This window comes from Acartia tonsa, chromosome 10, assembly GCF_053477335.1.
Source record: "Acartia tonsa isolate MP-2025a chromosome 10, ASM5347733v1, whole genome shotgun sequence".
Lineage (NCBI taxonomy): Eukaryota > Metazoa > Arthropoda > Copepoda > Calanoida > Acartiidae > Acartia > Acartia tonsa.
This window is the reverse complement of record NC_137269.1, coordinates 42,242,484-42,297,613: the sequence shown is the minus strand read 5'-3', so window position 1 is coordinate 42,297,613 and position 55,130 is coordinate 42,242,484. Positions and strand designations below refer to the sequence as shown.

Here is a 55,130-nt window from a genome sequence, read left to right as displayed (position 1 = left end):
TAGCAGAGTATGAAGCGAAGTCGCACAATAGTAGCACAAATTAAAATGCGTCAAAGGAGATATCGACGGAGACTCGAAACATTTCTTATACGAATTCTTAAATGCTTGAATCAAAGCACATATAGGAAGGGGCAAGTTAAGCGGAGAAATTAATGTATTCATAATATTGTTTGTGGAGTTAGAGAGGGGAAGAGATATATAGAGAGGGGGAGAGAGAGAAAGGTGAGAGAAAGAGAGAGGGGAATAGAGATATAGAGAGAGAAGGGGGTAGGAGACAGAGAGAGGGGAATAGAGATACATAGAGAGAGTATACCAGAATTGTCTTTCCTTTGTGAATCGTCACCCATTTAAAACTCTTTACATTTTATGCTAAATACTTTTAACATTGTAGTGTAAAGATCATGCAGGGATTGGCTAAATTTAACCATCACTAAGATAATCTTATATATTTGCCGTGATTTAAAAAAAAGAATGCCTTTTTAAAAATAATTTTTTTACCAGAGACTATCAACACTATAAAATTTTATGTCTAACCATTTTTTATTGTTTTCAGTTGGAAAACAGATGAATTAAAACAATCTTCACAAATTATTTGAGTCCCTAGTGGCAAAATTATAAACTATATTTCTCTCCTATCAATTTTGATCATTGGTTGATTGTGTGTTTGTTTGTAAATGTTTGTTAACTATATAAAATGCTACATTTAAGAGACATCGCGTTTTTTCTTCAGCTAGTATTTACGAGATCGCCAATGTTAGCAGAAAAGCTAATGAATTATGAGGTATTAAGCTACTAGTGTAGGAGCTCGCAAATACTAGCTGGCTACCATCACACGAGCTCACAAAAGTTCGCCAAAATGCTACTCTTATAGAAATCGAAAAAGGTAGCATGGCCCCTAGAAGTTTCTGGGAACAAAGCCTTACTAGTATTATTTACTTGACATTTATTTTACTTTTCCCTTTATTTCTGAATTTACTTCTTTATTTCATAGACAAATAATTTATTATTAATATTAATTTATGGACAATTTTTCATTTTTTTAGAACGAAATTTCATTTAAAAAGACAATTTTGCTAAAACAATACCGTCTATTTTTTCAAGTTTTAGTACAGGATTTCAGTCATTTATAATAATTTTAGATCATGTGCAATGAAAAGTTATAAAATTTTTAAATCTTATCGATTGGTTGATTCAAACCTGCAGTTTTCAAACTTTTCAGTCAGTTATTTTAATCTATAGCCGGGGTAATTTTGTCAGTTATCATTGGAGATGCAGTATAAAATGATATCGTCCATTGTCTTATTCCTTAAATCGCTGAACAAAAAAAATTATTTTATTTTTAGGGGGGAATTTGTGCTTGTAGTATTTGTCCAACCTGAATCATACAAGAAATTTGCAATCAATCAATAACATAAATAAATACTGCGCCAGATTTGATTTTCAAATATAAAAATCAAATAAGTTTCATTAATCTTGAGTTGAGGGGATATTGGACTGTTTATTATTACACTAGTCCCCAAAGTTTTATGATAACGTTTCTTATATATTCGTTAGCTTAAAAATTGTGGGTACTTTTATTGAATTTTGAGTGGTTGGTTCGATCTTCAACTTAAGAGTTCAAACGTTTCAACCACAATTTGAAATCTAGAGAAGGGGTAATTTTGTGTATCATCATTGGAGATGTACATCAATTTATCATCCATTTTCCCTTTTATTTCACTGGAACCTACCCTAGCAATGAGATTGTAATTTAGTAATAAGTTAAAATATATTTCAGATTGAAAATGAATAACAAAAATGAGCCTGATGTAAAACTGAACAAAATTCTTGAGTTTTTAGAAACTTTAACCAAAGAAGTTTTATTTCTATGGGATATTTATCCTTCAGAAATATTTAGGTAATGAAAACTTTATAGAAAACACAATAATAATAAACTTTCATATCCTGCCAAAAAAAAACACTGTTTGTATGTTTAATTTGTAACATCCGACCTTGCAGGCCAATAATTACCTAAAGCTTTAAAATATCAAAATATGCCATCTAGTTTTATGGGATTTGTGAGTAGTTCCTCTAACCCTTTCTTTCATAAATACGTACCAATCCTTTTAAGGGAAAGTACTGTTTGATTTCAAGGACCATAGGTAGTGTAACTAGTTTTATACACGGATATTGTGAGAGATTCTCGAATACACTGATAAAAGTTTTCTCCCAGCTGGCTAATATAACGATAATTCCAGCCACCCTCCTTATTACTACCCCATCCCCTTCTCTAACCATTAAGGAACGTATTGACAAAGAGTAGAACGATAAAAATTTATGTTAACTTTTAAAAAAGTGTTTTTGTCTATAGTTCTTTTCAATAAGAAATACACATATTTAGTGAATATTATCGTTCTACTACTATTTTTAAGCCTTAAAACACACACCTTTACGGAATCTACCAGAAACTTACCCCTCTCTTTCTAAGGACTATATTAGAAACCCAAATTGACAACAAGTATTCTGCTGTCCCAATATCCATGTATTCTAAATCCATTAACTGACAACACTATTCAGCTGTTTAACATTAACATCAACATTTGTTTCAGAAAAGAGAGAAAATATGGAATTCCATATCATGCATGTTTTCAACCCTGGGTTAACAAATACATACAGGAAATCATTCTCATGAGGTATTTATTTTACCAACTCTATTTAAATCATATAAATCAAACCTTGCTTTCCCTCATAGAACCTGTTGAGCGCTGAACCCCCTCCTTAATTTTTAAAAAAAATTGAAAAGAAGGGTAAGGTTTATCCGATTATGTAAAGGGGGGAGGGGGGAAGTTTTGACATATTTGCGTAAACCTGGTACCTGGGCTTTGTCTTTCGACTGAGAGGTTAGGTTATTAAAGATAAAATCATTCTTATATGATGAATTTCACGAAGTTTTAAGATTTTTTGAATAGACCTCTAGGTTCCGGAGCTGCAGGCCTCCAGGTGGTCTCTGTACAGGTAAAAATGAAAAAAATTTTTTTTGAAGAGTTAGAGGTCAGCTTATCCAAAAAATCTTAAAACTTCGTGAAATTCATCATATAAGAATGATTTTATCTTTAATAATCTATCCTCTCAGTCCAAAGATAAAGCCTAGGTACCAGGTTTACGCAAATGTGTCAAATCTTCACCCCCCCCCCCCTCCCCATCATTAATCCTTGGAAAAAGTTAAAGATGCTTTTCATCATAGGACCGGTCAGGCTCTAAACCTCACACCCACCTTATTTTGGATATAAATTCAAAGTGAAGGGAGGGGGGACGTAATTCATTTTTATCAATGCTAAACACTTGTGGGGCCCGTACCTGCGTTGCACTAACCTTGCAACCTGCAGGGCTGCCAAGTACCTTTTTCAATATAACCTAACCTGAAAATCTAGCCTCCTAAAAGTAAGTTAAGGGGGGGGGGGAGTCGTTCTATACTCGACTAGGTACTTTGGGGCTATGGGCGAAGGATTTTCTTAAACCTCAAGTTTTAGAATGATTTAATCTCAGAAAACGTTGAATAGCCTGGAGACATATTTACGACATGACCGTGTCAACGACATCACGTGTTTTTCCCTTGTAGCTTCTACTGATAACGAGCTTAATATTGTTGAAAAAGTCCACATAGAGCTAGATCTTAAAGCTCCCACAAGCAACACAGAAATAGAAGAATTTGTTAAAAATGAGAGACTTGCAGAAGATAGCTTTGTAAAATTGTTGGGTAGAGTCTCAGAAGTGTTAAATTGTCATAGAACAAGAACAAAAGTATTGCCAACCGAGTGGTGGATTGAAATCAGCACCAAGCGTAATCTTGCTCAAGATATACTCAAAGGAAAAAAAACTATAATTTATACTGCAGATGTTTACAGTTTAAATTTCTGTTATTGAAAATGTTTATAAATATTTTTATTACCTATCCATTTAATAAGTATTTCTATGAGATAATTTTAAGGGGAGGGGAATAGTAATCAAAACCTCACCTGCTTCTCATAACCCTCCGAAACCAATCAAATAATGAATTCTTTAGTGATAATAAAAGTTATCTTTGCAGAGAGGGGAATAAAATGATTAATTGCATGAATTTACAAAAATTATTAATATAATTAAAATTATAGTTTTTTTAGCAGATCACCAATGGACCTATGCAGGCCAGGACGATGGTATTGAAATGGCCAAGAAAAAGTTTGGATTAGATATTGAAGAACGAAATATTGTTCCAATTACTGCTGTTGAAGATCCATTTTTCATACAAATATATGCTGAAATTATTTGTTAATATAATATTGTTAAAACTAGTTTGATATTCTATTTATTATCTGTATTAATCACATTAAATTCCATCTACCTCATTTGTCAAAGAAAAAAATAATACATACATTTAAATTACAGCCAATTGTTTATTTATTATAATTACAAATTATTTTCAGATATAAAAATATGTTTAAATAAGAAAAAAGTAAATTTTACAAGCACATTCAGAATAGATATGTATCCATGGATACAGATTTAAAAGCGAAGCTTTCTTTAACTAGGGCTTAGTCATTATGTAACAGATTGTTTTTATTGTTAATTTAGGCATGTTAGAATCCTATCAATTAAAAAATTTAACGTTGATTTTTAACAACAATTTTTATAATAACATGAAATTCCTTTTATCTTATTTTAAAAATACGTATGTCTGGGACAAATAGGTACAATGTTTCAAGTCAAGGATCCTTATAATCAAGTCCTAAAATATGCCATGAAACAGTATCCTGTAACTAGGTAATCCTGTATTTAAGAAATTTTGCACTAAATATACAATTTGCTTGAACTTGTACATTTATATCCTACTTATTAAGTTCTAACACTCTACAAGTGTAAATGTTCATTTGTGCTACCGTCTGGTGTTTTAGAGCTGCGCTTTATATGAATGTTGTCATCCTTGTTTTCATATTGCTATTTCAGATTTTAGAATGAAAGTTGCTGTTGTAACAGGGGGAAATAAAGGTATATATCTTTTCTCCAGCTGCTAAAAATATTTCATGTTTAACCCTCCTAGTTTTTTTATATTAGCTTTCTTACTTTAGTGAATAAATAGCTCCTTAGAGCTACAAATCTTCACTTCATTCTTTCACTCACCCCCCCCCCCCCCCTTTAGCAAGGAATCCCATGCAGATTACACACCCCTGCAAAAATAAATGGCTATGGGTGAAGTTACTGGTGATATTTATAGTATTAATGGAGAGAAGGAAAGCTTAACTTTTGCCTAGGTATTGGGTTGGGGATTGTAAGAGCCCTGTGTAAAAAGTTTGACGGAGTGGTCTATCTTACTGCGAGGTAAGTCAGTGGCAAATTATATACTTCACGGCCAGGGTATGTCATTGTCCATACGTTCATCTTACTCTAGATAAGACATTTCTGTTAAAATCAGCTTTATTGTTAGCTGCGCTGATTTTCAACATTTTGATCTAATAGCTCTGAGGCTAATCAATAAAGGGGGAGGTAGGTTGTGCTAAAATTTCGTAAAGGTGTGAGTTTTAAGGCACAAAAACAGTAGTAGAACGATAATATTTCTTAAATATAAATAAATAAAAATTTTTGTCTATGGTTCTATTCAATAAGGAATACACATATTTAGTGAATATTATCGTTCTACTGCTGTTTTTAAGCCTTAAAACTCACACCTTTACGGAATTAATATTTTAGCACAACCAACCTCCCCCTTAGTTTTGTTTTAGATACCTAATTATAATTAAAATGAAATAAGTTTATCAAAATAAGAAACTTTTACCCATAAAATCATCAAAGAAATAGGGTTTCAAAATTAGGCATAATACATAGATTTTCTTTATTTCATAAACAAGTAACATAAATATTTAGAGATTCAGAACAATGCAACAAAGCCGTTGAAAAGCTAAAATCTGAGGGGCTAAATCCAAGTTTGCATATGCTTGACATTCTATATTTTTGTGCTTCGCTACTTATGGATGTTGTTATCCTTGATTTTACTAATAAATAATAATATTTATTTAGAGATCCAGAAAGAGGCAACAAAGCCGTTGAAAAGCTTAAATCTGAGGGGCTGAATCCAAGTTTTCACACGCTTGACATTCTTTCTACCCAATCTATTCTCGACTTCAAGAAATACATTTTAGGAAAGAACTGAATTTTTAAAAATATTTATGTAGCGAAATTGTTTGAAAGTACTATTTAAAAGTATTTTAAGAGGGCGGCAGGAGTGTATATTCTGCAAATTTGACCCTGCTAAAGGGTTTAAACTTAATTTGATCCATCGCTATTAATTCAGTTCATATATTTGATAGATAAATACGAAGGATTGGATATATTGGTTAATAATGCTGGAATCGCTTTTAAGGTTGCTGCCACAGAACCTGTGGCTGTTCAGGAATAACATACATTGACGCCTCAAGGTTAAAGCTAAATGTTAACGCGTCCGCTAGTTGTTAAGTGGGTAATGGTCTTTAGTCCATACCCAAACTGGCTCATAACTAAAAATAAAAATAAATAATATTCTTACAATACTACAATTTTAAACCTGTGTGTGTGTTTGTAGCAATATTTTCTTAGTTTTTTTTACCTAAGTAGTCATGGAGTAGGATGAGAAACTTTTGTATAGCCTCAAGGGCCAGCTCTTCATTACATTACATTATGCCTTGACACGCTGTTTCATGGGAGCTTTATTACCTCACCCTCGCCAAGTATGGCAGGTGTCCCAAATTAAGAATGACCTCTTCGCACCTTAACTGAAATAAAACACAAATAGGTTTAAGAATATTTGGTTCAAATCATTACAGTGTAAGGACTTCCAGGCAAAGGTTAATTATTTGTAAAACTTTACTTAGGAGGTATGAATGTCAATGTTTGTTAAATCAGGCAAAAACAACTTTGAGAACCAACTATTGGGGAACAAAGGAGTTGTTGGAAAACTTCCTGCCTATCCTAAAACCAGGAATCCGCTAAATCCTAACTTTTCTGTAAATACATTTCATTGAATTTCTAGCCCCAGCAGAGGGCTCTAACCCTGCTGGGCAATCATTAACATTTACCTAACCTACTCTAAAAATGACCTGTCAAAAGCTACTGTGAAAATATGACGAAACACACTAGGTACTTTGTTTTCTTTCCATGATCCAAGAATTTTAAGGATCTGGGCGACACAGGTGCCAGAGTTGTAAATTTATCCAGTAGCTGCGGATTTCTGGGAAAACTTGACAACTGTGTTAATAAGGAGAAGGGAAAGATTATCAAAGATAAACTTGCGTCAGGTTAGTAATAATGGAATACAGCATAACTTTTCTATATTTTGGTTACATATAAGGGGGGGGGGGGGGGATTTGTGACACATTTGCGTAAACCTGGTATATAGGCTTTATCTTTGGACTGAGAGGATAGGTTATTAAAGATAAAATTATTCTTATGATGAATTTTCAAAAGTTTCAAGATTTTTTGGATAGGCCTCCAGGTTCCGGAGCTCCAGGCCTCCAGGTGGTCTCTGGGCAGGTAAAAATGAAAAAAAAATTTATTTTAAATTAGAGGTTTACTTATAAAACAAAATATGCATCTTTTTGAATGTTATTTTGCATATTTTGTTTCATAAGTTAACCTCTAACTCTTTAAAAAAAAATTTCATTTTTACCTGTACAGAGACCACCTGGAGGCCTGGAGCTTCGGAACCTGGAGGCCTATACAAAATCTTAAGACTTGGGAAAATTCATCATATAAGAATGATTTTATCTTCAATAACCTATCCTCTCAGTCCAAAGATAAAGCCTAGGTGCCAGGTTTACGCAAATGTGTCAACCCCCCCCCCCCCCCCCCTCCCTTGTGACCTTGTGTTGTATTGGGAGGGTTAAAATATTCGAATCTTTCAATCGATACAATTTTTGAGAGTGTAGCAGAAAATAGCCATTATTTCACAAAGTTTAGAAACACTATGACATCATATATTTAGAAAATGTCTAAAAGCAGATGGCAGGACAAACGAACATTAGCATTTGTAGAGTGTTAGTACTTAATAAACAGAAAATTAACCTAAAAGTCTAAACAAAATTGTATATATTGGTTTGATGAGGAGGATAAGTTAATGTTTGTAACCTATAGAAACTCAACAAAAAAAGAGTTACAAAACTGAAAGTTCCTTTCATGTTGGAAAATATAGATTCATAGAACCTAAAAAAAATGGCGAAACTCTTTTCTAATGATTTTTTTGTGTTTTATATTATGTTACAAAAGTGTCTCATCTGGCTGCCCCCTTTATAAAGTTGTTGCATTTAAATGAAATTAGTGCTAGAATCACTTATTTTTAAATGGATCCTTTTCAGAAGCTCTAACAATTGAAGATCTTGATGGTCTGATGGAGAATTATGTTGATACAACAGCTGCTGGTAATCATGAGGAACAGGGATGGATCAGTGATTCTTATAATGGTAAGAAGGATGATTATGTCAAAAAAAAAGGATCTTTTTAATAAAAACAAGGATGAAAACATCCATCAAAAAAGGCTCTAAAATAAAAAAGAGGAACAAACGAACAATAAATAAGGATTTGATTATAGAGATGCTTCGCTTGTAATATTGGACTTTGTCGTCCTGGGAATCATAATTGTAAAAATCAGATAATAAGGATAATATCATACAAAAAGTTGTTGTCAAAAAAGTTTTAAAAACCAGCATTTTTTAAGTGGACGTATGGACAGACATATTGGTACATTTAGGGTCTTCCCAATCCTAAAATACATAAGTTTTCATTAAAACTAGTCTTGTGATTTTCTGTATTTTAGTATCCAAGATTGGAATAAGTGCCCTATCACGTGTTCTACAGCGAGACATTGGAAAATATAATTCAGCACCAGATCTTGTCCTCAACCATGTTCATCCAGGTATTAAATGAGGTTTGTAAGAGAGACGTCCAAGCTTTTTTTATGGGGGGGGGGGGGGGGGTTACAAAATCTCTGTAGATTAGATGAATGGATTTGTAGAAAGTAATCTCTTGCTCCTAGGCTAAGTTGGGTTTAGTTGTAGGGCTTCAAAAAGAAAGTCTGCTCTTTAGTGACTTAACCGCGGGATCTAAAGGGATATAAATGTACAATGTACATCCCCAATGATTAAACATAAAATTACCCCTTATGTAGATTACAATTGTTACCTATTAGTTAAAACTTTTGGACACCCAACTTTATGAACCAACTAATTAAAATCTAATTGAAGTCCCAAAGTTGGTAAGCTAACAAATAAGAGAACGATAGAAGAAAACTTTGGTGCAATGAAATGACTATTGTCCTCCCCCTCCCTCCAAGACTTAACCTGTATAATTCTTCAGAGAGGGGGGATAAGGGATGTTTATTACACTAGTCCCTAAAGTTTATAATAGTGTCTTAACAACTTTAGGGACTTTAGTAAAGATGACTATCCACGAACAAGAGCAAGTGATTCTAAGCATCGTCCAGCATTTACCCATAGAAATTTTTAGTAAATATACTAGAACTGTGTTTAATATTTGCTTTATCGACTAAAAAGTTAGGTTTCACCATGGTTTTATATGAAAAAAACTTTGAAATGTTAAGCATTGTTTGGTGCAATATCATCGAATGTTTTGATGAGTTTAAACTGTTGTTTAAAAGCTTTGACACAAAATAGATTATTGTGATTAAAAATGTATATTTAGAAAAAGGGTTGGTAACTTGTAAACAGTTTAATTAATGTACTTTTGCAATTTACAACATTTGATGCTTTTCTGCAGTGTCATTTTATTTTGTCCGTTGAACTCAACAAAGCATTTGATGATGTCGCTTTAAAAATTTATATACATTTCAAAGTTTTTTTCATATAAAACCATGGTGAAACCTAACTTTTTAGTCGATAAAGCAAATATTAAACATAAATCTAGTATATTCACTAAAAAATACTATGGGTCAATGCTGGACGATGCTTAGAATCACTTGCTCTGGTTCGTGGATAGTCCTCTTTTGATTTATTGTTTCTTTAAGTTGAGTGTTCAAATGTTTCAACTACTGATTGTAATCTATTTTGATTGCGGATGTACATCAACTTATCGGCCATTGCCCTATCCCTTTAGATCCCTATTAATTTTTGCAGGTTATGTTGACACAGACATGACCAGCCACAAAGGACCACTGAGTATTGACCGCGGGGCTGAATCTTCTGTGTATGCTGCCCTTCTACCTCCTAATACTGATATCAAAGGAACAGTCTACGATTTATTTAATTTTTGTAGAATTAAAAAATGATAGATTATAGCTTATTGAGAATCAAAACAAGGATGTCAACATTCATAAAAGCGAAGCTCTGAAATTGGAGGACAAATGAAGTTTGACACCTGTAGAGTGTCAGAACTTAATGAATATAATATAAATATATGGGCTTAAACTAAATTTTAAGAGTATTTGATGCCAAACAGATTAAATACAGAATACTACCTGAAGATATACTAACTTACATTTTTAGGAATAGATATAGATCAGCTTTGCTTATAACATTGTAAATTAGATGAATAGGGTAATTAAATCGCATGAAAAATTGTAAAAAAAACAGCTTGTTTAAATGAACGTACGAAATTTCTGGTGAAAATCATAGAGTTGCTATGCTTTCTAAATTGAACTTAAGTGTTATAGAAATCATCCTGCAAAGTTTGAAATCGATAAGACAATTCTAACATGTTACGGATTGACGGACCGACCATAATAATAGAAAAGCTTCGCCTTTAAAAAGATTTTTTTTATTAACTGACTTACTATGAAACTAGATGATAACTAAACAACCTGAAATTCAATCGTAGAATATTATTTTTACCTGTTCAGGAGCTTATATTTGGCATGATTGTCAGCTTGTAGATTGGGTCAATGGACCCACTCCCCCTATGACATAAAGGCGAATATTCTCTAATCGTGAATCTCTATTTTTAATAATATTTTTAATATTTTACATTTTATACCTATTGTTAATTTTAAATAATTTATATTTTACATCTCCAAGTAAAGACTTACACGAGAAAAATAATATCGAAGCTATTCTATAATGAATTTAATCTTTTCGTACGTCAGTATGTCCATTAGTAACGCTATTGGGAAAATGTGATTTTCTCGGCTCGTATTTAAGATAGACTACAAAATAGGATTCCCTTTTCAAAAAAAAACATTCATAATTTACTTGTTTCGTCAGTATGTCAGTCATGCTGCAAAAATCGGCGAACGAATCCGAAACGAATGTCTTTATCATCATACCAGAAAATTATTACAACAGCACAAAATGTCCCTTCCCATTTGCTTTACTCTCATCAATATTCTTACACCCCTTCAATTTAAAATTTATTTACTACTAATGGCTTTGCCCCTTGTATCTAGAGGCTCTTTCTTCGATGTGTAGGGAGGGTCCATAAAATTTTTTCAATTCACAAAAAATGGCCTAAATCAACCCAGGAGCTTTGAAAAGTTTCCCTTAACTTGAAAACTCAATCCGTTCAGTCGCTACTGTTAGCAGGATCTTAATAGACACTTTAAAAATTCTTACTTTATATAATAGGTAGTATTTGTCTTTTTGCAGATGTGAAAACATGCGGAATTGAATGCACATCACTTTGAATAGTACTAGCGGATACGCCCCCTAGAGGCCTCTAGGGGCACTTTGGGAGGGGGGAGTCAATTTTGAAAATCCAATTTCTTATTTTAGATTTTTTTTTAAGTAAAAAAAAATTTTTGGGGTAGTGAAATTTTTTTTTTTGATTGGGGTTGACCTCCCCTTTTTTTAATTTAGTTTTAAAAAATTTTTAAAAAAATTGGGGGGGGGGGGCGGTTATTTTTTATTTTTTTTTTTGGGGGGGGGGGTGTCCCACCCCCCAAGAAAATAATTAAAAACCTTCCCGGGACCTATGAGAGCTAACCCGATCGGTTCAGCTTTTAGCGAGATCCAAACAAACACAGACACACATCCTGTTACTTTAGTATAAGGATAAGTATTGTACGTATTGTTTGAACTTTGGGAAAATTGAGGAGTGTTTAGTAGTGCGTTAGTGTGTGAGTGTTTTCTATTCTGTACACATTTCACCATTTTGTTTAATACATTTTATTTAATTAAGTGCCGGTAGCCGGGCTAAATATTGGATTAGTTATTAATTGTTAATTCTGTAGCGCAGCAATGCAGAGATTTTTAAAAGTGAATCTTTTCAGGTAATAGGGTCCGTTTTATTTTAGTAATTTACTGTGACGTACGTTTATATTTGCCATTAATACCCCTAAAAAGACATGTATAAAGCTTCCATAAAAAGCTCAACTTATTCAACCAGCAATTTTAAGGAGCTTTAGCTTCAGACAAAAAAACCTTACTGCTTTATATTACAGGAATAATGCTATTATTTACCCCTTAATTTATAAAGCAGTAAAGAATTTTTTCTTCATAGCTTAAGTTATAAATGTATATCATTATTTATTTGCATTAAAACTAGTAACTTCTGGTTATCTTTATACCTTTATAACTATATAAAGGTTGTTTCAGCTTTTTAAGTTCATTCTTAAGTATTTTATAACATTGAAAGGTGTAATAGTTATTTATCGCATCGTATTATAGACAGATTTCCGTAGATATTAAAATGAAAAATTTTATGTTGAAAACTAGTTTTGCTTTCCTCGAGGGACCGAATACACGCTATTTTATCCTAGCTTTTATTTGTATCTAAAAATGTTGTTTGAAAATCTTACCAAAATCAATAGCGCAGCTGTGGAAGCACATGAATCAAGCACACATAAATAGACATTTCACACCCATCTGTAATAAAGAACAGGTTTGGTAGAATTGAAGGGTAAAATTAAAACCCCAGATTATGATAAACTCTGTAATGAAAAATAGAATCTTATTTACAAGAAATAAATAAACACAAAGTAAACATAAAAATATATTCTTGATATCTTAACAACTGACTGAAAATCTTCATTTGTTATCTTAAACTTTTGCTGTGAAGATTCCTCCTGGTCCTGTCGTCATCTCACAGCAGCCACACTTTGGTATAGTTGTAATTTGTTATCACTACCTAAAAATACAATTCTTATCATTGTTAGCTTATCATTGCTGCGCTAATTAGGAAAATAACTGTCTATCTTCCTATTGTATAAAATACTAAGCTTTTTTTCTGTAGCGAAGGATCTCGCGAGCCACTGAACCGAAATGGCTCCTCATATATAGGTCCAGGGAAGGTTTATAATTCTAAGTATTTTTAAAAACTAAAATTGAAAATGTAGGGAGGGGGATCGATTTTTCTCACCCTACCTCAAGTGTCCCTAGAGGCTTCTAGGAGGCGTAGCCGCTAGTTTTACACAAATTAATAGTTAATTAAATCTGAATTAAATGATGAATAAATATTTTATATTTTTCCAGAAAGAAAATGGCAAAAGTCGCTGTAGTTACTGGTAGTAATAAAGGTATTTATTTCAAAACTTATAATTAAAGTAACAGAATATAGTGAACAGGGGTTAAATAACTGTATGTTTACGAGGTCGGGTGGGGACCCTATGCCGACTTTCAATTGGGTCTTAAAATATGAGCCAATGTCGTTGGAAATATTAACACAGCCAAGTCGCTACTAAAGAGCAGAAAGCAATTTGCAAGCACTAGGTAGTTGTCTGGGTTATTGTACAAGAAGTTTTGCTGTTAGATAGAAATAACAGGGTGTATGTCTGTCTGTAGAGAAGGATCTTGCAATCCGATGAACCGATATAATTCTTCTTTACAGTATACTGCAGTATGGCTTATAACTAGAAATCGTCCTAGAATAATTAAAATACTATACCATTTAGATAAATGAGTAAAATGGTCTAAAACCATCCCATAACAAAAAAAACTTTACTATTTTATTAACCTATAGGTAATATGATAACAGTCAACAGTTCTTTTGATCAAAATATTGTTAGGACTTTTTTTGTACTTTACTTTTTATTTACACTATAAGAAATAGCCTAAAACCAACCAGAGACGAAAATACTGTTCTTTTTATTACAATTGTAGTTAGGACTTTTTTGTGCTGTGCTTTTATTTAAACTAGCGGCTTCGCCCCTAGCCTCTAGGGGCTTTGTCCCAAGAGGTTTAATCAAACCAATTTTTCGTATTTTAGATTTAAAAGAAAAATAAATAAAAAAAATTGGGGGGGGGGGGGATTTTTTTTTTGGGTGGGGGGGGTGGTAGTCGACCTCACTATTTTGATTTTTGTTTTAAAAAGAAAAGAAAAATTTGGGGGGGTGGAGGGGTATTTTTAAGAAAATAGTTATAAACCTTCCCGGGACCTATGAGAAGATACCCTGTAAAGGATAACCCGATCGATTCAGCGGTTAGCGAGATCCTTCGCTACAAACAGACAGACAAACAAACAGACATCGTTCTTCTTTGTATTATAGATTATTTGTATTGTTAAGGTATTGGATTCGGAGTGGTTCGTGCCATGTGTAAGAAGTACGATGGAACTGTTTATCTGACCTCCAGGTGAGAACATCAGCAAATTGCTAATATAGTCCTTCAATATTGGTCAATACTTTCCTCCATTGTCGGGGAAGGGGATGGGGTAATGTCATAAGGGGTTGGATAGAGGCCAGCAGCTGGAAGAAACATTTTATCAGGGAATGCACGACTCTATCTTAATATCCACGTATTCTATAATAGGTCATACTACAAACGCAGGAGTCCCAAACGTCGGAGTAGACAAACGTCGGAGTGGACACTTAACCTGACCTAACCTATTTTAGACCATCTTATAGGTTTTTTAAATGCCTACCTACTGCGGGTGGCATATTTGTTCATTCATATCTTAACCTAATCTAATCTGTATAGAAATTCTAATAAAATTAATATTTTAACACTCCTGCATTTGTCCACTCCGACGTGTGTGACTCCTGCGTTTGTCCTGGAACCATATAATATCCTGCAATATACCTTTTTAAAAACTAGAGATACCGGGAGGGGTGAAGCAGCAGTAGAGAGCCTAAAGAAGGAGGGTCTAACTCCTGCCTTCCACCAGCTTGATATTGGAGATGAGGCTTCTGTCAAAGCTTTAAGGTAAGATATATGTATAACAGGTTTTCTAAATTCGTTGGCTTAGCAACTTTTTTATTTTCATTGAGATTCAAAAAGTTTAGTGTCCAAACATTTTAACCACTACTAGTATTCTACAGAAGGGTTAATTTTGTGTATCAGCATTGGGGATGAACATTAATTTATCGGTCATACAAGAAAAAAGAGGTGGATATTCTACCATTTTAATTTGTATACATTTATTAAATCTTGATTGGCTAATTTAAACCTTTTATTGTCCAAACTTTTCTACCAATAATTTTGAACTACAGAAGGTAATCTTAATCATGAATTTATCGTCCATTGCATTGCATGTATTGTTTCATAAGATATCTGGAAATTCTTGAAAGTTTAGATAGTTAGAAGATGCTAACCACTGGATCAATTAGGTTCTCCATTTTATCTTCACATAAGTTCCGTTTTAGGCTATTAAGCCCCATTGAGAATGATTGTGTTGGTAGGTTACTAGTATCCAAACTATCCTGTTAGTCCTATCCTTATTTCCCTGAGAAAAAAAAACATGTATCTAATGGTCTAAGAATTTAACATTATTGCCAATTAATGATACAAAATGTCTTTGTCTTATTTCTAAAATTGCGCATTAAATACAACAGCTAAGGTGTACATTTATATCACCTTCTGTAGATCACAATTAGTGGTTGAAACGTTTGAACACTCAATTAAATGAACCAACAAATCAATATTTAATAAATTCCCCAAAGTTGTTAAGCAAACGAATAAGAATACGACTTTAGGGACTAGTGTAATAATCAGCCTAATGTCCCCTCCCTCCCTGCGCTTTATCACTTCAGGTTGCTTTAGAATATTTAAAATTAGTTCATTTTTAAACAAAGACTGTTAATTATATTCATAATTAGTGAAGCAATATATCAATCTGCTAACTTTTCTTTATCACAACTTAGAGTAAAGTCAATACAGGGTAATTAAGAACTTTGAGGTAGTTGATAGATAATACAAAAAGATAATTTTTTGTCTGGTAATAACATCAATTCACTAAACTACATAACTAGCAATTAGGTAATGTTTCTAAATTTTAAAATTCGTTAATCGACAAGAAATAAACATTGAACTTTCAACAAACAATATGTCCCAACGGCCATTGTATTATCCTTTAGATCCCAGGAATTTCTTCACATACAGACTTAAGTAGGAGGATTAATTTACATTCCATTTTTCAACCTCTGTGAAATATTACAAAGAAATATAACAAATTTCAGAGAAGCTTTGCTCCCCACAACTGTACAAGTTTGGAAATATTTCATTATACAACAAAAATTGATAGTACATAAATTCAAGTTTGCTTTCTTTGACTTTTTATCCGGAATCCTAGGGATAAGACAATGGATGATAAGTTGATGTACATTTCATATGATGATAAACATATTTACCCCCAATGTAGATTATAATTGTCGGAAAAGCTAGTTTGGAACCAACCAATTAAATCTAATAAAAGTATCCAAGTTTTGAGCCAACGAATACAATAACTTATTCATAAACTTTGGGGACCAGTGTCATTTGTTCCATTCCTCCCTGGTTTTAATACAATTAATATTTTTTGGTTGTGATTCTAATCTATGAGTCAATTTTGTTGGTCTTTCTTTTGATACTTTAACTTGATACTAGCAGCTACGCCCCTAGAGGCCTTAGTGGCACTTTAAATCGAGAACGTAAAAAAGTTTAGATTTTTGTGATTTCTCTTCTTGGGAGGGTGGTGGTACCATCCCCCAAAATAGTTTTAAAAAAAATTCCCTGGACATTTGAGAATCTACTCTGTTAAGGAGAACCCGATTGGTTCAGCGGTTAGCGAGATCCTTCGGTACAGACAAACATCCTGTTACTTTAGTATAAGGATTTGAATAGGTGTTTTATACAACTTTTAGTCCCAATGTTTTGATCGGAGAATCTTTTAGTTGCATAACCACTCTATAATCTACTTTGTCTGTCCGTCAGTCAGTCTTTCAGTAACACTATGAGGAAAATTTAATTTTCTCGGTTGCCATTAAAGATAGACAGCTGAAATTTTCAGTGAAGATTCAAAAGATATATGTGCTTCTATTCTATACATTGTTTTGACTGTATATCTGTTTGTCTGTCGTCTATGCTTATATAGACATAAACCACTTTTCGTGATTTTCTTAGTTTTTGTGTATTCTCTTTTCTACTTGAACAATTAAACATCTGCTCTGTAACTTACTTTGTCCGTTTACTTAGCTACTTATGTATGTTGTCATCCTTGTTACGTTTACAATTCAATCAAAGGCTCTGTCAGTATGTTTGTTAATGTCCAATTGATTCGCATATTTTGATGTTGTCATACTCTTTATGATTTTTGATTTAACGACTTGAATAAGTACTTCATAGAATAACTTCATACTTCGCCCCTAGACTTAATGGTATTTGTCTTTAAAAGGAATCAATGAATAAAAATTACTTGGATGATGCACCAGTTTTTCTCCTACTCTAATGAAATAGTATTTCATGTTGGCTAATATAATAATAACCCCTATTCGCCCTTTTTACCCCATTTCTCCTACTGGAGGAACTGTCTGACCACTAATTGAGGACTATTGTAGACACCAAAATTGACGCCAAAATTTCCCCTGTCATACTTGTTAATATCCATGTACAATGTGTTTTTTTTATGAGAACATTTTTGAAAGCAATTTTACCCCACTTATAGTTATAAGAATTTAATGATTAATGGCTTATTTTCTTCGTTTTTTAATGCAATTAATAGAACAACAAAAAAATATTTCTGTTTTTATTTAAAAAGTACAGTAAAATCTAAAATTCAAACCTTAGGTGTCAACATCTAAAAATGGTCTTAGCGCATTTTTCTTATGCCTAAATCTTCTACCCTTTGCAAGAAAAAAATTGGATTTTCTGTAGTTAACTTTGGGGGGCCAGTACTCCCTCCCTGGTTGAGATATGACCTTCAAACTTTTATATGTTCTAGTACATGTCCTAAATAGTATCTGTATACATTAGCTCTATATCTTAACTTTGAAGTGTTTAGCAGCCATTCTTGTAAAAGGTTGAATATTTGAGCATAAGAAAAATGCGCTAAAACCATTTTTAGACGTTGACACCTAAGTTTTGAATTTTAGATTTTACTGTACTTTTTAAATAAAAACTGGAATATTAAAAACGAAGAAAATAAGCCATTAATCATTAAATTCTGATAACTATAAGTGGGGTAAAATTGCTTTCAAAAAAGTTCTCATAAAAAAACACACTGTATATTTAATCGAATCCTATAGGACGTTTTCATTCGTTTCATTCATAGAATGGACATTGTTGGTACAAAATTTCTCGTTTAATTTCTCCAGCTGTTATCTGAAGTTTTATCTAAAACTTCTGGCGTTTCTAGAATACAAATCTAATTCAAAACAGCAATATCATTAATTCAAAGTAATAGGATCTCTGCGTGTGTGCACCGAAGGATTTCACTAACCGCTGAACCGATATGGTTCTTCCTTTTAAATATAGCTTCTCATAGGTCCTGTAAAGGTTTATAACTATTTTGGGTGAGGGATACTCCCCTCCGATTTTTTGACAGGTAGGGGGGGGGGGGGGCTGGTATTTTAAAAATTGGGAGGGGGTTTTACACCTTACTTCTCCAAGTACCCCTAGAGGCCTCTAGGGGCGTTGCCTCTAATATAATTAAACGCTATAATATATTTACGGGCATTGTATATTTTATAAAGCTTAGCTTCCCTTGTACATTAATAAATTGGGAGAAGATCTACCAAAGATCCAATAAAACTACCTAAGTATTTAGTACATTTAAAAATGAACAGGTATTTTATGCAAATAAAAAAATACTAAACCATTCAGATTCCCACAATTACAAGAATTTGGTGGAAGATAAATTTATATTCCATTGCCCTATCTTTCCCTGGATCTCAGACTTTAGGCAAATTTGTAAAAATACTAAATTTTTCAGATAATATTCTTGTGCTATATCTTTACTTTATCTAAACGACATATTATAACTTAACAGATAAGCAACAAAAACTAAAATGATGCTCTGACATGCTATTTTCTAAAACTGTTAGGATAATTGGTTTTGAAATCTATCTATCTTTATAATAAGATGTGTGTGTGTGTGTGTGTGATTGTGTGCACTGAATGATCTCGCTATAATCCTTGGAAAGTTTATAACTTTTATATAGGGAAGGAGGGAAAGGAGACTATCTCCACCCTTCCAAGAACTCACTCTAAAAAAAAATCTCCAACTAAAGTAAAATTGTATGGTTGTCCCCACCCCCCTCAACCTGCACCTATGTTTGTGTGTATGTGTTGTGTGTGTGTGTGTGTGTGTGTGTGTGTGTGTGTTTGTTAATGTTTAGCTATAATTTCTTAAAGAAGTGTATTTAATTTATTGCATTTATTGCTGCGACACTATTGGAAGTAATCTATCTTTCTTTTAGAGACTATATGAAAGAGAAGTATGGTGGTATTGATATCCTTGTCAACAATGCCGCGATTGCTTTTAAACAAGTAAGTTCTAAAAAGCAAGGCTTTTCTATAATCAAATTATGTCCTTACGTCCGTTATAGGTAGCTCTTATTTTTAATTTAGAATTGTCCTATCAGTTTTAAACTGAGTATAATGTGTCCTGTAACAGTTAGATCAATTTAAAAAACGTAGCAACTCAATAATTATCACAAGAGAGTCCGTATGTCCATTTGTATTATAATGATTAATTTGCTTCTTTAAAGAAATTGTATATTTTTTTGAAAAGTGGTTGCATGAACAATTAGGCTCAATTACAGACGAAGCCTCTTTATAGTCATGACTTAATATGGAAATATTGCCTTGATTATGTATTTTCGTTCATACTCCAAGCAGGCTTAATATTTAAAACACAGTAAAGTTTTAATTTATTAAAAAACTTATATTTCATTTGTATTTTTAGGCTGCCACAGAGCCTTTTGGAGAACAAGCTACCGTTACTCTAAAAACCAACTACTGGGATACTAAGGTAAACCTTATTTTAGTGAACACTCTACTGTAACTCTAAAAACCAACTACTGGGATACTAAGGTAAACCTTATTTTAGTGAACACTCTACTGTAACTCTAAAAACTAACTACTGGGATACTAAGGTAAACCTTAGTTTAGTGAACACTCTACTGTAACTCTAAAAACCAACTACTGGGATACTAAGGTAAACCTTATTTTAGTGAACACTCTACTGTAACTCTAAAAACCAACTATTGGGATACTAAGGTAAACCTTATTTTAGTGAACACTCTACTGTTACTCTATTAACCAACTACTGGGATACTAAGGTAAACCTTATTTTAGTGAACACTCTACTGTAACTCTAAAAAACAACTACTGGGATACTAAGGTAAACCCATAGAGAAAATAATAAAAGAGAGAAATCGAGGTATTTGAAGGACTAAAATAGGCAGTGGGCCTAGAGGCCTATATTGAGCAATTGCCGCGCTGAATTTTTAATGTTATTCCACCACTTTTCAAAATGGGAATATCTTAAAATTAAATATAATTTCAAGAGAATTATAGTTGCTGTTTGGAGCATAAATCTAATTTTTAAGGGATGAAATATTTTGAATTATCATCCATTCTGATGAAACCTAATGAAAGAATATAAAATTATCATCATTAATTTTTCATGACTTTGCTACTGACTTTAATCATAACACTCATTATCAGCTTATAAGATTTATATTGCAGTCTATCTAACTTATATTTTTTAATAAATAAACGTTTTTACAAATTTAATATGAACATTTGATTGTAAATTATAATGATCAGTTTTTCAGTGCCATCTAGCTTTGGATATAGAACTAGAATATCAAAGCGTTCATCAATTTTTATTTTGCCTGTATTTTTCTTGTTTTGGATTTTTGTCACTAAAGGGCCAAACCCTGAGGGGTAAATAACATCACTTGAAAATGTTAAAAATATTGTAAAAACGAGTATTGTCTGAGAAAGAACATAGATAGTATTACAGATTATTCACTTATTTAGATTATTCAGTTATGAAATTTTTTATTTAATATTTAGCCTTAGTTTTAATGTATGTCTTTGAAGTAGACAACTAGCGAACCTGGTGGCTGAGAGCTAAACTATTAATTTTTTATTAGTAAACATTTTAAAGTTGTATCATGTCAATTAGATTTAAATATTACATTTAGGCTAATTTGAAAAAAAAAAATTTTTGATCATAAAAGGTGAACCCTCCTATTTTTAAACTAGGCGAAACATACTTTTCTGCTGCACTAAGACCGTCCGCGGCTGTTGGTTTTTTAAGATTCTAAATCAAATTGTATTTTAAATATTTTCTTTAATTTTTTTTAAAACATAATAAATTACAGAAAAATAATAATAATTAATAAGATAAAATTTTTTTTATTTTTTTTTACATATATAGAATAGGTTATGATAAGATGAAAAAAGCCGCGGACGGTTTAGATAAATAGCAGACAAATTATTTTAGTAGGGGGGAAGTAATATTTTACAATGAAATTGGGGTGAGTATTCATCCTCTTATCCTTTTTCCTTATGGGTAAACCTTATTTTAGTGAACACTCTACTGTAACTCTATTAACCAACTACTGGGATACTAAGGTAAACCTTATTTTAGTGAACACTCTACTGTAAATCTAAAAACCAACTACTGGGATACTAAGGTAAACCTTATTTTAGTGAACACTCTACTGTTACTCTATTAACCAACTACTGGGATACTAAGGTAAACCTTATTTTAGTGAACACTCTACTGTTACTCTATTAACCAACTACTGGGATACTAAGGTAAACTATTTAACGTCTTATGAAGTTATGAAGCGGTGTCGGGCCGACATCCGAACATATCACCTTCCCGACAATGAGCGGATACACAAATTTATCAACTATAGGCAAAAAATAAATATTTCCCAGTTCCCTATACATGCCCTATTATTTTTGAAAATTTTAGCCGCATTTTCCCAACAACTGTAGACATTTAAAAAACGTGGTTGCTGTCCCTTTATTTTGATTTTAAAAAGTACTATGTAAATTTTTTGGTTCTCTGTATATGACTTCCCAAAGTCTACTAAACACGTTATAACTAGTAAAGCCATGGAGAAGGTTTTGAGTGACAATTTATGAGGACATAAAGTCTACTATTGATTTGTAGATAGATGCACGATCACTTTACTTTTAATTTGTAAATGGATACACAAGCACTTCACTCATTCATTTAGCATGTTAGGATAATTCTCATTCATTGTATTTTACTTAAATGCTATATATTTTATGGTGTTTTAACTTAATTGTCTTGTTTAGCACTGAACCCTGAAATTGAAATTAAGGGGGGGGGGAGAGGGGTGCGTAATTTTTGTTTGCTTGTTTTCTTATTTAAGGTTAGGTTTATTAGAAATTGATATAGGACCCGCAGGGGTTCGACAAAGAAATAATAATATCCCCCACTTCATTGTAAACTAAAAGGGGTTGGAGAAAAAAGTACAAGTGTAGAATCCAAAAAACTACTTTCTACCTATTAAAAAAAACACAAAAAAATAATCTTTGTTACGAAACAGCGTATAGTATCCAATGAAAAATGACGTCATAAAATACAAATGACCAATGATAGGCCAGTATACATTGTAATTGACCAATGGTAAATGTTACTGTCCTATCATTGCCACATAGGTCATTTTTTATTTTACATTATACGCTGTTTCTTTGGTCAATTAACCTTTTTATGACTTTAAATAAGAAATTAAGTTTGAAACAAAACGCATCCATAGACAATATATTATATGTCTATAAATCCACTGTATATATTAGCAAACATGCATAATAAGGTGGGTCGATTTTGGACATTTTTTTTCTTAGACCAAAGCGGGGATCTGCAAATGATTTTTATGAGTATAATACACCTCTGGATGATTTAAAATATGATTTTGACTGACTTATAGTCGGAAATTTATTATTAACAAAAATATTTAGCCCTCTAGCACTTATAGCAACTAAGATAATAAGTGGAAAGGACTTGTATGTCGTCTTTGCATATTTTTTTATTAATGAAATACATTTTTAAGTGATCGCATTCTAAATATGAATTTTTTAAAATTCTTTTTCAGTCACAAATTTTATTTAAGTTAGTTTTATCTGTTGCACATCCCCTCTTTGTCTAATTCCGATATGAACCCGCCCTAATGCATAACATGTTTAACATATAAGTAAATTATCAGTATATTCATATATTTTTTCTAATTATTAAAATATTTCAGCGCGCTTGTGAGATCTTGTTTCCCATATTGAAGCCTGGGGCAAGAGTAGTCAATGTGTCCAGTTCTGCAGGATTTCTTGGGGTAAGTGCAGGGATATAAAGGGATAAGACAATGGCTGATAAATTGATATACATCCCCAATTATGATACATAAAATAACTCCTTCTGTAGATTACAATTAATGGGTAAAACGTTTAAACTCTCAACTTAATTAACAAACCAATCAAAATTCATTAGTCCCCAAAGTTGTTAAGAATATGAATAAGAAAACGTTATTATAAAACTTTGGGGACTAGTGTAACAAACAGCCCATTATCCACTCCCTACCTGGGTAAGTTAAGGTTGGTTTGTACTGGTTTTTCCACATAAAGTACCCTATTGAGCATTGGTTACCCCCCTCGTATTTTGAAACAAATTGTAAAAAAAGGGGGTTTTAAGTTTTTTATTATTACTTTTGGTAATGGGAAGCCTCACAGAGTTAGATCTCTATACGTATAAGCCCAGCAGGGTTAGGTTTCTCTCGCAGAGGTTAGGCATAGAAAAAAAACCATCCCACCTAAATTAATTTCAATTTGATTTATAAAATAAGGGGTTGGTAATCAGTGCTTACTTTTTGTAACACAATTGTATACAGTATGACTCTTGAAAAAGTATTTTTTTTGCATCTGCAGCCCACATTTCTCAATAAAATATTAAAAGATGCATATGTACTTGTTCTCTATAAATTTTCACATCAAAGGATATCAAAATATTTTTTTACATCAATTAACAGCCGAGATTTTTAAAGCCACAGTTTGGAAAAAGTGCTTGAGAAACTGGATATTGCTAAATATTTCTTAGTTTTTTATTAGTGTATTACTTTTTTTCAACCAGTTAAAAAACAAATAAGAAAGAAGAGCAAGTTTACAATTGATAAATTTTTTATTGCATTAAAAATGTTAGTTTTACATATGAAAAATTACTTTTCAAAATTTCATCAAATGCATTTTTCTCATAAGCATCTACCCTCAAATCTTATAATATCTCCTACTTATCAATATGACCCTAATTAAACCCTTCCCCAATTTATGCTTACGACCGGAAGGATTAGTGCAACATTGAATTAACGCCTCATAATAATGCTTGTTAAAACCACCAATTTATCTATATATCAAATCAAATCATCAAAAAAAACTAGTTGAAACCGCATCTAATATTTGCATCATTTTGTCCCACTTTATTTCTGATTGCATCATGTGAGTGTTTAAGTTCTTTATGGTAACACCATCGGCTACACCCCTGCTGGCCTCTTCAGGCACAATAATTTGGGGGTAGTCGACTCCTTATAGAAAGGGTTAAACAAGAAGTGTCACTAGTATGAACTAGTCAATTTTTGAGCATTTTATTTTAAAAATCTGCTGTTAATTGGATATGGTTTGATGTTTTGTATTACCTAGATATCAGAGGGAGTTAAATATTGGACTATTAATTACACTGGTACCCAAAGTTTTATCCACTTTTTTCCTATTTGTTGGTTTTAAAAACTTTGGATACTTCTATTTAGTTAGAATTTGATCAGTTAGTTTCAAACTAGAAGAATTGAATATTTTTCTTCGTATAATTTAAAGAGATAATCTTGTTTGTTATCATTTTGTACGTATACAAGTTATCGTGTATTGTCTTATCCCTTAATATCCCTGCTTGATATGGATAACATAATTAATAATTATAATGATAATTTTCGTAATTAAATTATGTTTTTGTCAAAAATATTTTTTTTAGCTTCATACCTTTGCAATTGAAAAAAAATCGTTTTTCCTCAGTCGAATAGAAGTTTGGCTATTTCCCCTAAAATTTACCCCCCCCCCCCCTTCCAATTTATTCCAAATGAATCATACTTAAAGTCAGGTTAGGCTAGGTTATATTTGGTATTTGGTAGCCCTGCAGATTTAGGGCAATTTAGGTATAGGCCACGCAGGGTTAGGCCCCTACAAAGGGTTTAGACATAGGGAGAAAACTACTCCCCCTTTTTTGAATTTATTTCAAAACTAAGGGTTGAGGGGGGGGGGTCAGTGCTTGATAGGCAGGGAAAGCACCGAATAAATATTTTTAATGTTCAGAACTTGGATAGAGCTGAAAATCAGGAGAAGGCCCAAGAAAAGAAAAAGAAACTGGCTTCAGGTAGTAACCACTAATTGTAATCTACAAAAGGGGTAATTTTGTGTGTCATCATTTAAAATGTACACCATTATATCGGCCATTGTCTTATTCCTTTAGATTCCTAGTTTACAATCTACCCCCTTTTCCTATCTAGCACCTCTAGGTTTTAAGTTAGACTTTGATAGCCTTGAAAATTATTCATACAACCCTTAATTTTATTAGGACTTTTTGTGGCTTCTTGTTATTTTCTCTAATTAAAAAATAATAACTTTAGTTGAAGTATTTCATATTTATTTTTTTATTTAAATACTTTTTCAATCCGTACTAGGTAATGGTATACATATTTATATGAATAGATTTAATTTTCCTTGTTTTATAAAGATAATACCTTAGATAAGAAATAATATACATTCATTACTAATAAGATATTTGAATGAAGACATTTATTTAACAATTTTATTTAACTTAAATCATACTCTTTGAGTATGTTGATTACGTTTGGAGAGGCTACCTAAGGGGTGGTATAAACTCCCCAGACAAAACAAACATGATTTATATTTATTTCTGTTATTGGACTTAGTTGGGAGACAACGGGCAATCAAGTTCCATTAAGCAAAATATTATTTGGGGAGAAGATTAATCAATCATCCATTATTCTATCCCTGATGTCATGTCATACTATGAAATTAAAATCTAGATGAAAGAAGTTGAAACCCGAAGTTTGGATGTGTTAGAACAACTCCTGGTTTTGGGTAGCGCAGCTTCTATATAACGAGGGAAAGAGGCCGGGGACATTAGGCTGTTTATTACACTAGTCCCCAAAGTTTCATAATAACGTTTTAATATTCTTTGACTCAACAACTTATTATTGAATTTGATTGGGTTGTTTTTTAAGTTGAGTGTCCAAATGTTTTAACCACTAATTATAATCTATAACATGGGTAATTTTGTGTATCATCTTTAGATTGTACATAAATTTATTGGCCATTGTCTTATCATTTTAGATCCCTGTCTGCTTTTTCTTCCTAATTTATAGGAAAAATGTTACTTACTCGGTCTTATTATAGTTAGTTGGCTGAATTTTTTTTGCTAAAATTCTGCTAACCCCTAAGAACTTACTACTACTGCTTTTAATGATAAATTGCTGAAGTTTTTTACTTAACAAATTTTCATTTATTCTTTATTGAGTCTATGGTATAGAAATGACTATTTTGTGCTGCAATTAAAGACAGATTTTTTTTAGTGTGTGCATTAAGTTTAACTTACTTATAATTAAAAATTATTTCAGTAAATTGTTGATATAATTATGAACTTTGCTACTTATGGATGTGGCTATATTCTTGATTTTTTCAGATGGAACGTTAAGATTTAGAACATGTTAAAATTCAACATTTACTTGTTTTAATTTTTTTATTCTTTGCAGTGCAATGGAAAAAAATCCATAAATCATTAAATTAACATAAATCAGATTGTAGCAAAAACCCACCTAAATAGATTTTTCAACAGTGTTCCTTGTTGTCCTAGGAATCATTATTTCAAAAATCACATGGATGATTATATAATATAAAAAAAAATTGTGTCAAAAGTTTAAAAATAAGCATTAGAATCGGAGCTTTAAAGAACCTTTGTTTTATTATACAGATTATTTGAATTTTTTTTATAAAATAACAGTGATTTTGATATTTTTTTATTTAAAATACTTTTGATATGTTTTTTGTATTTCAAAAGATGCGCTCGTACAAATAACAGTTTTAAATTTTCTTTTTATTGCCCATTACGTAGTGTTTGTAAAGATGCATAATAAATACATTTGTTTCAATAATGATCATTAATAACTTTGAGCTGCATAAAATAGTTAATATAAATATTTAGACAAGGAGGTAGGGGACTTAGAGCTTTTTAGCTGGTCCCCAAAGTTTTATAGTAAAGTTTTCTTATTTGTTTGCTTAACAACTTTGGGGACTTTTATTGAATTTTTATTGATTGGTTAATTAAGTTAAGTATCCAAACCTTTCAACCACTTATTGTAATCTTTAGATTTTATATATAATCATTGGGGATGTACATCAATTTATCGGCCATTGTCTTATCCTCGATATTTAATTTTAGATGACCTGACTGTATCTGAACTTGACGCCCTGATGAAAGAATTTGAAGAGACAGCAAATGCTGGCACACATGGCGCTCATGGCTGGCATAACTCTACCTACTCGGGTAAGAATTCAGGGAGGGTGGGGACATTGGACTGTTTATCATACTAGTCCCCAAAGTTTAAATTAACGTTTTGTTATTCATTAGCTTAAAAACTTTGTGTAATTTGATTAGTTGCTTCATTAAGATCTTTAGCTTCAGACAAAAAAATTCTTATTTCTAGTCAGGGATAAGGGATGGGAAACGTAGGAAAATATTATTTCAGGCCTATTTCAAGCCTAGGCCTATTTCTAGCCTAATAAACCAGTTTTGGGATAGCGCAGTGGTTCGTATAAAATGCTAATGAAAAAGCTGTGTGTGTGTGTGTAGATAAAGTATAGAATCAAATTCAGGTAGCTAGTTTAAAGTAAAAAACATAACTTTTTATAAACCTATATATTAATGGCTTTTGTTAAAAAGAAGTTTTTTCTCTCCCAAAATTTTTTATCTTTTACTTTGGTAATTTGAACTGTCAGAAAGCTATCGTTGGGTTTCCCTCAGACAGATTTTAGTTTGTATTATTTGCATTTTTATTAATGAGTAAAAATTTTATTTGAAAATTTCATTGCTAATTAAAATTCAAAATAAATAAATAAATATGCACTTGGGTAACATTCTATCAAGTTCTTTGGATACTATACTGGATATAATGTAATGATATATCTGTACTGTGTTGTATTGTACAAAAATTAGGGTGAAGGTGTTTTATCAACTCCGTACTAAATTTTTAAGATTCAAAATACAACATCTAATTTATAAACTACCAAATGAAAATTCGTAGCTACCTTCTTTCCAAAAAAATAATCCCATTATTTTTGTTTTTTCTATGTGGCCCTTTTTTAATGTTTAACTCTAAGCAGATTTAATAATTAAACTAATGTGATCTAACACCATTTATATTTATTTTTTCGTAGCAGACGAAATCATTATTTTTTCAAGAATTGTCTGCTTCTAAAATTTCCGCCATCTGTGATTTGGGCTTGTTTTGTATCAACCAATCACCAATTGGCTCCGCCAATTGGTGATTGGTTGATACAAAATAAGCCCAAATCACAGAACACTATTGGTTTAGAGCGGTAGCCAATATGAGCCGTCCGCCAGTAAGGTCATTAAATTAGGCAAATGGTAAAAGTTGCATGATCCCTTTCAAAACCAGGCCGAGACCTAATTTATGGCCAGGTTTCCTATCCCTTATCCCTGGCTGTAGTAGTCAGTCTCATCAAAAGATTCAAAATGCAACTTAACTCTGCTAAACTCTTATTCTTAATTGGAACTGATGATCTATTTATTAATGAAACAATTGTATTTTATAAATAAAATATAACAAGGATGACAACATTTATAAAAGCGAAGCTCTAAAACGGTAGGACAACGAACATTAATACATGTAGTGTGCCAAAACTGAAAAATCATTACATAAATGTATAAATGTCAAATCAAAGTTTTAATTAAATTTGTTAAAAAACTGCTTAAATACAGGATAATACTTACGTTTTTAGGACTTGATTATAGAGATGCTTCGCTTATAACATTGTATTTTGTTGTCCTAGGAATCAGTACCTATTCCAAAAATCAAATCAATCGTATAATTTTATCACATACAAATTCGTTGTTAAAAAGTTAAAAATCAACATGTTTAAAACGGACGTACGGTCATTCTGGTAATGATTATCGAGTTGCTACGCTTTCTTAATCGTACCAAACTACTACAGGAATAACCATACAAAGTTATAAATCGATAGGACAATTCTACCATGCCTAAATTAACGAAAAAAGCTATCCGTTCCGGACGGACGGACCGGCCCTAATTGTAGAAAAGCTTCGCTTTTAAAAAGATGAATTTTGTTTCTATATGCATTGTATGTATATTCTTAGTATTAGATATTTCAATTCTTTTTATTGGTTTTATGACAAATGTTTTGTAGCATCCAAGATTGGTTTGAGTGCCCTGAGCCGAATTCAACAAAGAGAATTGTCCAAAGATGATTCCAGACCGGATATTGTTCTCAATCATATTCATCCAGGTATCATAATCTTGTGTCAGTATGGCTTCCAAACCGATTGATATCCGCTGGATTAGAACCGGTTCTAGGCTAAACGGAAAAATCTTGTATCGTATCGTATTATAACCAGTTTTGTTAGCCAGTGACTTCGGCATCCTGTTATTGTACAGTTTTATATCTGCGGAAAGCTGTTTACAATGCGATGCGCTAAATAACGATTAAAAAGCGAAGCTTCTCTATAACAAAGGTATTTATGCACGTTCGGCGGTGATACAATCTTTATTCCTACTTAAAAGCTGCATCTATGAGGACTCAAAGGGGTTGGAAAGTTTTTTTTTAAATAGGTTAAATCCATCTTAAGACTAAATGTTACTAAATAGATCTGCGCTTATTGTATTTAAAAATCTATCATATCTCTAGGCTTTGAGTAAAACAATAGAGAGTGAAGGGGTTTAATGACTGAATGTCCCCACCTCGAGGACCCTGTGCCGACTTTCAATTAGGTCTTTGAAAATCAACAAATAGCGTCGGGTATATTAACACAGCCAAGTCGCTCAAAAGAGCAGAACGCAATTTGCTAGCAAACCAACAAGGTCCCCAATAGGAGTATCCAGGTAGTTGTCTGGTGGTGATACAGCATTATTTAATCATTTATTATTCCAGGTTATGTAGACACAGACATGACCAGCCACAAGGGACCGCTGACCATTGACCGCGGGGCCGAGTCGACCGTGTTCGCCGCACTTCTGCCACCCAATACCGACGTTAGGGGCGCCTACATTTGGCACGACTGCCAGATTGTTGATTGGATCAACGGACCAACACCTGCAATGACTTAAAACTTTGGATTATTTAAAAATTAGGGATTAAAGAGTTGGGTAAATTGGCTAAGAAACTAAAATACATTTTTTTATGATTTAATTTTATTTTTATAGCACTCACAGTGTATTATGTCATATAATGTTGACTTGAGAACCAAAAAATATTATCTTTCCACTACTAATTTAAAAAATTTAAATGTTAATAGTTTAAGTATATTTATCTATCTTTTTATCCCTGAGAATTTTATAATTAAAATCAAGAATAAAGTGTCACTTTAATTTTTTTGCAGTATCGCTTCAAAAACGATTCATATCCACATGGATTAAAACCGTTTCTGAGCCATGCTTAAAGATCATATATCAAATCGTATTATAGGCAATTTTCCACGAATAATAAAAAAAAATTATAAAATTAATACCAGTTTAGTTGACCCAACCCTTCTTCCCTTCGAGGCCACAAAACCTAAATGAATCTTATTTTTTTTATTTTACTATCCCCGGAAAGCTGTTTACAATACGATGCGATAGATAACTATTAAAGTTTTAACTATTAATTGTAACCTGATGAAATCGATTGAATTTTATTGCTGTTTTAAAATTGACAATTTTTTAAGCTTTAATGATTTTAATATAAATTTTGCATTTATAACGCACAACTTTAAAGGTGTATTTACATCAAAGTAAGATATACCTACTTAAAAAAATATTTACTTTTTCATTTAGATATACCTTATTTTCATGTGATTTGCTTTATATGTATTTTAACTATATTTTAAATGTATTGAATCTATGTGTGAAAAAAATACACAAAAAAATAATTATACATAATGTTTTATTTTTTTATATTTTAACACAAGTAAAAATAAATTTGAATGCACATATATGTTCATTTGTTTTTAAAGGCGAAGCTTTTCTACATTTAAATTGTTTATTTTCATTTGATTCGAATATACAGGCGAAATTTTTCAGTTGACAGTAAGTTTAAGTGATTGTCAGACTTAAGCAAAGCCTTTGATAAACCCGGAACATTATTTCTTCTATCTATAGTACTAAGTTGCACTATGTATGTACGTTCGTCCGGATGATGCTTAAGATCCTGTTCCCAGCTTTTCCGATTGGACTCTTCTTTTCAAGGAGAAACCTTCTACTTACAATGAAAAACAAGGATGACAACATCCATAAAAGCGAAGCACTGAAATGGTAGGACAAACGGACATTAAAACTTGTATAGTGTCTGAACAGAATAAAAAAGTATAAGAGTCGAAGCAAAATTGTGAGTAAATTTGTTGAAAAACTGCTTGATACAGGATAATGTTTATGGACATACTTACATTTTTAGGACTTGATTAAAGAGTTGCTTCGTTTATAATATTGTTCTTTGTTGTCCCAGGAATCAATATACCAAAAATCAGAGCAAACGGATAATTAGATCACTTAAAAATTTGTTGTTAAAAAAAGTAGAAAAATCAACATGTTTAAAATGGACGTTCGTACATTCCGGTAATGATTATAGAGTTGCTACGCTTTCTAAGTCGTACCTAACTACTAAAGGAATCATTATTCTAAGTTTGAAATCGATAGGACAATTCTAACATGCCTAAATTTACGAATAAAAGCTATCTATCTCGGACGTACGGACGGACCGACCCTAATTATAGAAAAGCTTCGCTTTTAAAAATTAATACAAATATTAAATAGTGTAGATAAAATCAAACCCCGCTAAAGGCTATTTTATATTAAAATTTTAGTCTTTGGATAGTTTTATGCTATTTTGCAGACTCCTTCATCCTTCGAATTTAGAGCCTCTAGATGTATGTTGACCACGGAAACGTAAATAAAAATTATAAATAGGCTTTGTATGTACTTTCATATCATTTGTTAAGGGATCTAAAGAGAAAATACAATGGCCGATATTTTGAATCCCTAATGATAATACTCAAAGTTATTCCTTCTGTAGATTACAATTAATGGTTGAAACGTTTGGACACACAACTTAATGAACCAACCAATCAAAATTTGATAATAGTCTTGAAGGTTGTTAAGCCAATGAATAAGAAAACGTAACTATAAAACTTTGGGGACTAGTGTAATAAACAGCCCAATGTCCCCTTCCTTCCTGTGTTTGATTTTTGTTTTGATTGAATAATATATTTGTATTATTTTTAATTACATAGTTATTGTATCGATTCTGTATTTTTTAAATTTAAATTAACAAGAACAATAATTTACATAAGTAGCATAGGAAAAAAGGCCAAACAAAAGGGGTAATCCTAATTTCCTGAAAAGAAATAAAATTAAACATCTAATTATGAATTAATAATGCAAAAATGTTAAAAAATATTAAACAATTTGATAAAATTGAAACACGCCCAAGTTAATGTAAAATAAGATGCTTTGAATTAGTACAGGGCGAAAAAATATGAAGAAAAAAAACTAAAAACGCTTCCATGTTCATGCAAATTTACTGTAAAAAAAACCTTGATCTTCAGATGAGATTATTTTTATTCGGACGGACATAACACATTTATAGAGTAGCAGCTAAAAATATGTAGATGCTTCAGATAATTACATATGTATACAACTGTATTTTTCCTAGTTTATATTTTTTTAAAGCGAAGTTTCTCTACGAGTCTGTTATAATTATATTTGTTCGTCTTCCTTTTCATGGAAATTTATAATAATATAACTTTCGTCTACGCCTTTAGGGGTATATAAGGTAGAAGGGGGCGAGATCGCCTCCTCTCTTTATTTTAAAAATTTAGTTTTAAAAAGAAAAGTTAAAATAATTTGTTGGTGTTATTTTTTAAGGGCGATTTCTCTTGGGAGGTTAGTGGTGCCCTCCGAAAAAAAAAATTTAAAAACCTTCCCAGAACCAATGAGAGGCTACATGGTAAAGGTTAGCAAAATGCATCGGTATAGACACAAAAACATTCTTTAGTTTTTAGTTATCTACAATACAAAGTAGAATGATGTCTGTCTGTCTGTCTGTTTGTTTGTACCGAAGGATCTCGCTAATTGCTGAACCGATCGGGTTCTCCTTTACAGGGTAGCTTCTCATAGGTCCCTAAGAGGTTCATAACTATTATCTTGGGGTGTGGGACACCCCCAACCTCACAAAAAAATGAAAATACCCAACCCCCCAAAAAAAATTTCTTTTTAAAACTAAAATTAAAATAGTGGGGTCGACTAACCCCTCCCCAAAAATAAATTAGAAAATTGAATTTTTAAAAGCGAAGCTTTTCTATAATTAGGGTCGGTCCGTCCGTACGTCCGTCCGTCCGTCCGTACGTCCGTCCGAGATAGATAGCTTTTATTCGTTAATTTAGGCATGTTAGAATTGTCCTATCGATATCAAACTTTGCATGATGATTCCTGTAGTAGTTGGGTACGATTTAGAAAGCGTAGCAACTCTATAATCATTACCAGAATGTCCGTACGTCCATTTTAAACATGTTGATTTTTCTACTTTTTTAACAACAAATTTTCAAGTGTTTTAATTATCCGTTTGATCTGATTTTTGGTATATTGATTCCTGGGACAACAAAGAACAATATTATAAGCGAAGCAACTCTATAATCAAGTCCAAAAATGTAAGTATGTCCATAAACATTATCCTGTTTTTAAGCAGTTTTTCATCAAATTTACCTACAATTCTGATTCGACATTTATACATTTATGTTCTGATTTTTCAGTTCAGATACTATACAAGTGTTAATGTCCGTTTGTCCTACCGTTTCAGTGCTTCGCTTTTATGGATGTTGTCATCCTTGTTCTTTTAAATCTAAAAATCTAAAATACGAAAAATTAGGTTGATAAAACCTCTTGGGGCAAAGCCCCTAGAGGCTAGGGCAAAGCTGCTAGTAGGTATATGATAAAGGATATACAGGGTGTACCTCGTAAACTTTTTTTTTTTTAAACACTTATTACTCCTTTAATATTTGAGCTATCTTAGTAAAATAAAAAGTATTTGGCAGCCTACTACTGACCATTTAATGATATAGTGATGAAAAATCCGCAAAGTTAACAGAAAAAAATCTACAAGGTAATACATAACATGCTGATTTTAGTGAATATAAGACTAATCCACAAGAAAAATATGACTTAGTTAACTATAAAAGTAGCTGGTGGTCAAACGGTGGATCACAAAGACTTACTCCAGACATTATAAGAACTGACATTGTAGTCTAATTAAAAAATCTGGTATATTCAGGTTCTTGTGTGCATTTGAAGCGTGTTTACATGAAAAATTAACAAAGAAGATCAATATTATGCCTATTTTTACATATTGTTCACTTATATTACTCTTCAGATTCTTAAATATTGAGAATTTCTGGTATGCCATGTCAAGCCTGTTCTATTTTTGTGCTTAGAAAGTCTGATCGACCAGCTGTTTGGACCCTAACTAATCCTAAAGTTAACAAAGCAAATATTTTCTTGTGGGCTAGTCTAAATTCGATAAAATGAACCTCTTATATAATACCTCGTAGATTTTTTCCTGTTTATTTTGTGGATTTTTCATCATTACCCCATAATATGGTCAGTAGTAGGCTATCAAATACTTTTTATTTTACTAAGATAGCTCAAATATTAAGGGAGTAATAAGCGTTTTTAAAAAACCAGATTACGAGGGACACCCTGTACTTTCATGTTATGTTATGACCGTATGTGTTCAATTGCGTAAGTTATAGCGCCTAATGTGGATACCCAACAGTTTTATAAATATGACATCTTAACCGTAGGGTCAAAAACTTTGGGTACTAATATTGAATTTTGATAGGTTAGTTCTAAACTAGAAGTGTTCAAACTTTTCAACCTATGATTTTAATTACAGGGGTAATTTTGTTTACCATAATAGGGGATCTATATTAATCTTGTCCCGTTTGATCTCGTGTTGAAATTATTTTAGTTTCCTATTTGGATTGACGCATTTTAAAGTAATTTTTTTACACAGAGACGGCTATTTATCATATTAATTTGACAGTGTACTTTACATGTTCTGGGATGGGTAATTCTACAGAAATCTAAAGGGATAAGACAATGGCCGATAGATTGATGTACATCCCAAATGATAATAAACATAATTACTAATTCTGCATATTAGAATTAGCGGTTAAAATGTTTGGACATTTAACTTAGTGAACTAACAAATCAAAATTCAATAAAAGTTCCAAAAGTTGTTAAGCCAATAAATAAGAAAACGTTATTATAAAACTTTGGAGACTACTATAAAAAAAAACTGCTTAATATCCCCTCCTTACCTGGTAATTCATTAATTTAAACTAAAATTATCCAGTAAGTAGTACGTGTAAGACTTTTTTGTCTGTCTGTTAAGATACTGCTGACCACTGAATGAACTGATTGAGTTTTCCACTTTTATCCGGGGAGTGTTTTAGGCTATTTTTCTGCCTTCCTTTTCAAATAAAGAACTCCTAGATTCTAGTGGCGCATCTATTAGTATCAATAGAACAATGCAACATTTGATAACATATAATTAAAAATGGAATCATTTTGAAGTTGTTGGATGGTCAATAGCTTTTTATCTGGCCTACCATTGGCCAATTAAAATGTATACTGGCCTGCCATAGGTAATAAATTGTGTATTCATCAGTTGTATTTTATGACGTCATTTTTTATATGTACTATAAACATCTTAATAATAATTGAAATATAGTTCTACAACAGTATAATAAAAATGGAATAAAAAAATTAATTTTTTTTTTACGCAAAGTTTTAGGATCTGTATCATTGTTTGTCTGGTTCAAAAGATATCTTAAACTGATTTCCTTACATTTAACATTGCTGAGTTAGTTCAATTAATATTATTTTAATAAAATTACTGCATTGACTTACTAACAAAGGCAGAAGCTTACACAGCATTTAGGAGAAGAATAATATATCTGGCTTATCTCTGAACCCCTTTACAGCACAAATATTTCAATGGTGTCCCATCAAACATGCAGAAATTTCAAATAATGTTAACATATGCAACGTAATTGTAATTCAACAAAATAAATTCTCTATGCCTAACCCTGTGGGACTATCTAATTTTGTTAGCCCTTGCTTATAGCCCCTCGTGGCCAACAAAACTCTAATATTTTTATTTTACTATCTGCGGAAAGCTGTCTATATTAAATAATTATGTGCACTAGCCTAAATAAAATTTTAGCGAAAAGTAAGGACACCTTGTCGGTCAAAACATATATTATGTAATTGTAAAATATATTCAGATATAAAGGGAGATGACAATAAGGATAAATTAATTTACAGCCCTTTCTTCTCCTCCATTACATTTTGTTCTTACAAGTGCTGCATTACATGGATTTTGAAAGAAATATTTTGGACAATTGTCCTATCCCCGCATTTCTGACAAATAATGCTGCTATCTTGATGCATTTCCAAGGATATAAACAACATATGGGTTTCAGAGATAAAGGACAAACAAAAAAAATCAGGTAAGGTTAGGTTATATTGGTATAAGGGTAGCCCCAAAGGAATAAATACTCTTATATTTTTCAATTTATTTTCAAAATAAGGGGTGTGATGTTATGTGCTCGCTAGGCATTTTGAGGGAAATCACTAACAATTTGCTTGAGGTTAGGTGATTCTTTTTAAAAAACGCTCTGATTCAATGTTAATTAAAAAATAAGTCATATTATTTCATTATCACAACTACTGGTGGCTAATGGTTTTGGGAGGTCTTAAACCTAAAAATTCTAATTATGTAAAAAGAACTGCTTAGTCGTTTATGAGATCTTTTTGGACAAAGTACAATTCAAACAAGCAGGAGTATATCTAGAAATAAGAGACAAAGCCCCTTAAAAATCCTGTTAACTTTCCAACCTATTGTAGAATATTTCTTGGCGTCAGTAACGATACTAATTACGCTGAAACAAGAATTAAAATTTTCAAAAAAAGCACAGATACATCCAGAAAATATATCAATTACTAGCATATAGGCCTCTTTTATTTTGTAAGAAGGGGGCAGAAAAATAATCTAAAGCTATTCCAAGACTTAACTCTAAAATCAATATGGCCTAAGTCAATCCCAGGACCTAAATGAATATTCCCTATAATGGAGAACTCAATCAGTTCAGTAGTTATTAAAATCTCAAGCTTCTACAAAAAAAAAACCTTACTACTTTATGTTACATTATATAATAGACCTAAGATCTCGGTAACCGCTATATCGATGCTGCTCTACTTTTCAGGAACCACACAAAGCTTCCGGAAATGACTCAATGAACTGCTTATGTTAACTAGAGGTGTCAGAGCTTCAAGTAAAAGGGCACATGGATTAAGGAATATACCACAAAGAGAAAATATTAATTCTGTTTGAATATTGCTGTACTTTTCAGGAGTGTTTATTATTAATGTAATTTGTTCTCTACCTTATAAAGGGAAATTAAAAAGCATTGAAAGGCAGGGGAAATACTTTTATTTTGTTGCTTTATCCCATTTCTACTTAGAAAGTGTGCGTGCGTACAAAACATAATAAATATATAAAGTAGAAAATGCTTTATTAATTTTGTTTATCATCATTAGGGATGTACATCAATTAATCGGCCATTTTCTTATCCCTTTAGATCCTGGACTTATTTCTGACTTCTTAAACCTGTAAAAATAAAGTACTGTTATTATACTTTTCCTCGCCCTTAGCCTCCAGAGGAGGAGACGAAAGTTTAGGAAAAGCCTAAAACCATCCCAAGTCATTTATGAAGCTTTCCTGATAAGTACAACCCTTTCGAAGCAGCAGTATCTAGGATTTTGAGCTTTGTATTGATATTATTTATGGCTATTATTTGAAATAATTTAGAACACTTGTATGGACATTTAAAGGGCAGAAAATGTACATATATAAAATGAGCCTTGGAATGTTGAATGATAGAACATACTTTATCTTAAAATGGATAGTTTACTTATACGTACGACAAGTTGTAACGCGAAAAAAAAACATTACACTTTGTCCAAATATTGATTAATTCTTTATGAAAGCTTTAAAACGTTGATCTTTGAATGAATTGTTACATTCATATAACAGAAGGAAACGAATCAGAAAACGTTATTATAAAACTTTGGGGACTAGTGTAATAAATAGCCTAACGTCCCCCATCCTCTCTGGACAAATTCAACTTTACGTAAACATTATATGTTTTTTCAAAGGCCAAAGTCACGAGTCTTGTCGTACAAATATGGAAAGTTCTCGTTGGTTCATCTAAAAGATAGAAAACACTTTATTTTTAACAGATCTCAATTTCTTTGGTAATTTTTTTGGGGGCAAATTTTGAAGGAAAAAATTACCAAATTACTCTTGATTAATGTAGTTACTAGGGGATCACAGGGAGTAAGGGAGGGGACAATGGATCGAATATTCAATTTTTAAGAGTCTCCGACTTTGGGTACTGGCTTAAAGGTAGCGTGCACGAATTCAGCAGGTTTTGACTGACTTTGGGTACTAGCGCATCAATGCCCTGCTAACTAGCTGAGTTAGTTTTGAATATAGCAGACAGAAAAGATGGCTGGTTTTAACAAATATTTTTCCCAAGAAAATGTCATTTCTTATATAGAAACTCTACTGTGATATTTATGCATTACACAATGTAAGAACCCCCTGAATTTAGGTTGCAGTAAAAAATATATGAGAAGGGTTGACAAAGTTCTAAACACGATTTTTCTAGTGATTAATTACAGAATGTTTACTACATTGTGATGTATTGGTAATTTAATTTTCAAGTGAATGATTTTTTTCTTAGAACTAATTTTGTTCTAAATTATATTACCATGATCCCTTTACAATTTTGTTCAAATTTTTTGAATAAATCTGGTTTTCATTGCTTTTGAGCGAAAACTCTTAAATTGAATTAATTGCCCATTGTCCCCTCCCTTACTCCCTGAGGAGATCATTTAAACGTTTTTAAGGGCGAAGATACTCTACAACGGTCCATCCTATGGGCTTTAGATTTGTCGATTAAGTGGACATACGTTTATAGTAAGTTATAGATTTAATTCTCATATGCTTTGAGAATCTTCTATAAACGCATAGATGTTTTTATGTCAATCTACACAAAAAAATCAGCCATCTAACTCTTATTACAGCCAAGTAAATCAAATATTTCACTGGAGACTGACAGACAAAGTAATGTATATAGTAACTTCGCTTCTAACAAGATCCTTTCATTTTGCAATACTTCTAGAAATTGAAACATTAATTTTTGACAGCCTTACTATTACAGATAAGTAAGAATTGACAGCCGCTCATGTTAAAGCGGCTAGGCTGCAGATTAGCAGCTGCGAATTCAGTTTTGCTGCTGTGGATTAATTACGTTTATATCTGTACACACACCCCTCCTTAACCAAACTTTATATTAAAAAATGTCCCAAACATTCGGACAAACGGCTAGGATTTTGTTCTCAACTGATTAACTACCACTATATCCTATTAGAACGCCTAATTGTCTGAATGTTTGGGACATTTTTTTAATCTAAAGTTTGGTTAAGGAGGGGTGTGTGTATACAATTCAAGGGAGGGGGAAGACATTGGGCTGTTTATTACACTAGTTCCCAAAGTTTTATAATAACGTTTTCTTATTTGTTGGCTTAACAACTTTGGGGACTTTCATTAAATTTGATTGGTTGGTTCATTAAGTCCAAACGTTTTAACCACTAATTGTGACCTAAAAAAGAAGTTATTTCGTGTATCATCATTGGGAATGTACATCAATTTACATGCTATTGTCTTATCCCTTTAGATCTCTGATAAGATAGAAGGGCAGATACAATTAAGGCTGCTGCTTGCAAAACAATTTTGCAGCCGTGTAAGTTGCTGCAGTTGCTAATCCCTGCTGATAAATAGTTAAGTACACAGTCAAACATTATCGCAGTCTAATCATTGAGACCTGTTTTTTTTCTAAAACATGGATGGCTACGTTCGTAAAAGCGAAGCTAAAAAATCGAGAGAAAAAAGGTCTAAAGAAACACACGCTTTTTAGACGCGCGGCTATTCTAAAATTAAGGGATGTCCGTACTAACAGTGACCAACAAAAAAAGATTCTACACAGCATTACCTTTGGAAAAGTAGTTTTAGATTTGGCCTTTACTTGCCTAATCATTCAAGAAATCACATTTCCAAATACTAAATCAGAAGGATTTTTTTATCATCTACATTAAACAAATATCTATAAAAATTGACATATTTTTTAAATGGACGTATCAACCAATTGTTTGGTCTATAAATTTTTACCGTTCGTAAAATACATGAGTTGATAATTAAATTACGAAATTACAGACAACTCCTTAAAAAGAAAAGCAATTAGCTTTTTAAAAAATGAGTCTGAATATTTTCGCTCTCGCGCTAGCTCTCTTTTTGTCCGTACATAGATTTATCTAATTTTCTCCAGGTATAGAGGGGAGGGGACATTGGGCTGTTTATTACAATTGTCCCCAAAGTTTTATAATAACGATTTATTATTCGTGAGCTTAACAACTTTGGGGACTTTTATTGAATTTTGATTGGTTAGTTAATTGAGTTGAATGTCCAGACGTTTCAACCACTTATTGTTATTTACAGATGGGGTAATTTTGTGTATAATCTTTGGGGATGTATGTACACCAATTCATCCGCTAGAGTCTTATCCCTTTATATTCCTGCATTTTCTCGCACTTGTGACTTGAATATCGTCTGACAGTTGAATCGGATACGCTTCAGTGAAAATATTTACTCCGAGAGGCAAAACACAAAATACAAATATATAGCAAAGCTACTCTATAATTTACCTTGTCTGTCCTCGTGCTACAAAATATAAATATCATCAAAAATATTCTTGATTTTAACAAATTATCAAATGCTCTTTAAATTTCTATTAAATTTCCATCAATGATTGTTTTGCTTCGCTACTTTTAGGTCATCCTTGTTTTAAAATTGATTCTACACTGTAAAAATTACACCCATTCAACTGGTGTTTTTAAATTAACGAGATCAACTGAATAATTGATGACCACTATGCGGTACTAACTACTTGCCTACACTGTTTTCCCCAGAAAAAGATTTGAGCTGAATTTCAGAAGGATTAAAATGAACACCATTAATATTATTCCATCTACTTTACTCTAATAAAATAGTTGTCGAAAATTGTCTTAGTATTAAGGGTAATTTAAAGTGTTCAAAAATAAGCTATCAAGTACAAATATGTTAATTAGCTTAAAAAAATAGAATAGATGTACCAACTTTTGGTCTCAAATATGTTTAACAAAAAGTTTATAATTTATGTACAACATATTTTACATACAATTATTGGCACCTATTTTTCATTACTAATCATTCTTACACTGCATGAATCAAAAAATGGGTTACACAATGCTATACATCCCAACTAGAAATTATTGGTTTGGGCAATACTGGAATCCGACAACTTCATCTGATAAGCTTCTGCTTAAAACAAACCCAGAAATACAGGGGTATGGTAAATATTTGAATTGTGTGTATTAAGAATTGACAAGAAACATTGCTGAGTCTATTTTAACCATGAATTTATTATTTATCTGGTTGTTTTATTTAATTAACCTCAACTTTTGTTTAGTCCCCTTGAAAAATTTGCACTTGCATTTCAACCCTTATTTCCTCTATCTTAATTATCTAATTTTTCCATAAGCCCTTCAAGTTTAATATATTCATCAAGCTCTTAAAATGTAAGAAAATATACCATAATATGAATATTAACATGAAAGAGTGTATGAGGATGATTGTATTATGGTCAAAAATTTATTAAGAACTATGTAATAATATTTGATAAGTAGAATTTATTTTTCTGTCTTAACATGATTCCTGATTGAAATCAACTATGTAACAGAAATTTTTTTCTTGAATGTGTCAAATCATAAGTTATGTTTGTATTTCCTTTATGATGGACTCAGTGGTTCTAACCAGAATTAACACAAGTTTCACTTATGTCTCCAATTAATTTCATGTAACAAACACTTCTAGGACCTGCTATGAATTTTATTTGGATATCAATACATTTAAATTTTGTTTAAAATTATTTCTCTAATTTGAGCAACAAGTACTATCAAAAGTACTTTCTTAACAATAATTACATTTGTCAACTTAATAAAATAAAATTATAAACTGATTTAATAGGTAGTCAAAATTGTTATTGTAAATAATGTAATGAAGACAAAGAAAGTCGCTTAAAAAATCAGCATGTGACATCATAAAAATGAGGGATTATCCATCTTTTTTTTTAGAGGTTTTCTTTTCCACTCCTTATCTCCTTATCTCTCATTTTTATGACATCAGAATTTTTTAGGAGAGACTTGCTTTGTCTTCAATGTAACTTTTATATCCAATTCCACTCCTATATATATAGATTTTGTATTTCAAAGAAAGTATTATTGGTAATATATTCAAAGGTACAAAAAGTTTTGACTTGAATTATAAAAAACCTAAGGTCCAATAGAAATCTGACATATTATGTAACAAATTATGAAATAGCAAATGGATAATAAAAACAAAATTATAGCACACTCTAAAGTGCTGAAATGATATTTTCAAATGCATTTCATACAAATATTTACGTCTTTCTTTTTACTGCCATTTTATTTCAACAGAATAAATGCTAGTTCAGAGGTTGGTCCTTAAAAGATATATTTGTCGAATTTGATATAAGGGATAGCTGTAACACCGAAGTTATGTTTAAGCATCATGGATAACTCACAAGAGCATTGGGACACTAATTAAAGAAACAACAAAACCTTTTTTTTGTAAGATTCTCATATATGAATTCTACTTTTAGTAAATTGTAGGACCTGTTTAAGGGCCAAGGCATTCCCCTTACTCTTATATTAATGTCACATTCAATAGGTACTATCTTCAGTATGATTCATTATATCATTTAACTCAAACAAGACATTACATGACAGCATGATTCATATTACCAAATATACTAATGGTGCAGGTTTAGCTAGCCAATGTTAATACAGATTTTTAATCCCAAAAAATTAAGAAGGAATTAAACAAACAAAAAAGTTTTGTATATTTGCCTGACCTTGAGTCCATGCTCTAGTTTTATTTTAAAAAGTTCTAACTTTTTGTAAAATTATTAGTTAAATAGATAATATGAAAAAAATCTCAAAGGGCAAGATTTTATTTTTTGCAATTTTTGAACACAAATGTAGATAAATACTTTCATATTTTATTTAATGTTACCAAGATGACAAATTTATTAAGAAAATGCACTATTTGTTTATTCAAAGTTAAGCCCATGCATGATTTTTTTGGGTATAAACATAAAAAGCCACAGACTTGAGCACATAACATCTCAATCTTGAGGTTTAAGTTTTACTTTTCCTGGCAACTATTAAAATATTAAGAAGTCAGGACATCCCTAAAGTAAACAAAAGTTTTGCAAATGCAATTTAACAAAAACAACAGCAATAATAATAAGGTCATTTTAAATATATTCAGTAATATTATGTACTTAATTACTTTGTTAGGGCAAGATTCTCCTGTGATTTGCACCTGTTTACGGGTCAAGGCGTCCCATCTATTCTAACTATAAGTGTCACGTGCCAGACTTAGCAGTAATAGGTACCATTTTTAACATTTCTTTTATGATGCGATAAGTACCAAACTCTAACCTGTCACCTCCCATCAGCAAGCAGACGCACCATCATTTACACTAATGCCGCGGGTTTTATATTCAGTAATATACTTAATCATTAATAAGATTACTACTTCATTTTGCAGGATCCAAAAGAAATTATTTTCTTACAGTGTAGACTAAAATTTCGTATGAATTTACAGATTGGGCGGGAAAGGCAGATGAACGCAAAAATAACTTCAATTAAGCAATTTTTTAGACAGCAATTAATCACTTTTGACAGCTACAGATGTTAAAAAAAATCCTAAAAAATGGCAACTTGATATAAAGCTATTTTTAAAGATGCGAAGCTACTATACAACTAGGGTATGTTTGGACCTGCCATTAAAATAAATATTGTAAAGGAGAACCATATCGGCCCAAAGGTTAACGAGATCCTTTGGACACTTAGTCTATTCATGTTTTTTTTGTGCTTCGGTAAAAAATATAATTAGTTGAGATAAGTAGAATATACATTTAATTGCGCTACTATGTCATTTTGCGATTTTACACACTATCCAAACAAGGATGACAATATTCATAGAGCGAAGCTCTGAATTCAACATGAAGACTTGTAGAATGTCAAAACTTAATAAGCAGACTATTAATTTAGAGGTTAAAACAAAATAAACTTGTTGCAAAATTGCATAAACTCAGGAAAAATTAAGGAAATTCGAGACAATTGTAATTTATTACAATTGTCGAAAAATTTTCAATTTTTCCATATACCCTGATCATGAGAAAAATTTTATATACCGGTTTACGGGGGGGGTTGGAGGTAATGCCTCAAATATTTAGGGGGTAAGGGGGTGACCTAGGAAAATGGGAAAGGTGCCAAAAGTTGCGTATTTACCATACGCAGATAGCAAAAAAAAGTTTGGGCCGATCGGACCAACGGTCCGCGCGTGGTGGGCGCGCAAGCGCCCAAAAAACGCCTAAAAAGTTGCGAAACTGAGTTTCCATAAATCCTGACTCATGTGAAAAAAAAGTGAAAATGCAAAACCTTCGATGGGGCAACGTTAATACCGCCAAGACCGTGATAGATAGAGACGAATAGTTTTTTCATGGCACTAAATCTCCGTCAGAGCATTCCGAAACTTTTATTTTGGTGACCCTCATCCCCCCCGAAGGGGGGGATATGGGTACCCAAAGTTTTGCAATTTGGTGTTTTTCACAAAAACCTGTTGGGACCATTTTGGACAGGAAAGAGTCATTTTAGCGGGGTCTGAACATCAGGCCCATAAAATTAGCCCATTGAGACGTGTTAGAAACTAAAAATAAATTTGGACCCGCCAATGACCGTTTTGACCGTTATTGACCGTTAAACGTAGCGATTTTCGGTTTTTCGACCAAAACTGGTGCAAGTAGTCGTTTTTCGGGATTGACATACAAATGCAAGTTTGTCCAACTTTTTGAGGCGGATATTTTATTACTTATGCATGAACCGCCTCGGGCGGACCGTTTGGCCGTTACGCGCCGCCGAAGGCGCGATTTTTGACGTTTTTTCGAAAAATCTCAGTTTTTGTCCCTAAAGTGGGTGACGGAGTCGTTTTAGCGACGTTGGCCTTTTCTTTACTTTTGTAGAACTTTTCAAGGCTGACATTTCTTTACTTATGCATCATTCACCTCCGGCGGACTGTTTGGCCGTTATTCGCCGCCGAAATCGCGATTTTCGGCGATTTTGCTGTTTGCGAGATTTTAACGGCCATTTTGGAGGCGAAAGAGTCCTCTAATCAGGATAACTCTGAAATACTTTTCTTTTGCAAATTAAATTTGCAACATTTCATGTGAAGCAAATTTTTTTATACGTCCAACCGGTTTTGTTCCAGTTGAAATTTTAAAAAATGATTACAACTACTGTTATTATTACACCACCCCCCGAAATGTATTTACCCCCTTGCAAGAAACAAGTTTGGATGAAATAATTTTTTAAGCCGAAGGCTCCAAAAAAATTATTTCATCCAAACTTGTTTCTTGCAGGGGGGTATTTAGGATCAGAGGTGACTTCAGTTTTTAGTACATTCCCTCTCTAAATATAACAACTACTGTTATTATAACACCACCCCCCGAAATGTATTTACCCCCCTGCAAGAAACAAGTTTGGATGAAATAATTTTTTAAGCCGAAGGCTCCAAAAAAATTATTTCATCCAAACTTGTTTCTTGCAGGGGGGTATTTAGGATCAGAGGTGACTTCAGTTTTTAGTACATTCTCTCTCTAAATATAACAACTACTGTTATTATTACACCACCCCCCGAAATGTATTTACCCCCCCTGCAAGAAACAAGTTTGGAGCCTTCGGCATAAAAATTATTTCATCCAAACTTGTTTCTTGCAAGGGGGTATTTAGGATCAGTGGTAACTTCAATTTTGATACATTTTATCTCTATCTCTCAATGACTAGGTATTATTACTACAGTTATCAATTATATTATCTAACCAATTAGTTAATGCAACAACTACTATTATCATATTACACCACCCCTGAAATGTATTTACCACCTTAAAAAAAGCAAGTTTTTTTGGGAGTCTGCGGCTTAAAAAAACATTTCATCCAAACTTGTTTCTTGCAGGGGGGTTATTTAGGGATCTGAGGTAACTTCAGTTTTAATACTTTCTCTCTGACTAGGTAAGTATAATTACAACAGTTGTCGATTATCTAATCTAACCAATTACAAATCCACAACCACCTAAAACCGTTATCTTCTTATTTATATTATATTACAATAATTTATTATATTAACCTATAATTACAAAATACAAATGAATTAAGAAATATTTCTGTGCCTCGGTCCTAAACTAGAAGCAGTAGGTACATTTCAAATTTAACTAATAGCTTCTCTTTTTTTTCTTCAATAATATCGTATTAATTTCTAGTATTATAACAAAATATTTCAGTATCTATTCTACAACATACCTCTCTCCCCTTTTTTTTTCTCTCTCTTCCCCGCAACACCTCTATCTCTCTCTCTCTATTTTACTCCTTTCCACCTAGTTTATTTCAAGATTTTAATTTACGTCCGCCGATAATTTAGTATTTCAGAGACAACTTGATTAATCAACTGCTTATCCTCCCCCCCCCCCTTTCTCAATCTTTCCCAACCATATAAGGTCACTTGCACACACACCCACAAACATACACACACACACATTTTTAAATTTTGTCGAGTCTTATTTATCTATCTATCTATTGATTTACACTGCAATGGACTGAAAGTTAATAAAATTTAATTATTTGTTTGTTGGGTTAAAAACACATTTCTAGTACTTTTTTTTATTTTACAGATAAGGGATGTTTTTTTTGGTTTTCTACATCTCTCCCCCCCCCCCACTCCTGACCAATAACAGATAAACTTCGCGATTTTCGGTTTTTAAAGCAAAAGTTGAATTGGAAGTTATTTTTCAGACATAACCCATAAAAGCAAGTTTGTATAAATTGAAGTGCCTAACAAAAAAGGTTTTTACTATTTTTTGCCTAAAACGCGCCGGTACGTAGAAAACGGCGATTTTCGATGGCGAAAAAAGTATTTCTTTAACACAATTATGGTTTCATATTATGAAATTTCCCTTCTATTAATCCCCTCCATCATACCCCTATCTCTTTCTCTCTCTCCCTCATTATTTCTTATACATTTTATATCAACATTTTAATTTACACCCGCTGATTACTATTATAAGAAATATATAACAATCGCTCGCAAAATTGAAACTTAGTAATAGTATCCCAATTTCTCTCTACCCCTTTCCCCAATCCCCCTCTCTCACCAATTAAAGTCTCTTACCACACACACACACACACATACACACACGCACACACACACACACACAAACATACAAATTTGCGAACTTAAAGAGCCTAACCAAAAAAGGTTTTTACCATCGTTTGGTTAAAACGCGCCGTTACGTTCAAATAGGCGATTTTCGACGGCAAAAAAGGTATTTTTTAAGGTGTTATAATATAAAATTTAACATTCTTTAATAACCCCCCCCCCCCCCATCGCCTTCAAATTCAAGTTAACCTTTCATTTCCCTTTCTTCTCTCCCTCTCCCCCAACCAAACCCTACTCTTTATAACAGGCTGGCCACATTTCAAACTTTCAAATTTCCCCATAAAATAAAATATCATTGTCAAATTCAGCTTTGATAATGGTTACAGTATTACACTGGTAATCTAAATTATTTTTAGCAATATTAAAAGTATAAATAAACATACAATTTAATATACAAGCCCTGACAACGTTTATTTAATTAATTATAAAAATAGGGGATTCCAAGCCCTAAAATTTGGCAACTTTTTATCCCCTAGATATTGGCGGGGAAATTATAAATTAGCAGACAAGAGAATTTGATAAACCAAAACAAATAAAACAAAATAAACCAAAATTTATTAACTTATCTAATTTGTAGCTTAAAATTGACAATTTAATATGTTCTAGTTATAAAATAGTACATTTATTAATTAGTTTAAGTAATTATCTTTGTTTATATATTTTAAATTGACCCATTTTCAGACAACTTTAACATGAAAAGTGATAACAAATGTCGACAACCCTAAATCATTGCAGCAATCAAACAATATAAAAGGTAAGTTTAAGTTAATTGTTTAAGTTTATTGTTTATAATAGTTATGAAGTTAAATATTTTTTATTGAAAGTAAGTATTTACTCGTATGGTATTCAAATTTATTTGACTCATTTTTTTTGTCGTCTGCAATTTTTAAATAAAGTTAGATATCCCATAAAAAAAGTAAAAGGATCTCTGTGTGTCTGTCTGTGGGTACTAAAGGATTTTGTTAACCACTGAACTGATATGTGATTCTTATTTTCAGTGAAGCTTTATATAGGCTGTGGGAAGGTTCATAACTATTTTGAGGGGAAATATGTTTTTTTAAAAAACTTTTAAGATCCCACATACCCCCACCCCAAAAGGGGGGGGGGGGGGAGATATAGTTACCCAAAATTTTGAAAAGTTTGTTAGTTAGAACTAAAGAATTTTTTAAATAAAATTTAGATCCCTAATTAATTTTATTAAAGTTGACAACCATTAAATGTATCGATTTTCGGTTTTTCGCCCAAAACTTGGGCAAGGAGTCGTTTTAGCAACTTTAAGCTTTTATACATTTTTGTAGAACTTTTAAGGACGGACATTTTTTTACTTATACATTATTCGTCTCCGGCGACCCGTTTGGCCGTTAATTGCCGCCGAAATTACGATTTCGCTGATCGCGATGTTTTTAACGGCCAGTTTAGGGGGGATAGAGTCATCCAATCAAAATGACTATGAAGTACTTTTCTTTAGCAAATTAAATTTGCAACATTTCATATGAAGTAAATTTTTTTGTACATCCAATAGGTTGGCCGTTACGCGCTGTCGAAAGTGCAATTATTTTTAACAATTTAGATTTTTGTCCCTTTAGGGCATAACGGAGTCATTTTAGCGACTTTATCCTTTTATACATTGTTGTAGTACTTTTAAGGACGGACATTTCTTTACTTATACATTATTTGTCTCCGGCGACCCGTTTGGCCGTTAATTGCCGCCGAAATAACGATTTCGCTGATCGCGATGTTTTTAACAGCCAGTTTGTTCTTGTTTTACCCAAAAAAATATGATTTTTTGTTTATTTAGGAACAGATAACAGGCCTATTGACGTTGGGTGTTTTCTCATCTGAATAAATCAAGTTAAGTACTGTTTTAAGAAGGAAGAGATATTTTTAAACTTTTGTAAAACGTTTGAAAATATTTCTTCTTAACAAGTTAGATAGACAAGTAGTTTAATAGAAGTGTGAAAGATTAAGTCAGATGTCCAACAAAATGTCTACCAAATATACCTTCCACATTTGCAGTAATAAAGTATTAAGGGATGTCTTCATTCAGTGTACATAGGTGGGTAGGTACCTAACATCAAAACTTTATTTTTGTACATAAGTTTGTACCACAATTTCAGGGGATGTAGGTTAAGTCACCCTTTTCCATTAAATTAGATGTTTTTTTTACAGGAATTTAAAAATAGTGTGTTTAGTCAGTGTTGTATGACAGGCGTCCTACATAACTTAGCAATATATGTTATTTTCATATGAATTAAATTAAGGAATGTTTTCAATCATAATACCTAGGTGCTTTCTATAAAAAAACTTTATAAAACCTTGGTTTCATTTGAAAATATTAATACTTACCCCATTTTTTTCTCAAAAAAACGAAAAAATACCAAAATTTACTTCCAATGAAAAAAGTATTGAGGGATTTATTTCATTAAAAGTAGGTGGGTAGGTACCTAATATGAAATCTTAGTTCTTTTTATGGTTAATAGTATTGATTTTCGTTTTTTTGGCCAAAACTCATGCAAACAGTCGTTTTTCGGGATTGACATACAAAAGCAAGTTTGTACAACTTTTTAATCCGAATATTTCATTATTTATACACTATCAGCCTCAGGCCGACCGTTTGGCCGTTAATTGCCGCCGAAATTAAGATTTCGCTGATCGCGATGTTTTTAACGGCCAGTTTGGGGGGGAAAGAGTCGTCCAATCAAAATGACTATGAAGTACTTTTCTTTAGCAAATTGAATTTGCTACATTTCATATTAAGTAAATTTTTTTCTACGACCAACCAGTTTTGTTGTAATTTAAATTTTCGTTTGTTATGGCAGGTGTTCCACCTATCCATTTCCTTAATAAAAAGTCATGCTTTAATTAGGGGTTTAGTATAACAACCATACATAGTACAGGGGCGCTAGGTGTTGCAAGTTTTGAGCTACAATTCCTGTTTTACCAAAATAAATATAGTTTTTTTTGATTTAGGAAATAGACAACATGTTTCTCCCTGTGGATAGAAAATGGCCTCAACTAAACTAAAGTTAAGTTTTTTTTGCCAAGAAGGGAGAGATATTTTGAAACTGAGTGGGAAGTTTGAAAATATTTCTTCCAGTAAGGTTAGATAGACATGTAGTTGGATAGAAATGTGAAAGATTAGGACAGGTGTCCTACAACATAATGACTAACATATATACCACATTGCAGGGAGACTTGCAATGAAAAAAATATTGAGGGATTTTTTTCATTACAAGTAGGTGGATAGGTACCTAATATGAAAACTTAGTTCTTTTTATGGTTAATAGTATCAATTTTCGTTTTTTTGGCCAAAACTCATGCAAACAGTCGTTTTTCGGGATTGACATACAAAAGCAAGTTTGTATAACTTTTTAATCCGAATATTTCATTATTTATACACTATCAGCCTCAGGCCGACCGTTTGGCCGTTAATTGCCGCCGAAATTATGATTATGCTGATCGCGATGTTTTTAACGGCCAGTTTGGGGGGGAAAGAGTCGTCTAATCAAAATGACTATGAGGTACTTTTCTTTAGCAAATTAAATTTGCTACATTTCATATTAAGTAAATTTTTTTCTACATCTAACCAGTTTTTCTTTAAATAGGAAGAACTTAATTCACTGTATACAGCTGGATGCACTTTATACAGTTGGAGTTATTATGACAGGTGTCCTACAATAAACGGAGGACTTACAAAGCATAAATATTAAGGGGTTGTCATTATTTACAATACCTAGGAGGGCAAAGGTGCATTTATATAAAAAACTTAATTCATTATTATGACAGGTGTCCTACATTAAACAGAGCCTTGCAAAGCATAAATATTAAGGGGTTCTACCAAACCTATTTCATACTGTAATGGCATCTGTCCCATCTATTCATCTTTGTCTAGCTTCTATTTTTTTTACTATGGTGTTTGTTATTATTCCCTCTTATTGAAATATCTACCAAATAATGGCAGATTGATTGTGCAACCACTTTTTGTAGGAAATATTTTCTGTGATTGATAGGTTTGGGATATAGTTTGACAATTAGAAATGTTGTAAAACTCATTTCATAGGTTGACAATTTCAAGTATTGGGAGCTACAAATCTACAAATATTGCTTTACCCACAAAAATAGAATTTTTAAAAAAATTCTGCTCCACCTAATAGTTTATGTTTTTTCTTTCCATGGGGTGTAATTTGGGATTTAGTTGGAAAAATAGCATTGTTGTAAAAATCATTTTATAGAATGACAATTGCAAGTTTTGGGCTAGATATCTAAAAACATTGCTCTACCCCCAATAATAGGATTTTTGTTTATTTAGGTTCACTGCCTTCAACCCTGTCAGTGTGGTGCTCTTTGTTTGATGGAAAATGGACTCTACTAAAACCAAAGTTAAGTGTTTATTTTCCAACAGGAAGAAGTGTTTTGAAACTCAGTGGAAGGTTTCCAAACATTTCTTCCAAATAGGATAGATAGACATGAATTTGGATAGTACAGGTGTCCTAAATATCAAATAAAATGCCCAGCTTAGGGGGCATTTCCAAATATTATTTCAGGTGTCAGCCCACATACAACACTTACTTGGGTATCTTCCAACAAATGGACACTTCAGATGATAAAGAATCATGTTGTTGTTTACCTATGGGGTTTAAGTTGGGATATAATGGGACAAATAGAAATGTTGTAAAACTCATTTAATAGGTTGACAATTTCAAGTATTGGTAGCTACAAATTTACAAATATTTCTTTACCCACAAAAATAGAATTTTTACAAAATTTCTGGTCCACCTGAAGTTTATGTTTTTTCTTTCCATGGGGTGTAATTTGGGATTTAGTTGGAAAAATAGCATTGTTGTAAAAATCATTTTATAGAATGACAATTGCAAGTTTTGGGCTAGATATCTAAAACATTGCTACCCCCAATAATAGGATTTTTGTTTATTTAGGTTCACTGCCTTCAACCCTGTCAGTGTGGTGCTCTTTGTTTGATGGAAAATGGACTCTACTAAAACCAAAGTTAAGTGTTTATTTTCCAACAGGAAGAAGTGTTTTGAAACTTAGTGGAAGGTTTCTAAACATTTCTTCCAATAGGATAGATAGACATGAATTTGGATAGATATGAAATAGAAAGCCTATAAACTAAGCACTAAGTATTAAGTATTAATATGGGCTACATACCCAAATAACTGAAAAATAAAAAAAAAAATATCAAGTTTATAATATGAGATAATCATAATCATTATCAGCATTATTGTTGTTTCTCCATTTCCCTATGAAATCCAGATATTTTCACAGCTAGTTTCTTCTTGCATTTGGCATAGGTCTCAGCCTCTTCCCATTCTAGCTTGTCCACTTCAGTGCACACAATCTCAAGGTCAATTTTCTTCCTGGGGGAGGGGGTTCCCATCTTTACCATTGCTATGGAATTCTGATTTATTCTTTTGTATAAAAAAATAATAATCATCATGAAGGTTGTTTCTCCATTTCCCTACGCAGTTAAGATAATTTCACAACTAGTGTCTTCTTGCAGTTGGCATTGGTCTCAGCCTATTCCCAATCTAGCTTTTCAAAATCAATGCACACCATCTCCAGGTCAATATTGGCTCCATTTTCCTCCTGGGGGAGGAGTTTCCATCCTTACCAGCGCTATGGAATCCCAGTTTGTTACATTCTATGCAGGGCAGGAGGTGCTTTTCAAAGCACTGGGGGATTGACGTCCCTCCCCTTACCAGTCACCCTTTTGTGTAGGACTACTGACCCTACCCTCCTACCAAAAATAAATCATGTCATATTAATGTTCTAAACCATTTCAGAATTATTAGCTTAAACAATGTCTGCCTCAGATATTATTTCCCGCGATGCACTGGTGAGCCTACTGGATAAGGCTTCCCAGCACCTTAAGGTTAGCTTTTATGTTGGCCAATCTCTCTCACACTCTGTAACCCTAATCATCATCATCAATGCTTTGTCATCATTATTACACTCTAAAACGTATCTTCTCTAGGTTGTGTTGTTGAACCGTGACAATGATGTTGCCAACAACCAACTTCAGGCTTTGGCCTTTATTTTGCACAAATATGTGCCTCTCCCCCTTAACAGTAAGGGGATGATTCTTCCCAACCAATTCTCCATTGAGGTCCTCATTCCCATCCTCTCCCAAGTCCTTGTCGGCTTCAAGCTTGATGCTGTTGGTTTCTACCAGCAGCTCAAGGAATTCAAACCTTTTGTTCCCATTCCCAATTCTTCCCCAAGATTCCCAGACAAGCAAGCGGAACAAGACTTTCTTACCACGGCGTTCAAGTCTTTGATTGACAAAGACATTGACAGTGACAATGAGGATCTTGATCCCATTTTTGCCAGACCATCAGGCAACACTTCAACCCTTGTCAACTTTCTTGACACAGTTGTCTTGAGTGTTCGGGGTGGTATCCGCCGCAAGGTCTCGTCTCTTGTCCAGGCTTCTGACCTAGTGCCCAGCACTTCCAGAAACTGGCCCATTCAACCCTCCCCAACACCCATGGAAACCGGCAATACCACCCCAAGCACTCCCCGTCCAAGGCTTGCGTGTCGTGGTAATGGATCTCGTGTCCAGACAACCAGACTCTTTGATTACATTGCACAGCAGCCCCCTGTTTCAGGGGCGTGGGGCCCCGAAGGAGCACCACGCCCTACTCTTGCACCCCCCCCTCCCAGTGATCAGCCACAGCCCATGGATTTTTCTTCCTCTGATGATGAAGAGTTCCCCCCCCTGTCCCCGGCAACTTCCCTCAAATCTCGTCTCCCCCTGTCTGTCTCCCCCAAGTCTCTGCCCCCCCAACCCCTATTTGCAAGCACGCCAAAGATAGTAGTTGCAGCTACTCAAGCACCAGCTCCTACTGCTGCAATTCCTGGTCTTCCTGCACCCCAAGATTTTGCTGGCTTTCAAAATCTTAAGTCAAGGAATAATATGAATGAAATATAAAAAACATTAACTATCAATACAAACATAACTTGAATATCCTTTTGTAAATTCATTACAGTTGCAGTTGTAAATAAAAATGTTAAATTTCATCTGTTATCCCCCTCCCCACCTATTTCTTTCCATTGTCAGAGTATTATTCATATTGTCAACAAAAATAACAGGGTGTCTTCTGGAGAGAACATTCAATATGAAGAACTCTCTGACCAGCAGAG

The 55,130-nt window shown here is 32.6% G+C and overlaps 3 protein-coding genes across 9 annotated transcripts; all 3 read left to right on the top strand.

Annotated features, from left to right (window-relative positions):
• Positions 1-1,756: 1,756 nt before the first annotated feature.
• Positions 1,757-3,903, top strand: LOC145330825 (DNA polymerase zeta subunit 2-like). Its single transcript, XM_080175489.1, has 3 exons — positions 1,757-1,897; positions 2,589-2,655; positions 3,526-3,903. Exons 1-3 carry the CDS (start codon positions 1,785-1,787, stop codon positions 3,901-3,903), a joined length of 558 nt encoding a protein of 185 aa, XP_080031615.1. The 5' UTR covers positions 1,757-1,784.
• Positions 3,904-4,125: 222 nt separating this feature from the next.
• LOC145330086 (carbonyl reductase [NADPH] 1-like) lies at positions 4,126-11,008 on the top strand. Its single transcript, XM_080174664.1, has 10 exons — positions 4,126-5,004; positions 5,268-5,334; positions 6,031-6,152; positions 6,321-6,404; positions 6,893-6,968; positions 7,180-7,283; positions 8,340-8,444; positions 8,798-8,896; positions 10,113-10,222; positions 10,837-11,008. The coding sequence occupies exons 1-10, from the start codon at positions 4,971-4,973 to the stop codon at positions 10,900-10,902; spliced, it is 867 nt and encodes a 288-aa protein (XP_080030790.1). The 5' UTR covers positions 4,126-4,970; the 3' UTR covers positions 10,903-11,008.
• Positions 11,009-13,341: 2,333 nt separating this feature from the next.
• On the top strand, positions 13,342-32,694 carry LOC145330084 (carbonyl reductase [NADPH] 1-like). Of its 7 annotated transcripts, none has more exons than XR_013883257.1 (12): positions 13,342-13,444; positions 14,432-14,498; positions 14,961-15,068; positions 19,538-19,607; positions 20,026-20,091; positions 23,357-23,437; positions 25,455-25,515; positions 27,604-27,708; positions 29,610-29,708; positions 30,351-30,560; positions 30,749-30,884; positions 31,037-32,694. XR_013883257.1 is itself a non-coding variant. In XM_080174661.1 (11 exons), exons 1-10 carry the CDS (start codon positions 13,408-13,410, stop codon positions 30,524-30,526), a joined length of 870 nt encoding a protein of 289 aa, XP_080030787.1. In that variant the 5' UTR covers positions 13,342-13,407; the 3' UTR covers positions 30,527-30,560; positions 30,749-32,694. The 7 variants fall into 7 exon arrangements, 4 of the variants coding, with proteins under 4 accessions (XP_080030787.1, XP_080030789.1, XP_080030786.1 ...); XR_013883256.1 differs by having other exon boundaries at positions 31,014-32,694; XR_013883258.1 differs by having other exon boundaries at positions 30,351-30,565.
• Positions 32,695-55,130: the final 22,436 nt, after the last annotated feature.

Bases quoted from the DNA above. Each gene is read 5' to 3' on its own strand.
- LOC145330084 (XM_080174661.1), top strand. From the start codon at position 13,408: ATGGCAAAAGTCGCTGTAGTTACTGGTAGTAATAAAG. The intron at 13,445-14,431 runs GTATTTATTTCA...TGTATTGTTAAG, and splicing joins AGTTACTGGTAGTAATAAAG to GTATTGGATTCGGAGTGGTT. The intron at 29,709-30,350 runs GTATCATAATCT...TTATTATTCCAG, and splicing joins TCTCAATCATATTCATCCAG to GTTATGTAGACACAGACATG.
- LOC145330825 (XM_080175489.1), top strand. From the start codon at position 1,785: ATGAATAACAAAAATGAGCCTGATGTAAAACTGAACAAAATTCTTGAG. The intron at 1,898-2,588 runs GTAATGAAAACT...CATTTGTTTCAG, and splicing joins TATCCTTCAGAAATATTTAG to AAAAGAGAGAAAATATGGAA. The intron at 2,656-3,525 runs GAAATCATTCTC...ATTTAATCTCAG, and splicing joins GGGTTAACAAATACATACAG to AAAACGTTGAATAGCCTGGA.
- LOC145330086 (XM_080174664.1), top strand. From the start codon at position 4,971: ATGAAAGTTGCTGTTGTAACAGGGGGAAATAAAG. The intron at 5,005-5,267 runs GTATATATCTTT...ACTTTTGCCTAG, and splicing joins TGTAACAGGGGGAAATAAAG to GTATTGGGTTGGGGATTGTA. The intron at 10,223-10,836 runs ACAGTCTACGAT...ACCTGTTCAGGA, and splicing joins CTAATACTGATATCAAAGGA to GCTTATATTTGGCATGATTG.